Source organism: Myotis myotis, unplaced genomic scaffold (assembly GCF_014108235.1).
Source record: "Myotis myotis isolate mMyoMyo1 unplaced genomic scaffold, mMyoMyo1.p scaffold_m19_p_10, whole genome shotgun sequence".
NCBI lineage: Eukaryota > Metazoa > Chordata > Mammalia > Chiroptera > Vespertilionidae > Myotis > Myotis myotis.
In genome coordinates, this window is record NW_023416314.1 from 31452680 (window position 1) to 31503170 (window position 50491).

Consider the following 50491-nt stretch of genomic DNA (forward strand, 5'->3'; position numbering starts at 1 on the left):
AATTGACATTAGTTTTGAGTATAATTATGGAGCATCTTAAATACTAGAGGTGTTTCTGAATGAGAATCTATTAAGTGACTCTCCAGAGATAATCTATTCTTAACACTCACTGTCATTCTAGCGCACAGCTCTAATTGGAGGAGGGGGAAGCATCTAAATCACTACCCTAAATCTAGCCTCCTACTTCAAAGAAAAACTAGAAATTAATTCTCAATTCCAGACCCCAAATCTGTGACCATCTTAATACTGTCCATTCTATTTTTTTTAAAAAAAACATTGATTTTGGGAAAAGGAGAGGGAGAGAACGATAAGAATCATTGATCAGCTGCCTCCTGCACGCCCCACAGTGGGGATAGAGCCTGCAACCCAGGAATGTGCCCTGACCAGGAATTGAACCTGTGACCTGGTTCACTGAGTCATACCAGCCAAGTTGTCCCTTCATTCTGAAGCTAATTTCTCTTGTGCTTTCGATAGTCTTTCCAGCTACAACTGGTCATCTCTTCAACCTTTCTTTCCAATGAGTTTTTAGAATTCTAACCACAATTCAATCTCCAGTTAAATTTCTTATCTTGTCCCGTTACCCACACATCACAACTGGCATTGGCACTCAATAATTAGGGGATATTTCTCAATCCCCTATTTTCCTGATTACCCAGTCTTTGAAATGTTTTCCTCATTACTGGTTTTCCTATTTTACTTCAATTCTGCTCTCAATTAGCTGCAAAGCTAAATGTTCCCCCAGAGACTTCTTACTTTATACATCCTAGGTTTAAATGCCACCTTCCATTTGACTTCACATACTTTAATTGAAATGTATTTTGTTTTAATTTTGTATGTTTTTAATGATTTTGGAGAGGGAGAAACATCCATTGGTCACCTCTTAAACCCACAACCTGGGTATGTGCCCTAACTGGGAATCAAACCCACCACCTTTCAGGATTTGGGACAATGCTCCAACCAATTGAGCTACAACAGTCAGGGCGATAGTCGTGTACTTTTAAGCATTTGATAAAAACTATGATGGCTTTCCCAAAAAGAGGCACAACAGGAAATTTCCTACATTTTTCAATTCAGACCCCAGCATTTCTTCCATGCTTGTATATTCAAAAGTTCATCTAAAGTCCAGTACATAGTTAACCAGTTTTCTTAATGGACCTCTCTATATTTGAAAATCTCTCAAAATTTTTTTGAAAATAAAAAGCCAACCTTAGATGCAGATTAGGATTATTACTTGTTTAAAATTTCTAGTGGCTCCATTGTCAGTGTAATAAAAAATCCTTATCATGACCAAGACTACATAATCAGGGTTTTAACCATACAAAATTTAATTTTTGAAAACACATTAAGTGTTTACATTTGCTGTTCATTCTCCATAGATACTCTTCTCAGGAATTTGGACTCCACTGCTAGCTATCTCCCAAGGCTTAACTATCACCATCTTTATAAAGCCTTGTTTAACCTATCTCCAGGAGGTTCGGTGTGCCTATTTCTATCCTAGCATTTTTCTTAACTATAGAAATAGTGTTCACAAAAATGAAGCAAAGCCAGCTCTATGTTCTTGTTCTACACCTAAGTAGGTGATTCAATTTCACCTGTAAAGTGGGGATACCATCTATCATATAGGATTTTTTTAAGTCCTAGGGAATATATGTAAAATGTTTATCAATGCCTACCACATAGTAAACGCTCAACAAGCTATAATTTTCATTAGTTTTATATGCCTATCTCCTCCAATAGAAGGCTCATAAGTGCCACTTCATGTTTTAAAGCTGAAGAAAAGTCACAAGCTAAAGCCATTCAAGAAATAAAGAGACACAAACCAAGTTTCTCCATCATTCTATTTATTACATGTATGAATATTAACATCTCATGGTATCCATCTAATTCAGTCAAAACCAACAAATGAAAAAGGTTAACCATGTTTCAAATGAACATTCTTACAGACTCCCCTGTAACTTAAAATAGAAATATGTTCACTGCATTAAATTATGACAAATTTGAAAAATGTCATTAAAAAAAAGTCACCTTTAGTACTTAAATATATTCGTTAATTATTTGATGGCATCAATGTCCAAGTTAAAGAATAAAAGTTGCTTCATTAGATATTTTTCAAAAAAGGACATCTGGATGGTTCTCTATAGCTGGAGATATATATATATAATATATATATATGCATAAATGTCCTATTGTTTCTAAAATTATATATATGCATAAATGTCCTATTGTTTCTAAAAATTTTTCAAATCTGGCTTTCCTATTTGAGAAAAGTCCTGCCGTGCTCTCTCACAACCCCCCTGTGAAGGATAAAACTTAGACTTTGCTTTAATCATGAGAACTACCAGAAAAAAATCTTTTGTTGAGGTTGCTGTTTAATTCCATTTTCACCCAATAAAAAGTACAGAAACACTGTCTTTATTTGATGGTGTGCATAAATATTACACTCCATGGGTAGCAAAAATATTTTTTATTTATAATTTACAGTTTCACAAGTGAAAATCGTACATTTTTACACATAACAATTTTGTTTTGTTAAATTTGCACACATCTGCAGAACTTTCACACAACAAGCACCTGAAACTGTGCAGGCAGTAGGATATGCAAATACTAAAATGTATTTATTAACCAAATGATAGCTGAAGGCCCTGCCTCAGCTAGAAAATTTATATAGATAGTTCTATATATACAGTAAAAAATTCTTCACCTACATCCAAACAGCAGCTTTTTTAAAAAAGAAAAACATACCTTTTTCATTTTATTTAAACTGACTCAACTGTGTCATTTTCAGTTTTAATTTCAGTGGGTGTTGCTATGCTCTCCTCTGTACAAGCTGGTGGGGTATCAATTTGTTCTTCCTTAACTTTGGGACTTTCACAGGGTTCCTGCAATTCATTTTTGACAATGTTCAACATAATGCTCAAAGGGTTTTCAACTGGTGTCTTGCTGGGAGATGGTGTACAATCAAATGAAGATGTCTACAAAATGAAAATTTAATGAGTTTTATAGGACAATTATACGGGCAAAGAAACATTCATATACCACATGCAACTGAAATACCTGCTTCCCCACAAAACAAGACGAAAAAGCCTAATCTTTTGTTGGCCTACATATATCTACCAAACTGCCTCTCTGAACCCATGAAATAAATATTTGAAAGGCAGTATGTTCTGTTCCATTGTTTGGATTAAAAAAATGGTCACTATTAAAAAAAAAAAAGTTTGAATTTCTAAGGGAAACACATTGATATCTTTTTCAGATTTCATGTGTGACCATTTAAAAAGTATTCCTATATTACAAGGCTGAGTGAAGTATGTAAGAAAAAAAGCAGTATATGCTACCCATAATTCTAGAAACCGAGTCCCATCATGATCCTTCAAATCTGTTTCCCTCATATTTCTCTATGACTAGTGCTGTAGTAAAAGACGTCATCATGATTGAAGTGAATGGAATGCAAGGAATAAAGAAATTTAAATCAGATTCTATCAATCTGACTCCAATATAAGATTAAAATAGCAATAATGCTCTGATGCAAAAAATAACAATGTTAATGAGAACAGTAACCAAAAAGAACTTACATTTTGATAATCTTCATAACATGATGGATGATAAATCTGAAGCAAAAAGAAAAAAAGTAGATATTCACATGTATATTCATTTCTAATGGCTACTCTAGTAAGATTTTCTTTTCTAATTTAAACCAGAAGATAACTATGTTTGGAAAGAAGACAAAAATCAGTTGTTTACAAAAATGGATTAAAACATTTTTCATCCTGGTTTCTCTTTAAAGTTGGCTTTCTGCATTTAAGTAGGTAACATGGTATGTTTTCAAGGCAGTAACAGTTTCAATGAAACAGAAATTTAGAATATTGAAGTGTGGTTAGGCAGAAAGACTAACTAGATTCAGAAGACTTAGTCCTGGGTTTATCATTAACTAGTTATGCAACCTCTTATATAAATGAGTCTAGAACAAGATGACTGCTAAGATCCCTTCCAACTCAAACACTGACTAAATTCCAATACCTCTGAAATACCATTTTTTATTAAAAACTAAAACGTTTCTTTCAAAGTGGTGAACTACCCCTACAAAAAAACAAATTTTAAAGCTTCCTATAAAGAACTGAAAATTACCTTTCCATCCACTCTAATGGCATTCTTTAAATGCCACTCCTCCTCTTCTTCATCCCAGTATTGTTCAAATTGTTCTTGACAGATTTCACAACTCTAAAATAGAGTAATATAAAATGAAATGTACTAATAGAACACATTGAGTAAAAATACATAAACATTAAGTGGAAGGATTTGAATTTTCTGAAAAGTTTAAACAATGTTTGACATACAACAGATACAAAATAAGTTCTCAGAATTTTGCATTCTTCCACGGAAAAAAAGCAAACATTTCACTGCTATCAGTCACTGATAGATATTACGTAAATAACTACAGTGGTTATAAAACCCCAAGTCAAATCATATTAGAGTACAACTGAAAAGAAAAGCTTACATGAAGTCTTAGTATTACTGAAAGAGAGATGTAAATAAATGTTTATTTAAAGTGAGCGACATGACCAGAGGTAGAAAATTTAACATTCTTTTCTTACCTCCACTGCTCCAGCTGGCCCTGCCGGTACACTTTGGAACTCCTTTTCTTTAGCAGCTTCCTGAGTTTTGAGCACAACTTCTTCATGCACCTTTTCAAAAAACTGGCTCTTTGCACGTTCTTCCAAATCGGCTATTTCCTCAAATTCTATCCAGTCCTTAAAAGGAGTTGATTTAAAAGATATTTTTGTTTGTTCCTAAACTTTTATTGCATATTACTCATTATAATGCCACTTAAAGGTATGGGTGCCTTCTACAATATACCTTAATATTATTTAAAATTATGCGTTCTCGCCCTAACCGGTTTGGCTCAGTGGATAGAGCGTCAGCCTGCGGACTGAAAGGTCCCAGGTTCGATTCCGGTCAAGGGCATGTACCTTGGTTGAGGGCACATCCCCAGTGGGGCGTGTGCAGGAGGCAGCTGATCGATGTTTCTCTCTCATCGATGTTTCTAACTCTCTATCCCTTCCCCTTCCTCTCTGTAAAAAATCAATAAAAATATATTTAAAAAAATAAAATAAAATTGTGTGTTCTCTTTCAACAATATTTGTTTTAAGAGTCAAAATAAGTAAATAAAATTATGTATTCTCTTTGAGCCCCATAACTAATAGACAATATAAAGCCAATAATTACACTTTAGACCTTAATATTAATTTTTCATTGCCTCTAGACTTACATCTACTAAATTTAAAAAAGATAAATTTTATGTACAATTAAAAAAAAATCAGTCATAGCAACTTGGAATTTTAGACCTAGAAGAAATCTGTGTTCTCTAATTTCAACAAAAAACAATACATACTGTTCAAATTTCTTTTATTTAAAAAACCTTTTATATTCTAGAGGTCAAATACTATTCAAAACATTCACAAGTTAGATCCCAGCAATTATTTAAACCGAGCATGTCAAACTCGCAGCCCACATGTGGCCCACAATGAATATATTTGTGACCCAACCAATATAATGGTATGTAAGAAACGTTTTAATAAAAATTTTGTATCTTAATTTTTACAATATCCTGTTATACATAATTATTAATAATGAACTACAACGTTCACTAATGACTGATCCCTATAATCGTGCTGCATTCATTTCCCTTATACACTGGCGCACCATTTCTCTCCACTAACAGTAGCAGCAAATATTTTAGCAGCCAATTGCCACGTCATTACTCTTGGACTGACTTGTTTGGTGTGTACAACAGGAAATATTTCACTTTCGGAGAACAAGAAAAATGGGTTTATTTGTGTTATGCTTATTAATTTGTGCAGTTATTCAATGTCTGGTAAGTTAATGTTCAAGAAGAAATATTAATTTTTATTAAAATGTTCTATTATGTTAACGATTAATCATGTATTTCAGACCTTTGTATTCAGCATATCTCTATCGAAATAAACCTATGTTTCTATGAAAATTGAAGCTTTTGTTTTTTTGCGACCCACATAAACTTAACCCTTGTTTATCTGGCCAGTGTTAGCCTTTGACATGCTTGATTTAAACTAATATACTTTTAGAATGATAGAATTTAAAGGTTGACAGTTCAGAGACATATGGATTACGTACTGTTAAACTGTAGTACCAACGTCTATGAGTGACTTTTCTGCTAACGTCTTTTTCAGTTCTATTTTGCCGATAATGCCAGTCCAAGTGATCTGCATAAACATCTGTCTGTGATGTTGTAAACCTCATTCCACAAGAGTAACACTGAATACCAGTGTACAGTCGATTTATAACACTATCATAACGTCTGTTTCAAAAAAACAAAAAAAAGAATCTGTAGTTTTTAATGGACTTAAAAAAAAAAGACAATTACAAATGTTTCCATTTTCTATTATTTTAATAATGCTGATGCCATTATTATGTGACAAAATAATGTTACTGACACTCTTTCCTTAACTTGGGTGAATTTTGGAACATGAAGTCTATCCTATTATTGACAGACCTGGCCTAATTGCTTATTTCCTTTTGGCTAAAAATGGAATGACCATGTGCTAACTAATAAAGCAATAGTTGGCCTGTTCTTAGACTAGTGTCAGTATCAAGGCAGACACAGCAAGCTGACATGGCAGAATAATTAGAGTTCACCTCTCCAGATTTTTGAAGTTCTTAGAAACTCAACTGCTCCACCCTGGTCTAAAGAATACTGGAAGAGGTACAGAAGCACTAATTGTATGGATTACAAAAAAGAAAAATTAGAAGACTAATGGGAAACTGAAACCAGCAATAATCATTTTTTTTAAAATTAGAGGTTCCCTACTTTGAATGAAATTGCATACAGACCAAGTAAATCCACAAACAGGGAAGTTAGGAACACCAAACAATTTTTTAAATAGCAGAATAAAGCAAAGGATAATATACTAGTACTTTGTATACCAGCAAACAAAATAAATAGTGTCATAATATTAATAGTGAATGATTTAATAAAAAATGGTTATATAACTGTAGAAGAAAATTGGTAAAACAGTAAAAGAACTAGCTAAATCTTCACTTTCAGAAATTCAAAAGACTTCTAAACATGATAAATCAAAAAATGTGATAAATCACCCCTGAAACCTACAATTTTATTAACCAATGTCACTCCAATAAATTCAATAAAAATTTCAATTACTTTTTAAGAAAAGAAACATGATAAACCAGAAAAATTAGGGTGGAGCAAAAGTAGCTTTAGAGTTGTTTGGATGGAAAGTAATATAATAAATCATTAAAAATAATACAAATTCGTGTACTCACAACTGTAAACCTCTATTTTTGCCCCACTGTGTATGCATGTATATTGTAAGAAAATAAGAGAAGTAAATGCTAGGAACCATGGAATTTAAATGTTCTTTTATAACTAATATAGGCAATAGAAAATTATAAAAAGATATGCACCAAAGGTTAAGAGTGGTTATCAGTAAAGTGGAAATTGTAGGTAATTTTATTTTCTTGATTTCTATTTTCTAATTTTCCACAATGACTATGTATTGCTTATTAAGGGAAAATAGATTAAAAAAATTTTTTTGAAATACTATAGTACAAAAATTTAATTCTCTTAGCCCCAAAAGCATAAGTATATCAACAAAGAAAAAATAATGATTAAGATAAAACAGAAGATGAGTGATTATAAATACCTAATATTTAAACCATCTGTATTTGTTACACCAAACACAGATATGACAAAATAGAAATTTGGGGGAAGCCTTGGGCCTAAGTATTTGTGCAAACATATTTCAAAGGGGGATTTAAAAACAGGCTTCCTTAAATTTATGTTATGTGTATTTTACAACATTAAAAAAAAAGAAAACAGGCTTCCTAGACTTTAAAAGGGGCATATAAGGGGTAAAATTAATAGCACTAATAATGTCCACTGTTAGTAAAGTCATTGCCCTTTTTATCTTAGAAAATTAGAAAAAAAATTAGATTACATACTGTTTTAACTCTTCAATTGTAAAATTGGTAAGATCTGGAACATCTTGATCTTCATTTTGATCTTCCTCCTCTTCAGTGGGAGGCTGAGCAGCAACTTCATTTACTTCTTCAATTGAAAAGAAATACACCAATTTCTCAATACCATTCTTCCATGTATTTTTTTATAGGGAAATACTATAGTGTTATAAGCAATAGAGAACCCCATATTGTCTATTTAGTGCTTCTAAACTTCTATTTATTTACTGGCCAAAATATTTATCACTTATTTTGCTAAGTGATATTAGGTTTGACCTTGTAAAAGTCAATCTTCACAAAATTTTACTTCAGCAATATTCAAGTTATTTGTAAAAAACTAAATTAACATAGTAAAAAGTCTGTGCATTATCTATAGAAATGTTAATAAACTGAAATAATGTTCACTACAAAATTAGTAATTCCATCTCAGAAAATTTAAAAATAATTTTATTATAAACCAATTCTATTAGATTTCCAAAAAAACAGAGTATACCCTAAAAATTCAATGATTGTAAGTAAGAACTTTTATAACTTACATTATATAATATTATATCATACACCTGTATAACTAAATGGAGCTTTGTAGAGATGAAGTATGGAAACATACTTACGTGTTGTAGCTGAATCAGGCTGGGACAATTTGAGAATTCCTGTTTTTAGCAGTTTTGAAAATAATTCATTTACATCCACCTGACTGAGGTGATTATCAGGATATGCCTTAGGAAGGGCTCCTTTAAAAAAATGAGAGTCTCAAAATGAAAGAATAACTTAAAGATATAAATTACACTAAACATGAAAAGTTTTCTTGATTTCTTAAAGATGTCCTATCAACAATAAATTTTACAAACTCTTGTTAAGGATGACTATAAATTACATCAAAAGCTCCTAGAATGAACTTTACAGATGGGTAAGTAAATCATCACCTCTTAAAAATATACTTTAGGATAAATACTAAAAAACACAGATACTTTATACTCATACTCCCTTCTATGCAATGCAGCACATCACTTCTAACCACTTCTATTTCCAACTACAGTGGGGCCTTGACTTACGAGTGTCCCGACTAACGAGTTTTTTGAGATACGAGCCGTCTCTCGGCCGATTTTTTGCCAAGCTAAAATTTAGTTGCGAGCTAAAATTTGGGTTACGAGCCAGCTTCAGATACCCCACCGCTAGTTGGCGCAGTGAACGTCACAGTGAAGGCCACAACATCAGCCCAGCATTCAATTCATTGTTAATGGTGAAAATTGATTTGACATACGAGTAATTTGAGTTACGAGCTCCGTCACGGAACAAATTAAACTCATAAGTCAAGGCCCCACTGTATCTAAAATTTTTTATTCCTCATCTTCTGACTATACTGAGGGGTAGTGGGGAATGAATACTCAAAGCCCAAGTGGAAGTACTCCTTCCTCAGCCTCCACCCCCCATGACTATCCAGGGGAAATAATGCAGGAAGATGAACAATGTGGCTCCAAGTATACCTGCCACTCTGACCTTTGCTGAATTATTGCACTTGCAGAGCCGTTCAAACTACTGCTAAATAGGCGTGAGGATTATCAAAATTTCAATAATTGAGATAAAAATTATCTCCTTAAGCTCACTGGTAAGGAATCAATTCAATTACATACTTTGTTAAGCACTAATCTAATTATGATTCTTTCACTCAACTATAAAAGTACTAGTGACCTGTCGCATGAAATCGAGGGAGACCCGGGACCCCTCCTCCTCCCGTCCCCCCACTGCACCATGGGACTGCCCTGAGTCCCGGAGTCCCGCCCCGCGTGGCCAGTGTGCCATGGGATGGCCCTGAGTCCTGGAGTGCCGCTCCAATGCCCCACACCTCTGGGCGGCAGGAGTGGATGCCGGGCCCCACACCCGTGGTGCACTAGCAGAAGTTGCACGAAGCAGCCAACGCCGGGACCCTCCCCCCTAACCCGTACCCCCGCAGGGCCACAGGAACCCCAGCGGAAGTCACGCATAGCGGCCACCAGCCCTGCCCCCGCAGCCCTGCTCCCACTGTGCACGCCGCCATCTTGTGATGGCATTGCGGAGTGAGGGTCAATTTGCGTATTACCTCTTAATATATAGGATTATTTCAATGTATTTGTATGTCACTGCATCTCACTACACTTCTAGAAAAGGTTATGGAACACCAAAAATTCCTTCATGAGAAGAAATTCAATTTGCATCCACAATACCCATAATCCCTGCTCTTAACCACTGCATACTCTTCCACTTAGCACAATGCCTTCAACACAGAGACTAATTAATGTCTATTCAAATTAAATGTCTGAATACATGAATGAATAAATAAATCAACCCTGACATCAATTACAATAGCATTTCACACATTACTTTAACATTTACCTTTCATTAGAATTATTTGTCTTAGTCCTAACTAGCTATTTACATGACTTCAGATGGCCAAGTTTAGTGATCAAAAATATGAACTATAAAAAAAAAAAATAAAACATGAACTATGGAACCAGACTCCTGAGATCCTAACTAGAAATCCCACATTTTAGTTGTGTGACATGATCAAGTTGTTTATCTGTACCTCAGTTTCCTTTACCTATAAAAGGGTAATAATAATTGTTCCTAGATTGTTATGAGGAAAATGAATTCATAATTTTAACACACTAAGATGTTTGGCACTATATATAGTATTTGCTTCTTTTTGTTTTTAAATTTGCAGTTTTGCATACTAACCTCAATGCAACAAATCCTCTACCCAACAAGAAAAATTAAATTCTAAAGTAAAACACATTAGAATGTATATAATGTATTTAAGTTACAAAATACTTTTGCATATATGATCTCATTGATTATCTTATAAAAATTTTTCTGGCAAATACTGACTTTTATCATATTCTGTCTAAAGAGGAAGAAAATGAAGCCCAGAGAGGATTTGTGGTAATAACCTGCCTATCTAGAAATAGAGTGAAATTCCAAGGCTGGTCGTCTGACTTTAGATTCCAAATTCTTTCCTTCCCTTTCATTACAATGATACCAAAAAACATTAATTAACCTAATCAAACTAGAAATTAAAAACAAAAAGCTTTCAAATTAATTGAGTGAATTCCTTATGATGACATTGTTTAAGAACTAATTAATAAACTAGTACTTGGCTAGGACTTCCCTAGTTACTTCAGAAGATTTGGACAACTCCGTAACCTTGTAAACTGAATAGTACCATGTTAAAGCATGTTTCTGAAGATTCAAAAATAAAACAGCCTAGCTGGTGTTGCTCAGTGGTTGAGCATCAACCTACTAACCAGGAGGTCACAGTCGTGGGCTCAATCCCCAGTAGGGGGCATGCAGGTGGCAGCTGATCAATGATTCTCTCACATCGACTTTTCTCTCTCTACTTTCCTCTCCGAAATCAATAAAAATATATTCAAAAAACAAAATTTATTTTTAAAGCCCTTGTATCCAATATTGTTATTATACCCATAACAATATTATTATGCTTCATCCCAGAGTAACAAAGATGCTTTTCAGTGTACCTGGCTAGAGAAACACAGTTTTTTTCCTACTCTTTTAACATGTTGGGTATAATTATTATTTGAGTGCCCATAAAGACATATAAATGGATCAACTTTATAAGGCAATATCCCCAGTATTTACTTAAAGTTTATTGAATCATCACACATATACATAAAATATCAAATAATGAGATTTCTGAGGTTTGCCATTTATCACTTTAACATAAGTATCACATCCCTCCCCCGCACCCCACCCCGCCCACCCCCACCCCCCCCCTTCCAGCTTCCAATAGGTTTCATTCCTCCCCTTTTAAATGGGCTACTAGTCCTGGCTAACCATCCCTAGTTGTAAATAGGATCTATGTGAACACATCAATAATGTAAACAAACTCAGTAGCTATTCAACGAGACAATAATTATTCGCCTTTTGAAAAACACAAAGGTCAGCAAGCACATACCTGAAGGATTCTGAACAAATGCTCCAGGATTTTGTGGATGAACTGGTAAAAATTGTTGTCCCTGGCCAAATGGTACTGGTTGAGCAACACCAGTCAGAACCTTTAAGAGAAACATTGGTTTTAAGAACATCTGTTCCATATTTTAAGTAAAACTTTAACATACTTACCACATAAAAATATTCACATACATCTTAAGGCCTGGTTTCTACAATAAATATTTACAAGTGAAACCTGACTGGGTCACTTCACTTATAGGCTTTCTACAAAAAAAAGGAACAACAATACCTTCCCAAATCTGTTTCATAGAATTATAAAGAACTGAGAACGGATGTGAAGCTTCTTTGAAAAGTTGAAGACACCATGGAAGTATCAGTAACAACTAGCTGTGTGGCCTTATACAAGTCACTTTACTTGCTCGTGCTTTCTCTTATTTTACAAATAGAAGAACTGACATCCAGAGATGTGACCTATACTTAGTCATAATGGCTAGAGTTAGCAACAAAAATGAGACCAGAACTCCTGAACATCAGGTATCAAAAGCCAGTTTTAATTAGCAATCTGAACTCTTTTGTGATCATCTTGCTTGGCCATAATACTTTGGGTTACAAAGTAGATTGTAAAAGACATCAAGAGAATGTTAAAAAAAATGAAGTAAGTATTGTGCAGGCATACAAATACTGTATTTGTAGTTCAGAATGAGGTAGGACTTCAACATGTTTCCGCTATGTAAATAACTATCCATTCATAAGCCTTATTCAGTATCCATATTAACTTTCAGTGGTATGTATATATAAAAAAATCCAATTCAGCATAATGTACCAAGCAAGACTTAGTCAATTCCCACTCCTAAATATGTCAATACCAATATCATTCTTTTTAAGAACACACAATAGAGTAAATCTATGCAGAACAATTCTTTTTTCAAATTATTGGATATCAACAGAAGTTTGCTTTCTATCAATAATGCTTATCACGTGCCCTAGCCGGTTTGGCTCAGTGGATAGAGCGTCGGCCTGCAGACTGAAGAGTCCTAGGTTCCATTCCGGTCAAGGGCACATGCCGGGGTTGCAGGTTCAATCCCCAGTAGGGGGCATGTAGGAGGCAGCCAATCAATGATTCCCTCTCATCATTGATGTATCTCTCTGTTTCTCTCTCTCTCCCCCCCTTTTCCTTCCTCTCTGAAACCAATAAAAATATATTTAAGCCCTAGCTGGTTTGGCTCAGGGGATAGAGTGTACGCCTGCGGACTGAAGGGTCCCAGGTTTGATTCCGGTCATGGGCACATGCCTGGGTTGTGGGCTTGATCCCCAGTAGGGAGCATGTAGGAGGCAGCCAATCAATGATTCTCTCTCATCTTTGATGTTTCTCTCTCTCTCTACCTCCCCCTTCCTCTCTGAAATCAATAAAAATATTTTTAAAAATAGTAATGCTTATAATGTGATTTTAAAAATCTTTCTTTTAGTTTTACATTTTCTTCCATGCAATGTTACTAGTATAACATGATTTTGTCATAGTAAGAAAGTGTTAGCAAGTGCAAAAGAATACCAACAAGTGACTACATATTTAGGTGATAAAATGAATACATTTGGGCGGGAAGTCACAGGTTTGCTGTGTTGATACTAATATTAAATATTTCTATTTGACTGGAATGACTGGGAAGGTGCTGCTAAGTAGGAAGAGAGGAAGAATAATATTCATAGGCTGTAAAAGCATAGACAACTTGATTTTCTTAACTCAGACTAAGGAAGTTCTTAAAGAGCAATCTAAAAAACAAGATTTAGCCTGGCCGGTGTGGTTCAGTGGTTGAGTGTCAAACCTATGAACCAGGAGGTCACAGTTCAACTCCTGGTCACAGCATATGCCCAGGTTGCGGGCTCAATCCCGATCCCCAGTGTGGGGTGTGCAGGAGACAGCCAATCAATGATTCTCTCTCATCATTGATGTTTCTCCCTCTCTAGCTCTCTCCCTTCCTCTCTGAAATCAATAAAATTTAAAAAAGAAGACAAGATCTATGGTTACTTTAAAGCTTATCAAGGCTCACAGTTCTACAATGTAGCAGAGATCTATAAAACACCCTCACAATTATATACTTTACTGGCTTTGTAGCCTAAAGCAAGCAAACAAAAACATAATGGGGAAGCTATCCAGGTGTGAAGGCAAGAAGTATAAAGGAAATATCTATACTACACAGCATAATTTTGCTGTAAACCTAAAACTACTCTAAAAAGTCCATTAAAAAAAAAAAAGTGTGGCCCTAGCCAATTTGGCTCTGTGGATAGAGCATTCAGCCTGTGAACTGAAAGGTCCCAGGTTGATTACGGTCAAAGGCACATGCCCCAGGTTGTGGGCTAGATCCCCAGTGGGGGACTTGCAAGAGGCAGCCAATCAATAATTCTCTCTCATCATGGATATTTCTAACTCTCCCTCTTCCTTCCTCTCTGAAATCAATAAAAACATATTAAAAAATAAAAAGTGTGAATATGTGCGCAAATGTGAATGTGTGTGTGTGTGTGTGTGTGTGAGAGAGAGAGAGAGAGAGAGAGAGAGAGAGAGAGAGAGAGAGAGAGGGAGGGAGGGAGGGAGGGAGAGAAGTAGGTTTCTCTAGCTACTGGAATAGCTAAAGTCAATTTTTGAATGAAATTGCAAATTTTAGACCTAAGACTCTTTTCCCACTTCCCTAGCATGTGGGGTTTTGAAGTACATTAAAAACTTGCCAGTCTATGAACTTGTCTCCTGAAGACCTTCCTCAAACCCTAAAAACATTAAAAACGATTCATATCTCCACACAACCTAATTTTAGAATAAATACAAGACTTACCTGTTGAGATGCCTGAATGTTTCCTACTGTTATGGGAGCAGGTAAATTGCCAAAGTTTCCAAATTGAGAACTTTGAAGATTCTTTTCATCAAAAGAGTGTCCAGAAGCTCTGCTAAGGGGATTTGAGAAACTCTGGTTTCCAAGGCCATGTGGTCCATTAAAATTGGGTCCTTGAGGTGAATCAAATATTTGTTCGTGTCTTTGGAATTGCAGTCCTTGGGATGGGGTATTAAAAGCATTGCCAGGTGGCTCATTATATGGACCAGTCTGATTGAAAGAAACGGATTCAAGCCTTTGTGAAGGATGATTGTCAAATCGTGCGCCTTGAAGACCAAGGGGAACATCAAACCTTGATGCTTGCTGGTGTTGTGGACCATCAAGCCTTTGAGGAACACCATCAAATCTTAGTTGAACCTGCTGTCCAGGTGGTCCATCAAATCTCTGTGGGCCTGGCTGACCAGTTCTTTCAAATCTAGGACCTAGTTGGCCATGTAATCCATCAAATCTTGGTAAGAGTGATGGCTGACCTGGCTGCCCATCAAACCTGAAAGCATGACAACCTTCCAATCTTGGACCACCTTGACCCAGAGGCCCTTCAATTCTCAGTCCACCTCCTGGAACAGGACCCTCAAACCTCATTCCACCTCCTTGTTGGACTAAGGGTCCCTCAAACCTGATCCCAACCCCTGGCTGACCATGTGGACCCTCAAACCTAAGGTTTCCACCAAGTTGATTATGTTGTCCTTCAAACCTCAGACCAGTTACTGACTGACCATGGGGGCCCTCAAACCTCATTCCAACTCCCTGCTGTAGCAAAGGGCCCTCAAATCTGATCCCACCTGCTGGCTGACCATGAGGTCCATCAAACCTAATTGCAGCTCCTGATGGACCATGACCCCCCTCAAATCTATGTCCACGTACGGGCTGACCTCCGGGATTATCAAATCTAAGTCCACCCACAGGCTGACCATGAGGTCCCTCAAACCTCAGACCTCCCACAGGTTGACCCCGATGTACCTCAAACCTGAGCCCACCCACAGGCTGGCCCCCTGGCCCTTCAAATCGTAGACCACCTGCAGATCCCTCAAACCTCAGACCAGGGGAACCTTCAAACCGAAAACCACCTCCGCCTGCTTGACCAATTGGCCCTTCAAACCGCAGAGGTGTCCCTACTGGTCCTGGAGGACCTTCAAATCTCAAAGGACACCCGCCTCCTAGCTGACCTTGTGGTCCTTCAAATCTCAAAGGACCACCTGCCCCCATTTGTCCAGGTGACCCATCAAATCGAAGAGAACCTGGTGCAGGAGGTCCATCAATTCTAGGGCTTAATTTATTAGGTCCTTCAAAAATCATCTTGGTTGGGCCATCTCTTGTTACTGATGGCCTATTAGGTCCATCAAATAATGGTCTGTCTTCAGCTAACGCTGTAAGTCGCTGATTTGTATCAAGGCCGGCGAATCGTGATCCTGGGCTATCTACAAATGGTTTATCTGCATCTTCATATCTAGGTCGCTTAAGTGGAAAACGATCATTGAATGGTGACCTCTGCTCTTCTCGCACACCTTTTAAAAAGAAAATAAATTATTTTCCTTGAATATGAATTTATATAAAATTATCTTCAAATCTTTCTACATTCATGTAAATGCTTATCCAAAAATATCCATAACTATCTCACTTCATTACAGGGGAGGGGAAAAGACAACATCAAAACAGCCGGTAAAATGATGCCCTCTAAAGTCAGACACACCTGTTAATTTTAAAAATCCCCATTCTGTCAACTTACTAATTATTTTTTTAAAGCAAGTTAAACTTCTCTGGTCTTATTTCCTATCTGTAAAATGGGGATAATATATACTTCACTGGGTTGTTGTGAGGGTTAAATCGGATTACATATATAAAGAACCTAGTAAAATACCTAACATATAGTTGGTTTTATAAGTATTAACTCTCTTCCCTTCCCTCTGAGGGAAAAACAAGTTGAAACAAAAGAAGGTAGTCTGAACAGTCACAAAAAATCCATCCCCACTTAGCTGTTCATTTTCCCTTCACTGCTGTGTGATTCAATAGGCATAATCTGATTTAACTTTCTACCTTTAGCAGAGACTTGCTCGTCATGTCTTCTCCGGCCCTCATGGGGTGAAAGATTCTCAGCATAAGAACGACTCCCAGATATAGGAGAAAGACGTCTTGCTCTTTCACTAAATTGTTCTTTTCTGTCAAACTGTGCTCCACTATTCCTACTTGCATGTTTACTTTTGGATGGCTCACATTCTATTCCAGACAACAAGGCATCAGTCAAAGGGTAGTCAAAAATATCAGGATCTAAGAGATCAAGTCTTGGAAATGAATGCTGAACCTGTGTCCTTTTCAGTTTTGCTTTATGTTCATAGTAGGTTAATTCAGCATCAGATAAGAGAGGTTTCTTTTTTAATCCACCTTTATTTTCTTCTGAAGGACTATCGCGTACATTGCATCTATGTTTACCTTCTTGATACTGAAATAGCTGTCGAATTTGATGCACAACAACAAGGAACTCATCCTGTGTAATTTCACCAGATGCTAAACGTTCACTCGTCTGCATGGGATGATAAAAAGAAATCAAGTATTTTAAATATAAAAAGCACTTACAAAATATTTAGACAAAAACAATATTGAATGCATGGGATCATAGTAACTACCTTTTGAAGTAATTCTCTTTTGCTTGCAAGAGTTAACTCTTTAGGAATCTGAAGATTGGCATCTACACTTAATCGATGCTGTTGCTTTGGGGCTCGAGGTGACAAAATTCCTTTAGTGCTTGACCAGCTTTCCCTATGCCTTAGATGAGGAGATTTACTATGGTCGTCACCTTGTTGTAAGCTGAAACCATAAAAGCAGTATGTTACTTCATAAAATTTAAATACTCAGGACCATATTTAAGAATCCTTTTCAAAGAATCTAGTTAAAATGATTGTATGTAATCATAAAAGTTAATTAAGAGCACAAGATCTTAAGTCAGGAAAATCAGATAAATTCTAATTCTTTCATGTCCTGGGTATGCAGCCTTACATAGATTAACCTTTCTAAACTTCACTTTCCTAATCTGTAAAATAGGAGTAATAATGATATTTAACCCATGATGTCATAAGAATTAAGTGAAAAAATAAAGCAACAATTACAGCACCCAATGAACATTATCCAATTTTTAAGTTAACACTGTATTTTAAAATGCACATATTATTTCACTTGATTTAAAATGTGAACATCCTACCTTTTATTTTCTTCCCAACCAGATTTCCATCTTTTGTTAGACTTGGAACTTGACCAATTTTCTACATTCTCCTTTGGTTCAGTGCCTGACTTTGTAGAATGCTGACTTGTAGTTTCTTGCGGTCGTTCCTCTTCAGTCTTTTTTATTCGCCTTGGATCTCGAACATCCTGTTTAGTACTTCTCTTAGCATTTCTTTCTTCCCTGGAAGGTGGCATAAAGTCTTCCATATGTGACTGCTTACATCCAGATTGGCGAATCTTTCCAGCTTTGGCTGTCGAGGTTGGAGACATACTCCTTTGCCTTCGTTTGGGTGACCGCCTATCTCTTCTCTTAGGAGAATGTATAATTGGTGACCGAGACTTGGGTGATCTCGATCTTGATCGCTTTCTAGTACTTGATCTCCCCGGTTTTGTTCCCTGTTTTTCTGAGTCTTCCGTTATTACATCTTGTTTTTGTACAATGCCATTAACGATTTTATTTCGACTTCCAACCAGTCTATGTTCAGATGATTTCATATGCTCATCTTTATCTTTTTTTTCTGAAGTTTTTCTCTTCTCTTTTATATCATCATCTTTGCTATCAGTCTTATCTTGAAGATGTTTTTTTAATCTTGGATCTCTCTTACTCATGTCAGACACCCTTGGGCATTCAGATTCTTGATTTTTCAAGTCTTTTGTGTGAGAGAATTTGTTTTTCAAAGGTGATGGTGATTTAGATTTAGATTTAGATTTAGAATCTAACTGGTCAAGTTCTTTCTTGGTTATTTTTTCACCTGATTTACTTTTTTCTTGTTTGGATGAATTTAGTTTTTCAGAAGGTATAGTTTTACTTGTCTTAATATCAGATTGGTTTAATGTATTCATTAGAAATTCTTTTCTGTGACTTTGATCTTTTCCATGAGAAGAATGCTGACTCATCCTATTAAGACGGGGATCCCGATTTGTTCCTTTCAAGTCCTGAATTTGTAAGGATGGACCTGCACGGCTTTTTTCAGGTTGCAAAGGAATCTGATGGGGAGCTTTAACTGCCATAGGGGGAATTTGTGAAACATGTAATTTGGATGGTGCAGATCCAGGACCTAAGTTGGATGTCTCCTGCTGAACACTAAGAGAAACTGCCTGAAATACAAAGTAAATGTTCATATTAATACTGTAAAACATGCAGATTATCTATCAAGAAATTGAAATCTAGAATATGCTTTATTCAATAAATCCATTTATTTAATACTGTTTTCACATTGAATACGTCTAATGTTTAAGTGGAGATTAAAGTGAAAAGAGAAAGTTCATCTACCTATGTGGCCTGTCATTTCTTACTAGTCCTTTACTTTGGGATTTTATAATATAATCTCTAGGTAGATTGAAAAAGTGGCACTAATAACAAATGTACAAAACTCCCTTCATGAACTTCCCACTCTCAAACTTAAGTGCCAAGTAAAATAACTTTGTATAAGGTCATTCGTGCATATGAACATGTAATCTTCCTAGTCGTTAATTTTGTGGTGGCTTTTCTTTTGTTTCCTTCTAGGAACCTGACTTCTGCTCATGAAGCACAAGCTCATAAAAGATTCAAGACTGCAAAAACATTTGCCACAACACACCGACCATACTGGGACTGATACTAAATCTACATGATTTAATTGTTAACAAAACTAAGGTGTTACCTACAAAGATAGCAATCCAATAGAAAAGTACTTGAGAAGAAAATAGTGTACAGTTTATATTCGAGTTTTACAGTAAGGATATAAAAACCTGCTCTAATGCACCATAATTTGTGAAATAAAAGTGGGAAAATACACTATGAATAAAAGTAACATGTTAAGAGAATTCAAACACAAAATAATTACTTCTCTATCAGAAGACATGATTGAAATATTTAAAATGTAGATTTCCTGTACTTACCAGTTGTGCTTTAGCTTGCTCTAGTTCAAGCTCCAGCTTTTTCTGCTGAAGTTCTAATAACTGTTTTTGTTTTGCAAGTAACTGCTGCCTTATTAGTTGTTCTTGGGTAAGATTCTTTTGTATATCAGGAACAATTGGAGGAGTGGAGATGCTAGGGGAAGTGACCACTGTGCCAGGTGTTGAAGGCTCTTCAGGCTATGAGAGAAAATTATTTGTTAAATAACTATGTATCACAGCTAAATAGGAGGTTAAGAGGGAACTGAAAATTATGAGTTTATCTCTTAATACCATCCATAATTTTAAATGGCCAATCATGTTTAAAAACACACAGAAAATTTTTCAGGAATTTAAAATCCAAAGAAGGATAATATGTTATACCTAAACAAGAACATATTTTTAAATGTACTGTGAACCTGAAGAGGAAAAAAACAAATTTAAACTGTTTCAAGCACAGGATATTTTTGATATTTCTTTCTAGCAAGAAATTTTAGAAAAGTCAAAATTTGACAGTTGAAAATATTATTTATACACCATTCATGTAAAACTTACCGATTTATTTAAAAATTTAGGATTCACATGGATGCTAGATGTATTCACATTGGGGGGTAGAGGTTTAATAGGCCAAGCAGGATCTAATGAATTGACTCTGACATCCAGGGCATAAAGTTTCTTCAATGGGAATATCTCATCCCATGTGGAACGTAATTTAAATAAACTTTTTCTAGTATTTTCATCCACCTAGAACAACAGAACAATTCTATGGCTTGTTAAGTCACTATAGAATGTTTTAAATATTAAGTATAAAGCTAGATCAGTCTCTACTTTACATAGAGCACTCATACTGCTCATTCATAAATATATGTACAACAGTAAGTATTCGATATAGTTTACAAATGTTAAAGAAATTTCTCCCTGAAAAAAAAAATTAGAAAAATTAAAATTGTCATCACCTAGCCTTCATGAAAGCAAACCACTAGGCAAGTCTTTCTACTTTTAAAAGTACAATTACACAGGAAGTTTGGCTTTGAGATTACTGAGACAAAGAACTACTATATGCAGATAGAGCCCACAGATGCTCATGTGATGTGCTTCAGAAAAACCTCAAAGTCCCTTATGGCCAGAATGCAGATGTAGAAGACTTATAAATGGACTTTCTTGCACTTGCTTATAGCCAAATAAAAGAGACCCATGGAAAAAAAAAGTGCAAAATGTTTTCAAATTTTAGGTCTTAAAATAGCATTCCTAATGTTATTCTTACTCTGGACAAAACATAAGACCATAAAACTAGGGAACAGTTTACCTGATGGCTTAAATTTCTTAAATTATTTACATGGTAGTACAAAGTTAAAATTAAGACAAAACTATCTCACTAACCCATCTTTTGCAATACAATACGGTTGATACCTCACAACAAACTATTTGTGGTGTGGAAGGCACCTTAATAAAATTAAAAATCTTACCCACTGATGAGCTTAGTTTTATAACTTAACTGCTCATGCTTATGATGGGCATAACTATTTTTTAAATTAGCCATCAGAGAAACCTAAGGTATTTAACTTCAGGATAATAAAGCCTTGACTACATTCAAGTCTTCAGATAATAATTATACTACAAGGTCATTTTCATCAACTGTAAGGTCTTAAGGCCCAGTTAGATTCAGTAAAGATATTCTATCAAACACCCAAATGAATCTGAACATATTGAAACTGAAGCCAAGTTGGTTTAGCTCCCCAACTTCTATAATGCAGAGTTAACTTCTCCTTAAGGCCTTAGGCTCAGGTAAGCAGTATTTAGAAAAGGTCTACAATACACTATTAACAAGCTCCTTAACACAATCTGAAATACAGCTTTCCAAATTTCTTCTGCATGTACTTACTTAGCAGTATTTATTTTCTCTAGGAATTTAAAGGGGAAAAAATTGCTCAAGTAGCAACTACTTTTTCTGTTCTGACAAGCAAGTAAAAGTATCTGATAATAGTTCTTTCAAAATAATCCCAATTCTCCTAGTCTGACAACTCTTAAGTTTTCTCCAAACACGAGTACTTCTAAATATAAGAACTACCGATTTCTTGTTAGGAAACAATCTCTAAACCTAATTATCTTATAAATGCCCTTTTATTAAACTTGAAAAATAAAGCCTAACAGGAAGATAATTACTTCAGCAAATCCCTTGGCCTCCTCAACATAATAACTGTATTTACCAAACTACCAGATACAATGTTATTGAAGGAATGTACAATCTCTAGGTCTAGAACTAACAAACCTTTCTTCTAAACACTAAGAGGTTAAAAAGTCTTTCCAATATAACCTAAGGCAATTAACTGGTCCACTATTCACACATACCTAGAACATTCATATAAAACATACTTGAATGGATAACAAGAGGAAACAAACAAAATCACGAAAGTTTCAGAAATCAATGGCAGGTTGAGAGACACTGGTAAATTACACTTTTTTTCTTTCCAGATAGGAATAGCCAACAACCTAACACCAGAAATGTAAACAATGAAATTTGAAATGCTCTTGATAGCTTCAGATGTTTTTGCCCATCTAAAATCAAAGTCATCTAGGGGAGAATATAGGGGACATCTGTAATACCCTCACCAAAAATAAATTTAAATATAAAAATAAAAGCAAAGTCATCTAATCTTGAATGGATATTGTAAAACTCCTAGAATGAGTTAAAAATCTAACATAAAACGCTAACTTAAGCATGGTACTTGGTAAATGTCCAAGAGAAAAAACATTTCACCACCCAAGAAAACCCAACACAAAGGCAAGTATTTATTTAATCAGGAACACAATTTTTTTTTAAATTCAAATGTTTCTAAATGCATATATACCTTTTCAAACACACAAATAAATGTTGCAACTAGATTTTTAGTAAAGGCAGTGAGATACTCTCGTCCAACGTTTTTCACGATAGAATCCATAAGGTACATAACAGGAAGCTTCTCTGAGGAAGGAGCCTGAATAAAAAGAAACTGATAAGTTTAGTATAATGAATTGCCACCAAAAAATACTTTTAAAAGTGAATTTTAAACATACAATACAGACCTCTATTTTTGTTGATAATTTAAAATTAACGTTTATGAAACATTTGTGGTCAATCAAGTACTGATTTCTTACAGTGATCTTTAGCTGAGCATACAAAATAAGCTCAAAATCACCATTAAGAAAACCTTAATCTCTAGTATATTCATTTAACACTCAATTTCAGGTTCATATGATAAAGACCTGTTTTAAGTGACCAAAAAGTAGGAGGGAGATATTTTCTGCAATCCAAGTATAAGCTTTGTGACCCACATTAACAATGGTGTACCTAGACTCAATGAAGTTTTTAGACTTCTGGCAGAAACCCTAATTTCCATAAGCATATTTTATATGTTAAAGTCTATGAAGCTTTTGTTACCTGTAAAATCATTAGGATTATTTCTCTATAATCCAATGTACAAAGAAATCAAGTATACTTCACATATGAAGTTAATGGCAAAAAAAAAAAAAAAAACACTTTTAAACTTGCAGGAAGGTGCAAGTTGTTACTGATACAAGAAAAACTGGATGGAGCGGCCGCTGAGTCATGTAAATCAGGTTGAACTTGACTCTGGAAACCAGGATTTGTCCTGAAGATTTTCTTCACAGCATGGACTCTCCGTCGAAATTATTTTTCCTCTGACATGCACAAACCAGAGGTTCTAAATTTGTGCAGAGCCAGTGTGGTGATGCGGATACAGGTGGCCCTTTCCAAAGCAACAAATGTTGCCCCAGTTCAACTGGAATGTCTACCCATCACTGGCTTTAGAAGGCACAGCAAGCTTCCAGAAAGCATCAGCAGGTTCACAGACTTGCTGAGGAGCATTAAGACACACCATATAAACTAAGTGTTAAATCCGACTCCACAGGAGCAACCATGATTTAAAAAAAAAAAAAAAAAAATTATCCCCATTTACCCATCCCACGTGTATAGGAATCTTAACCCTGAACAACACTTACCCATAGCTACCTGAAGCTAGGGTAGGCTCACAGTTCTGCAGTACACAATTCCATCATATTTCACAAAACCAATTGCCCATAGAAGTGTGTAGAAGTGCTCTTGCTTCTGATAACCTTTACTACAACCAAAGTTGACTAAGGAAACCTTTGAATAACCTTGTATGAAAAATTTCTTTTCCGGTACTTCTAATAAAAGGGTTCACAAGGCCACTGCATGTGGGTAAATTAAGAATCAACATGTCAAATGCTTTATTGCTGTGTCTTTATCTTACCATGTCATGTTTTACACCATTTTAGTCATTGTGATCCTTATGAAAACAACAGGCTCTCTATAAAACCAAAATCTGTTCAGTAGGCTAATTTTTTATTGTACAGTGAATCCTGTATGTAATATTTTTCCACTACTGTCTCATGGGAGGAGTCAAATTAAGTGTGAATCCTTAAGTTTAGCAATGCTGAGATGCTAGAGAATAAGGACACAAACATCCACCTCCAGAAACACAAAACCAAGCCAGTTTGCTACCAAAGGACAGAAAATCCCTCCCCTCACCCTCAACCCCAACCCTGATTAAGGTATTTCCCCAAAGTGACTTTTACATCTTTTCCTCAATCTGGCTTTACAAAAATAATCAGGAAACGTGTGCCAAAAAATTTTTAGCTGTCTTTTATCAGCAAATAGTCCATCTATTTTCACCACTCCGTGTAGCCATACACAAATACAAGTTTTAATGTGACCACTATATTCAGCATTTACTTTTCACTTCTCGAAGATCTTCAGGATCCATAAAACCCAGCAAAGAAACTTGAGTGACAACCTGAGCTACTAAATATTAGGTTCTGTGGAATATTAGTAATCCCCCCAAATACTAGGTATTTAGATTTTAAAAATCAATGTTATTTTTTAAAAATGCAAGTGGTTTCATTTGTTAAAAAAGGCATTCAATGTCAAGTTAAGCCTTCAACAAGGCAAAAATTAAGTTTTCATGTCCAACATGTTTGTGGTATCAATAAAAAGGATGTTGAGTATGAGGAATGCTTCCTTTTTAAATCTCATACTTTAAAAAAAGAACAATAGCTGTTTGACACCAACATTCACAGGAAAGAGAATGAAGGCTTGTATTTTAGCTGCCAGACTGAGCATGACAAACTTGTCGGGCCCTTAAAAAAAAAAAAAAAAAAAAAAAAAAAAAAAAAAAAAAACACACACACAAAAAGAAACCTTACTTTTTATCCTCTTTAAATTAAGGTATGAAAGGACCACCTGAAACCGTGTATCTTGTGAATGGATTTACCCAAGAGTGGATGGAACCTAAAGAATGAACCCAAGTCACTTAAAGACTTTTGTTTAAACACACAACCACGTAGATAAATAAAAATAAGTCTTGGAAGCAGATTCTACACCTTACAAAGGTAAATAAAAAAGACAAATACATATTTTATATGTTTTATTCACAAATTTTATAATACCAATCACACATTTCAAAACCATTTATTAGTCAGACCACTCAGTTTTACACTAGACAGAAACCGCCTCTAAACAATATATTTGGTGGTTGTTGTTAAAGTGGCCTTTTAAAAGGGGTTCACTCTGCTAAAAGGAGGCTCATCCTGATCATTTCCATCACTAACAACTAGAAAAAAACTAAACCATAAGTACAAGCTTGAAAAAGAACTTAAAACGTAGTGCTGGGAAACTATTAGAACTCATTATGATAACCAAGTTGAACAGTAACTTTAAGTGACATATCACTCCCACATGAATGCACAGAACAGGAGGACTACAGGGAAATATAGGGTGGCAGAGGACCACTTCTGTCAAGGGGTGAAGAAAAGGCACGTCTCCGCTATCAGGGAAGGGAGGAAAAAAGAGAGAAGGAAGAGGAGGGACTGAACTTTTAAAAAAAAACTGCCAAGTACTTGTTACCCAATGGGCCAGTTCTCCACCTACAGGTTGGATAAAACCTCCTTCCCTCCCGCCCCCCACACCCCACCCTCAATCCCAAGTTCCCATTTGGGGGGACGAATAAAGCACTCCGAGAGGAGAATGGAAGTTCTACCTAGCCGCCCCCACCCCAAAACGGGGCTGACGGGTGTGAGCAGCTGCCTGGCTGGCAGGGAATGGCTTCTTCTCTCTTCCCTTTTGCATCATGTGCTTTGCAGGCGCCATGTTGGGCTCCTAACAAGCGGCTGCTCCACTCGGGGCCAGTGCCCTATGCCCACCCCCCGGCAGCTCGCTCCCAGGTCCCCCTTCACCTCCTTCCAACCCACACGGCACAGATCACCCAAAAGGGTTCTGGGAGGGGGAACCGGGGGGGCGGGGGGACCACTCCCCACCTTCCCAGGGGCTTAAGATCCTTTTAACTCTCAACTTCCCCGCACCACCAACTGCCTTCAAGTCCCCGCCCCCCCCCCCCCAAGGGCTCTATTCGAAGCGAGTGTCGGGCTCTACAATGCGGTGGCCTAGATAGGGAGCTGGTAAGCGGAAGTGGGACTCCACCCTTCACCCGCCCCACTCCCTCCCCGCAGGAGAGGCCCACGCTCGAGCCTGGGCCCAAGACCGAGCCAGAGTTGGAGGGGGGGAGGGTTGGAGAGGAACGCTGTCCCCCTTTGGATGGAAGCGAGACCTGGGATGAGGCTGACACTAAAATCAGGGAGCATTAGAAGAATAGGAGGCTGCGGGGTGTATAAAAACCTTGGCGGTTTGGGCCTCGATGAGAGAGACGATCTCCTTGGCGAAGGGCAGGTTCTCCTCGGCTAGAATGGTCAGCATATTGATGTGCGGTTTGCTATTGAAGGTCAGGTCTTCGAGGGATGACTGATAATCCCGACAGGCGTCCTCCCGGGCCCCCGCGGTACCGGCCTCGGCCGGCGTCGGCTCTGACATTGCGCCGCGGCCCCCCTCCGAGGTCCGCCGCCGCCGAAGCTGAAGCCGCTCTCGACACCCCGCCTCCCTGCCGACTGCGCTTCCTCTCCCCGGCTCTCTCGCGGCTCCGGCCTCACCACATGCTGACCGCGGAGGGGGGTTGGGGGACGACACGGGGGGGACCTCGGGTACGCAACGCCGCCCTCTCACGGGTGATCTCCGTCCACTTCCAGCCGCCTCTGGAGCCTCTTTCTCCACAGGCACAAAATGGCGCCGGCGCAGGCGGCTCCAGCTCCGAAAATGTCTGTGTTCCCAACCGCTGCGTCGTGCGAAATGAGCTAGGGGAGGGGAAATGTGCGGTAAAGGGGCGGGGCCGTTGAGCAAGAACGAACGTGATAAGCTGGTCGTGGTGCCGTCACACGCCCCGCCCCCGCTCTTCCGCAGAACGTCCGGACACCGTCCGCTCGCCGCCCCGACCGGGGCTTTCGCAACACCTCGGGCTCAGAGGTGCGGTGGGAAAGACGGGCCCTCTCATTGGCCAGTTCGTAAGGGACTGTTCGGTCATTTGTTACCATAACAACCCATTCTGGGAGGCCGGGAGGCCGGGGGAGGCCGTTCCCGAGGCCCAACCCAACCGTTTAAGGGGAGAGCTCAGCCGGCCCCCCTTCGCCCCGCCCTCTGCGAGCCCCAAGCCACTGATCAGCTTTGTCAATCATCCTCCTCCCGCCCTCCCCTGCGGCGGGGTGGGGGCCCGGGGAGGCGGAGGCTCCCTGCCCTCCCCATCCCCTCCGCCACTCGAGGCTCAGGTGCTCCCCAGAGCCTGGGCGGGGCCAGCTGCTGCGGCCGCTGTCTCCCCGCACTGAGCGGGGTTGTGGGGGGCGGGGGCGAGGGCGGGGGTGGGGAGAGAGACTCCGACTTTACCCTTAACCTCGGGAGAGTCGCTCGAGTCGTTTCAGCAAGCTGCTGCCCACACCCGCCAACAAAAACACTTAGGCTAAAAAATAATAATAAAAAATAAAAACACCTAGGCTGGCTCTCTTGAGTTGAATCCCCAGGAAAAGGTCTTTATTGAGAGGGTGTGTGTGTGTGGATTTGGAAGAGATCTTTGAGGAGCCCCCTCTGGTCATCACACACTTCGAAACAGCCTAAGAATACGCTGTTTGGGGCACGTCGGGAAAATGTGTATATTTCAACTCTAAGGCTGTTTCCCAAGCTTCTAAAATCCTATTTGGAGGCTGGAAATGATACTCTACAAGCACAGAGCATTCAACTAATTCTGTCGTGCAACTGCAGCATAATACAATCTACTAAAACGGTGTTTTGTTTTGTTTTTCCATCGCGTAAAGATAGAAATACACATGTAGGCTAAAAAAAAAAAAAAAGAAAGAAAAGGACCAAGTAGATAAAATTTGCTTCCTTAGGTTACGCGGCTCTGTAGAGATACTTTGTTGTTCCCCAGAAGTAACCGCTCTGAAGAAATAAATGAAGCAATTCCTTTATTTGTCCCCTATAAAGTAGAATTTTTATTTCTTTTTTGTTTTGTTTGTGTTTTTTAAGAAGCTTTATTGAAGTATAATTGATATATAATAAACTACACATAAAGATTGTTTTGACATGTATTTTTCATTCTTAATGTGATACTGCATACGAATGAGAAGTAAAAGGCGGAGGAGAGCTTGTCTTTTCTCATGTGAAGCTACGAAACATTGTCAAAAACTAATTATTGATCTCAATAATTTCATACCATTGTTAATGTGGTATTCGGATTTAATAGACCGTTAAAATTTAGGAATTGTCTGAGTTCCTGTTTTCTGAAGGGAGATAAATGCCTGGGCTAAGATAGTCCTCTAACAGTTTTCTTTGTAATTTTAAAGGTGAATTTAATTACTAAACTTTGAGGTATAGGACATATCTGCCTGTCCTTTTTAATATTCCTTTTAACAAGCAAGTGTGCTTCAAAAATTTTTAAAGTTTTTGAAGCTCTAATTTCGCTTCTATTTGTAACACTCCCAGGCTACACAGAGTAAACAATATATGCTTAGCATCACATAAAGCAACAAATCTATGCACCCACAAAGGACACAGAAAACTCAAGAGTGAAGTAGCAATCTTACTCAAATCATGTGCAATACTATAACAAGACTATTTTTCTTTTTCTAATATATTTTTATTGATTTCAGAGAGGAAGAGAGAGATAGAAACATTAATGATGAGAGGGAATTACTGATTGGCCGGGTCCTGCACGTCAGACGGAGCCTGCAACCCAGGCATGAGCCCTTGATGGGAATCAAACCCTGGACCCTTCATTCCGCAGGCTGACGCTCTATCCACTGGGCCAAACGGGCTAGGGCAAGACTATTTTTCTTTATATCCTCAGGACAGATAACAAACTACATAATCAGTATTTTTAAATATACAAATAAATGCCTGAAACTTCTCCCATGATAGTTTTGGTGCTAGTTCTTTCTTCAGAATATGCACCTAATGGCCTCTTTGCACCAACATTAAGCCCCAGCTATCTTCCCATCTCTGTGTTATTTGCAGTGGTGAACCTGATAGGCCCTTAACCCAGCCTTCATGAAATTTAAAGCCCAATCATAATTATAATCTCATAGAGTAATATGAAAAAGTGCTACATCTGACTAGGAAACAGTGGGTATTTCAGAACTATTTTAAAAAACGAAACCCATTGACTATTGTGTTTCTGAAGGATATGAAACAACCTTTTTTTTTTTTTTTTAAGGAAATAGTATTCTCCCTTGGTTCACAGGGTGCAAAAGAAGTTAATTTCTCCTAAAAAAAATGTTTTAAAATAAAAAAGCTCTGTTCTAGGCAATCAATTACCCTTCTGATGTAAATTTTTTATGTCATTAGAAAAACTGAAATGTGTATACTAAACAGAAATTACAAAAGGAAATAAGGAAACAAGAATTAGAAAGCGCCCCAACCGGTTTGGCTCAATGGATAGAGCGTCAGCCTGCGGACTCAAGGGTCCCAGGTTCGATTTTGGTCAAGGGCACATACCTTGGTTGCAGGCACATCCCCAGTAGGGAGTGTGCAGGAGGCAGTTGATCGATGATGTTTCTCTTTCATCGATATTTCTAACTCTCTATCCCTCTCCCTTCCTCTCTGTAAAAAATCAATAAAGTATATTTAAAAAAAAAAAAGAATTAGAAAGCAATCCCTTTGACCCTGGCCAGGTGGCTCAGTTGTTTGGAGCATCTTCCTGAACACCAAAAGTTTTCCGGTTCAATCCCCAGTCAGGGCAAGTACTTTAATGTTTCTCTCTCTCTCTCTCTCTCTCTCTCTCTCTCTCTCTCTCTTTCTCTCTCTCTCTCTCTCTCTCTCTCTCTCTCTCTCTCTCTTTAAAAGTCAATAAAAAAATATCCTTGGGTGAGGATTTTTTAAAAAGTTTTTAAAGCAATCCCTTTGATAAGTTATATAATTGTCTAATCACTGGGTTGTACACCTGAAACAAATATAATATTGTACATCAACTGTAATTGAAAAATAAAAAAATTACTTAAAAACATATACAGCAGACCCCAATGATAAAACATAAATAAGTAAAAACCTCAGCTATTGTTTTTTTAAAAAAGCAATCCCTTTGAAAACATAAAACAGATCATTAACTAGCACTGCCAGGAGGTGGATTTCCCCTTAAACATGCGAATCCAGTGTATGTAAATAACATTCAAGAATAACATTTACACCATATATATATAGTAAATGTACATACAGGGTGGAGCAAAAGTAGGTTTACAGTTGTAAGTATGTAAAACAGTTTATTCTTGTATTGTTATTTATTAATTATTGTATTATTTTCCATAGGAACAACTGTAAACCTACTTTTGCCCCTCCCCATACAATATTATACCATATACAGTATATGTATATATAATACTTATACATTGTATATAATGTATATATTGTTGCTATAAACATGAACAATGTTATCCATTTAACATTATTGTTTACTCATCTTTTAATTACAAAAATAATACATGCTTATACTAAAGAATTCAAATACAAGTATAAAAATAAAAAATGACCATTCCCTCTGGCTGTCCTTAGTCACAAGGTAACCACTGTTCATAGTTTAATGTGTAATCCTTCCATGTCTTTTTCAATGAACACACACACCCAAACACAAAGTGTATAGCATTTTATTTTTTTGATCTTTACAAAAAATGGGGTCATTATACTTATTACTTGTTTTTTAAACTTAGGGTATCACGTACATCCTTCCATGAGCAGTCCTAAAGCTGTATAATTCAAAACATTTGTTTTTAAAGTCTGTGGTTTAGAAAGATAGCTAAGACAAGAAAAAGCCAGTCCAGTGTTACCTCTAAAGGAGGCTTTAAAATTGGCACACAGTAGATACTCAATGAATATTTGTTGACTGATCCAGGCCTTCTGATTTCAATTTCACCTTACTTGACCACTGTTGTGGTTTTACTAACTCAAAGAGGCAAATACTGGGTTAGCTGAGACCCTATGATAGAATAGATAAAGATAAGAGGCTGACAGCTGTCAGAGGGGAGGGGGATTAGGGAACTTCATGAAAAAGATGAAGGAATTAAGCAAAACAATAACAACAGAAATTCAAACACTGACAACAGCATGTTGATTACCAGAGGAAAAGGGGGTATGGAAGACAGAAGAGGGTAAAGGGGGCACTTTGGGTGGTGAATACACAAAACAATATACAGATGATGTATTATAGAATTGTACACTTAAAACCTATATAATTATATTAATCAATGTCACCCCAATAAATTCAATAAAAATGTTTTAAAAGTAGCTCTGATTATTTGAAATGAGTATATAATTCTTTTTTCCCAATAATGATTTCCACAATATCTTGTTTTAAATATATTTTTATTGTTGATAGTATTACAGATATCTCCCATTTCCCCCCTCCTCCCAGTCCTTACTCAACTCCCAGGTCTTCTCTACCCTATTGCCCATGTCCATGGGCTATGCATTTAAGTATATCATTCTTTTGTTTAAATACAACAATAATCAGCTTTGGAATATGTTCTTGGCAGCTTGACACCCTTCACTTCACCAAAGAACTCAGAGGCCAAGCAGTGTAGTGTAGGTTTCTACCCTCTATATTCTGCAACCAGAGCCATCATTCTAAACATCTGCTGCAAAACTTAAGCCTTTTCATGGCTTCCCATTGTCCCCAGGATCAATTCCCTAAATCCTAATCCCACTTACTCTGGTCCTTGCCTACCATGAACCTCAGGAAGCCAATCTGTCCTCATTCTCTATATTCCAGCCACATAAGCCCAGCTCCAAGCCTCCTCCTTTCTCAGGGCTTTACAGTGCTACTCCCTCTGCTTGGATTGTTCCTCTTAGCTTCCCTCCCAACATACATGGCTACCATCACTTTCCAAAAGAGGCCTTCTCTCACCCTCCAGACTAGGTTAAGGACTCCTGGTTTTAGTCTTTGAAAAAGCTTAACAGAAATTATATCTTTGTCATAAGGTTGGTTAGGCATCCTTAGCCAATCCCCTCTAAAATATATGTAGGTTGTGTATAGTGTTTAATTATTATATACAATGACTCAATTGACACCTTTGTATATTATTAGTATACTAGAGGCCTGGTGCACAAAATTCATGCACAGGTAGGGTCCCTAGGCCTGGCCATCTATCAGGACAGATTGGGGCCTTCCTTCGTTCCGCGCCTCCTCCTGGTGGTCAGCACATGCCATAGTGAGCGATTGAATTCCCGGTCTCCCAGTTGAACTCCCAAGGGGAAACTTTGCATGTTAGCCATATATATATATATATATATATATATATATATATATATATATAATGACAACAGATGCTGCCAGTGCCCCATGGATATTACCTTGGCCCTCACTGTTTTCTTACTCTCAGGATCTCTTTCTATTTTAAGCACCTGTGACTCGGACTTAGGCTTTGAGCTTGGTCCACGCATGGGCAGGGCATTAACAACTCAGCAGCCCACCATCTAATGATGGATGGAAATTTGTGAATAACTACCTCAACTTCCTTGGATAAGACACCTCTGGGAGGGGAGGCTAGGGGACTGTCAAGGGCGGGGGGAAAAAACATAAGACACCTCTGGGGAAAATTCTATATAGTCCCCTGAAAAGGATTGAAACCCAATTACCCTCAGTTGTAATCTGTTCATTAATCTTGCACCCATATTGGCTTCCTGCCGCCTAATTCCCCAACCCAAGCTCTTTCTCCAACTCCATTGTATCCTAAATCAAGCAACCAACAATTAAGCCAAATAAGTATGTATTAGTGAATATTATGTTCAATAATATGTTATGTGCCATGGGTGGGATACAAAAGAACATGGTTCTTAAATTCAAGGGGTTTATATCTGTTTGTGACACAAGAATAACATGAACTAAGCTAAGTGACTCCAAGTATAACAAGAATTCCCAGAAAACATACATAAATGTGGGCTTGACTGGTTCAAAACAGTTAAAAACTTTTATTTATTTATTTATTTTTATTAGAGAGAAACATCGATTTGTCATTACACTTATTTATACATTTATTGGTTGATTCTTCGATGTGCCCTGACTGGGGATGGAACCCACAACCTTGGCATATCCGAACGATGCTCTAACCAACTGAGCTACCCAGCCAGGGCAAAATAGTTCTGTAGAAAACACATAAGTGGCCCTAACCTCTTCCAGACATGTGTATTTCCCTTGCCATTAAGTGATATCTCTGATCACATTATAGTCAATGAGTTTTCTTGCCTTCCTTCCCTCCAAGAATGTGAGCTCCATGAAGTCAGGAGCCACATTCTCATTTCATTAACCTTTATGTCCCCACAATCTAACACAATGCCTACCATGTAATAAATACTAGGAGTTTGATAAGAGTTTAATTAAATTGAAATGGGTTCTTGATAACTGTGTAAGGAAGAATGACTTAAGGTTAATAAGGGAAGAGCACTATAGGTGAGGGCTGTAGTGAGGGCAAAAGTGAGGAAGTAAGATTGAATATGGCAGGTGTGGTAGAAATAGTCTGAATGGAGCAGAAGTTTGAAAAGCTGAATGCCATAGCTGTTCCAGTGTTCATGGGGCCACATATGAACAGATAGGAAGACGTTTCAATCTGAAAACTAACCTGAGATTAGAGACACTATGAAGGAAAATGGGAAAAGGGAGTTACAACCATCATGAAAACAAGCAACAGGAGGGGAGGACTGGAGAAACTTGCAAAATGCTCAGGATTTCCCAACAACAGCTGGGAGCCCTTGTGAGCAGTCAGCCCAGAGGAATCAGACTATAGCAATTATGTCACCAGTGTTGCTAGACAGCATTCCAGGGATGAGTTACTGATCCCATCTTTTCATTTGATCCAAGTATAACTCTAGGTGAGGCCCATGAAAACATCCCTGAGCACTAAGGGTAGCCAATAAAAGTCTCTTCTGTCACTGTAACCTTCCTGCCCCTTCTTCCATCCTTCCCACTGGATCATAAGGACTCCCTCTCACTGGCTGAGTTGCTAAGCTCTTTAGCCTGCTAGGGCAAATCAAGGTGAGGCTCAAGGACAAGAGAAAAACAAAGTGAACGTTAAACTACCTCACAATGAAAAGGCCCAATTTTGAGAGGCTGAGGGAGGGGTCTTCCATGACCTGGAACCATTTAACCCAGGTTTCAAGCACCAGGGGGTTTCAGGTTCTGGCTGCTATTCAGTGTTGGATGCTCAGGGGGCAAGGAAAGGTATTGTCATAAATATTAATCCTAAATGAAGCATATGCATCCCTAGGACTAGCTTCATGAAAGGAAGAAGGCTGATTCCTGATGAGAGGCCTCAGCCCTACCAGCATGATGCAGTCGTTGAGTGACGAGCTATGAACCAGGAGGTCATGGTTTGATTCCCAGTCAGGGCACATGACTGGGTTTCAGGCTCGATCACCAGTGGGGGATGTGCAGGAGGCAGCCGGTCAATGATTCTCTCTCATCATTGATGCTTCTATCACTCTCTCCCTCTTCCTTCCTCTCTGAAATCAATAAAAATATCTATAATAATTGTTAGGTCAAAAGGGAGTCCAGGAGCTGATGCATGCCTCTGCCAGGCAGATGGTGACATAGATACTGGGCCCTTCCTAGAATCCATAACAGGCCAGTGCACCAGGAGATGGTGACGCCCTGGAATTCCTAACAGGTCAGCTACCAGGCAGATGATGACACCTGGAAACCATGACGACCCCCACGGTGGGAACTCCCACAGCTCATGCTCCCCCACCCTCACTGAACAGCTGTATAAAAAAAGCGACCCCCTCCCTGTTGGTGCGGATCCATGTGCCCTGTCATTGGGACCCGTGGGTCACCTGGGGACACAGAATAAAGCCTTTCCTTTCTTTCTTTTCTGATTAACTCAACTCTCTTTATTTCCTATGCCGCCTATTGGGCCACCTAACCTAACATTAATAAAAGCATAATATGCTAATTAGACCTTCTTGATGACCTTCCAGATGAAGCCAGGGCTGTGAGGAAAGCCTGGGTCCCCGGTGCCAGAGGGAAACTAGTGCTGGCAGCCGGAGGAAGGAAGGCCTACTCTTGCATGAATTTCGTGCATTGGACCTCTAGTCCTATCTAATAAAAGAGAAACATGGTAATTAGCGTATGACCGCTACCCTTCCCATTGGCTAATCAGGGCGATATGCAAATTAACTGCCAGCCAAAATGGCGGCCGGCAGCCAGGCAGCTTAAACTGAACATGAGGCTTGCTTGCTTCAGTGACAGAGGGCTGCAACATTCCCCGCCTGCCTTGCCGGCCTCTGAGCTTGCAGTTTAAGAAACATTGTAACAAATATAGAAGCTAAACAAAACCCCAGAAACCAGCTTTCAGTCGGCCGGGATCTCAGAGCTGGAGTTATACATTGTTTCGATTATAGAACCCAAAAAAACCAGATACCTGCTTTCAGCAGCTGAAGCCTCAGGGCTGAAGCCAGAGCTAAAGCTGGCCCAGAATTTAAAAAAGAAAAAAAAAGGAGCAGTTGGGAGCTTCAGTCCTAGCCTGAAACAGCCCTCAGCCCCTCACCCAGGCTGGCCAGGCACCCCAGTGGGGACCCCCACCCTGAAGAGTGTGTGACCAGCTGCAAACAGCCATCATCCCCTCATCCAGGCTGGCCAGGCACCCCAGTGGGGACCCCTACCCTGATCCAGGACACCCTTCAGGGCAAACCAGCCAGCCCCCACCCATGCACCAGGCCTCTATTCTATATAGTAAAAAGGTAATATGCCTCCCAGCACCGGGATCAGCGTGACAGGGGGCAGCGCCCAAACCCCCTGATCGCCCTGCGGCTCTGTGTGTGACAGGGGGCGGGGCCACAACCTCCCTATCCGCCCTGCTCTGTTCCTGACAGGGGAAGGCGCCCCAACCCCCTGATCGGCCCTGCTCTGTGCCTGATAGGGGGGAGCTCCCCAACCCCCTGATCGCCCTGCGACTCTGTGTGTGACAGGGTGTGGCACCCCAACCCCCCCCCACCCCCCCCACGGGCCCTGCTCTGTGTGTGACGGGGTAGAGCCATAACCTCCCCATCGGCCCTGCCCTGAGTGTGAGAGTGGCGGCGCCCCAACCCCCTGATCGGCCCTGCTCTGTGGGTGATAGAGGGTGGCGCCCCAACCCCCTGATCCGCCCTGCTCTGTGTGTGACAGGGGGCGGTGCCCCAACTCCCCTATCGGCCCTACTCTGTGAGTGACAGGGAGCTCCTCAACCCCCTGATGGGCCCTGCTCTGTGCATGACAGGGGGGAGCTCCCCAACCCCTGATTGGCCCTGCTCTGTGCATAACAGGGGGTGGCGCTGCAACCTCCCCATCGACCCTGCCTTGAGTGTGACAGGGAGTGGTGCCCCAACCCCCCAATCGGCCCTACCCTGAGCGTGACTGAGGGTGGCATCGCAACCTCCCAATTGGCCCTGCTCTGAGCCTGACCAGGGGCTGCACCTAGGGATTAGGCCTGCCCTCTGCCACCTGGGAGCAGGCCTAACCCAGCAGGTTGTTATCTCCCGAGGGGTCCCAGACTGCAAGAGGGCACAGGCCGGGCTGAGGGCCTCCCCCTCCCCCCCGCCCCCAGCCCCCCAGTGCACAAATCTTTGTGCACCGGGCCTCTAGTATCAAAATAAAAAGATAAGAGGCCTTAAAATGTGAAAGCTACCCCAGCTCATGGAGGCTCTCCAAGGTCTACAAATAAGGCGCAGAGACCTAAACTACAGCATAGATATATCTTTGCACTCAGAGGACTGGTAGGAAAACATTCTGGGATTATAAATTACTAGTGGCTCAGTGCATGAAATTCATGCACGTTAAAAGGGAATTAATTAGAGGAAATATTTTAATATTGCTATTTGCCCTTTCTCTATAATAGAAGTGTCAGAAATGAAAGAAAATTAGTAAAATGTGTATGAAAATCTCCTTCCTTTCAGAATCTGGTGTGCACTGTGGGACCTAGAGTCAAGTCCCCGCCCACCACCTGCACACGCTTCAAAAACACAGGAGACCCACCTGGCCGGCCCCACCCCCGTCAAGCCCCGTGGGGTGGGGGGTGCGTCCTGAGGTCCCTTGCCCCAGTCAGGCACCATGCAGCCTCAGGTCCCTGCTGTTCGGTCGTGATGTTACGGTGTTCCAGCTAATTTGCATATTCCTCTATTATTAGTCTAGTGGCCCAGTGCACGAAATTTGTGCATGGGGGGGTGTCCCTCAGCCCTGCCTGCACTCTCCCCAACCTGAAACCCCTCGGGGGATGTCCGACCACCAGTTTAGGCCTAATTCCTGTGGGATCGGGCCTAAACCGGCAGTTGGACATCCCTCTCACAATCTGGGACCACTGGCTCCTAACTGCTTACATGCCTGCCTGCCTGATCGACCCTAACCACTGCATGCTGGCCTTCTCACCCCCAACTGCTCCCCCCTTACCAGCCTGATCGCCCCCAACTTCCCCCCTGCCTACCTGCTCGCCCCCAACTGCCCTGCCAGCCTAATTGCCCCCAACTGCCCTCCCCTCTTGGCCTGATTGCCCCTAACCGCCTCTGCCTTGGCCCCGCCACCATGGCTTGTCTGGAAGGATGTCCGGAAGGTCTCCTGGTCTAATTAGCATATTACCCTTTTATTAGTATAGATGGTTGTTTTAAAAAGGACAAACTCCTCACTTGGGTAATTTAAATTTGTTCCTGCCTGAAGCTTACCAATATATTTACAAAGAGCTTTCACCCACAATCATTGACTTGTTCACAACAATCCTATGAGGTCCCAGTTTATAGTTGCGGGTTTAGATGTTCAAAGAGACTAAAATTATTTAAAGAGTTCACCAGGGAGGAATTTCCAGGATTGGGACCAGGTTTCCTTGGTCTGCTCCTGCACAGTATTTGTTTCCACTAAACAAGTAATTCAAAAGTGTCTTTGTGGTTTTTACTCCCACTAGAAAAATCAAATCACAGCCTCAGCTCTGTCATCTTGCTAATAACTCAGAAAACATATAGAGTCTCACCATGAGAAGGGCAGGGCTAGGTGCTAGGAATATAGAGCTAAATAAGTTATAGACTTTCCTTCGAGGCCCCTGAATCTAGTCCAGGATGCAGACATGTAAACAATTAATGCAATGCAGTGTGGTAAGTGCTGTAATTCAACTAAGAATTGAAAATAGAGTTGAATAAAGATCAACTCTACTTGCAGGGACTGGAGAATAGTGTCCCAGAAAAAGTAATAATTAAATTAAAACTTGAGATATCAGTAGTAGTGTACCTTGTGTACAAGGGGAAAAGGCATTCCTGGCAGAATGAGTAGCTCATGCAAAGGCATGGAGATGTGAAGCAATAAGACTTCAATGTAATCATCACATGTTAATGAGTAAAGGAGTTAACACTTCCTGGTGCAGCTCCTTCAGTCAGTAGTGGCATCTCTGCAATTTGTACCAGATAGCATGCATTCATGTGTTTTGTTTTGTTTTTTTCATGCTTTTAGCAAATATTTACTGAGCCCCTACTAATGATGAACTCCGTCCTAAGTGCTAGATACAACAAAACAAGCAAAATTCCTACCCTCAAGGAGCTTACATTCTAATGGGAGGAAAATAATGTTAGAAGGTGATAAAGGTTATGTAGACAGGTACCTACCATAGCAGAAAATCTCAGTTCCAAAAAGACATTATTTAGGATTTGTTTGGCTGCACATAACAGAAAAAGCAAATATAACAGAGCATTGCACAATATAGAGTTTATTCCTTATGCAAAACAAATAGATGGTCCAGGGCTGTTATAGCAAGTTCTCAGTTGTCAGAGCCCAGGCTCCTTGTAACATTCTATTCCATCATCTCTAGGGTGTGCTTCTGATCCTCATGTTCCAAGACAGACGCTGGAGCTCCAGGAATCACATTATTGATGGAGGAATAGAGAATATAATTCTTATATCCTTTTTTTTTTTTTTTTTACTTTTTTTTGAAGTCCACTTTTTTTCATGTACAAAAACGTATGCGTAGAAACAAAAGCAAATTAAACATTATCACATATGTTTACACCACTATCTAGGTTCTTCATGTCAATGTTACTATTCAAACAATAGAAAGCAGGTGGCAATTTAGGTGGTGGGAAAGAGATAAAACAAAAAACCTCTCCTACCATGTTTTTTCTAGACTGTGCAGAGCTGTGCTCACAGAGACGGCTTCTTTTACTTCTCCACTGTGCAGGAATTCAGTTGTATATAAAATTGAACCTGCTCAAAAGCTGAGGGAGACTAGAAATGATGGGTCCATATCCTGGTGCGTTGTCATACAATTCAAACAACGGTGCGGCTACCAGCTTGTAATTTTGGGGGACTGCGAACAAGGCTTTCTTTTGAAGTTGAACCAAAAACAACTTCTTATGTTCCTTCGGTTTTGTAATATGTGCAGGAATATATGGATACTGAAGAGGTTCAAAATTTGGTCTCCACCAGTTACCAATGCAGTCATCAATGGCCCAGTCTTGCAGGATCCATCTTGACGACCTAGTATCTCTGTCATTAAGCGTTTTAGTCCTTCAACTTCGTCTTCTCCTGGGTTAAGTTCACTACCAGGTAGTTTGAAGAAAGTTGTTCCCAGCTGTAGCAGTAGCACATGGGGTAGTCGGTGCTCATGTACAATCAGAACCCCTTCTACAGTCCTCCTCATTCCAATTTTATCAAATTCCTCCCTCATGCGTTGAAATCTGGCTGCAACAGAGCTGTCCATCTCATAGAGGGGCTCTTTTGTACCCAAAGTATAATTGGTAAGAGGGTACAGGTTGATGGTGCGCTCCAAGGTGAGGGGCTTGGTCTGCTGGATGTACTCATTGCCGAACTGGTTGACCTCCCGCGGCCAGTCAGTTTGCGAGCGATTGGGCGGCACCACGGACATGCTGGCGAGGACTGGCAGCGAGCGGAAAGCGGGGAGAAGCAGGGAGACTTCCCCCCGTGCGGGCAGCGGTTGTCGGTGTCCCACTTAGCAGCCGCCGCCCGCCATTAACGTGAGAGCGCTAGCTCTTATATCCTTTTAAAGAGATATAAGAACTATATATCATTTGTACTGCTGTGGCCCTGCCTCGCTACAAGAGAAACTTGAAAAAATACATTTTTGGTTGTATAGCAATGAACTCAAGTAAAAGTGAGCATTCTGCTTCCAAATAAGGGGAAAATAAATATTGGGAAGTGTAATATGTTGGGGTCCAACCCCAGCAGGTCCAGGGGTTCCCAAAGGTGTGGACGGAGACAGCAGTCAATTGATCAACAGCCTAGCCAGGATCTCCAGCCGAGTTCTGTCTTTGTTGTCTTGTTACATCTGTATTTATACTGGTTGATTTTAATCCTATCCATTCTATTCCAAAGGTTAGGGCATTTCTTATCTCCATTCCAAGGTTACTCTATTGTTCTATTAAGCTACAAGGAAGTAACTGAAGGAGATTATCCTAAGTAAAGATTATGTAGCTTAAGTGTGATTGTTCGTAGTTAAAGTGATTAATTACCCGCCTGGCACTTAGTTAAGGGGTTCTATTCCCTCCCTAACTCCAGGGAAAAATCCCCACCTGGGGAAACAACCTTTTTCAGAGAGGTGACCTTGGTTAAAACACATAACGCTAAGAAGGGAAGCAAACATATTAAGAACAGTATGCCATATACGCCAGGTCCCTTGAAACATATGCTGTGCAGATGTTTCTTCCCTGTAGCGACTGTGTCAAGCAGCAAGGATGGACTGGCTTCCGGCAGTAATAGTCAAGATCCCAGTGGGAAATAGTTAGTACTCTCAAAGCTAAGGAAGATTTATTTATCAAGGGACTATTAAAAAGTGATCAGGGTCCCACACAACATAGTGGGGGATAATAGTAGCTGTGTTGTTACCAACCCAAGGTCCAAAGGACAAGGGGAATGAAGGCTTTCAGAACGTAGAACAAAACAGAGATGTGTAGCCCTAGCTGGTTTAGCTCAGTGGATAGAGTATTGGCCTGCAGACCAAAGGATCCTGGGTTCGATTCTGGTCAAGGGCATGTGCCCTGGTTGCAGGGTCCTTCGTGGCCCAGGCCCTGGTCAGGGTGAGTGCAGGAGGCAACCAATTGATGTATTTCTCTCACATTGATATTTCTCTCTGTCTTTCTCTCTCTCTTCCACTCTCTCTAAAAATCAATGGAAATATATATATATAGAGAGAGAGATATCAAGAGAGAGAAATATGAGATTTGGTACCCTCAAGAGAAACTGTGACTTTGGTTTGTTATGGGTTCACTCAGCGAGATAGACCACCGACTCAGAATTTAAATTTAAGAGCCTTTATTAAGCTGGTCAGTTGACTACAGTTACAGCACCCTGCCGGAGCAGAGGCCGAACTGCAGCGCAGACTACAGGAGTTACATTTTATTATTAAATTCTGTGGAGGCCCAGAGAAAAATGTGTCTTTCAAATTCTGGGCCCCCAATATGGAGGAAACTCTCTTTATTTACACTTTTTCCAGTCTTTTGTCTCCCAAATTTGGAATGAGACTTCCGGGCCTTCTGAGAAAGAAGGCCTATGTGCTGGGAAGGGGCCATGAGACCATATCTCAAAGCCTGGCCTGATGTCAGTTCCTTCCTATCTATGTGTTTTAGGAACAGACAGCACAGCATGACCCGTCTGGCCAAAGTGCCAGATATGCAGCCCAACACAGGTTGAGGGACTCAGTCAGCCAGAAGTGGCCCTGCAGGGAGGAAGCCAAGAGAATAAGCACCTCTCCCTGCCTTCCTTTCCTGCCTTTCCCCCACTCACAGACCAGGGCTTTTCTTTATGCTAACCTAATTGAGAGCTGGAAGGCACTAACACTCTAGACATGGAGTGGGGAAGGAAAGTGAAGAGTGGATCTAGTGGGCAAATAGGAAACATTAAGCACCAGAGGTAGTGGCACTCCCAGCCACTGGGACAAGTCTGGCAACACAGGTCTTCCTCTCTATTCTCTCTCCATGACCCTTAGGTCTCCTCCCTGCCTGCTCCTAATCATGCTATTTTGGCTCTTCCTGATGATGGTTCTACCTTTCCAACAGATGACTCTTCATTAGATCACTTACAACTTCTTGATCTAGAACTTGGGAAAATTAAAACAGGAAACCTCAACTGAAACTAGAGTCAGGAAGACCCATAGAGAGGGAAGCTTTCATGCTCTACCATTCCCATTGTCAATTACCCCAAACAGGAAGTCCATGTCAATTACAGTATCAGTTAATTCAGTTATGGGTTCCAACAGGAAAGAGGCCCCTTACACTCCCAAACAGAATATGCAAATACTTATTGCTCCAACAGGAGGAAAGAGGATTTTTCTTTCACCCAGCAACAAGCCCAGCCAATGGAAACACCACAGCTTAGCCAATGAGAAGTTGTCGTCACCTGAACTCTCCTCCAATGAACTTTCATTTTTCTCTTGTTGATGATTTCCTTGTCCCACCCTTCTTTCTATAAAAGCCTTCCATCTTGTATAACCCCTCCAGAGTAAATAACCTCTCTACTTGATAGATGAGATCCCACCCAACTCATGAATTATTTAATAAATCCATTAGATCTTCAAATGTACTCATTTAAATTCTGTTTATCAAAACACTAACTGCTCTCCTTACAGAAACTATCCTAATGGAGCGTGCTCCCACTTCAATCTAGTTCAATCCCAAGAGCAGGAATAGTCCAAGCTTCATAGAAAGTCACAAAATCTGAAATACAGAGAGTTCATGAATAATGATACAAATTCACTTTATGGATCAACACTCCACAAACATGGGTAATTTCAGAATTGTAACCATCCATTTTGCATCTACCATTTTATACCTAATCTGCTATTTTTAAAAAATAAATATTTTTATTGATTTCAGAAAGGAAAAGAGAGGGAGAGAAAGATAGAAACATCAATGATGGGAGAGAATCATTGATTGGCTCCCTCCTGTGTGTCCCCCACTGGGGATCGAGCCCACAACCAGAGCATGTGTTCTTGACTGGAATCAAACCTGGGACCCCTCAGTCTGCAGGCTGACGCTCTATCCACAGAGTTAAATGGCTGTGGTCCTAATCTGCTATTAACTGGGCTGTTCTGCTGGTCTGTTTCTTTGGACTAGTTTAATTCCAGGGGTCTGCTAATAATAGAAAACATAAATACTTCCTCAAGTTTAACATTCACTATCTTGATGTTCTCTGTTAAAGATACTGAGAATTCAATAAATAAACTATGGGAACAAGTTTACCCAGCACAATATCTGATTATTGGAAGAACATTAAGGCAAATGGGGTAACCACAAATCGTAGGAGAAAAGAGTTGGATGTTAAGTAATGATTGAACATTTCTGAGAGTTTCCTCTTTTGTGATTGTTTTTTGTGGACAGTTTATGCTTTGGTAACTACAGTCTCCCCTATCAAAATTGTTTAATTTTCCTAAAAACAATAAATTGAAAAACATTTAAACAATCCTGAGATCATGAGTATTGTTTTTATAGAGAAATCACCATTAAAACTTTTGTATTAATTTACTCACAACAGAATTAGTAGAATTAGTTTCACTATAGTCCCAACCACTTTGTGTATGACTTCAGGCAAGTTATTTCAACAGTTAGGCCTCAGATTCCTCATCTGTAAATTAGAGATAAAAAGACTTTCCTCCCTCCCTGGAAGTTGTAAGGATTAAGGGAGATAAATTCTGTAAAGCTGGTATCACAATGCTTAACATTTAGTGGGAAATGAAAAAATGTCTATTTTTTCCCTCCATCCTTCATGAAACTATCATTTGATGTAAAATTCTGTAATTACAACACATTCCCTTCCAAGCAGGTCTGGACAGATAGGCTTTGAAGTCCTGGAAGTAATTATTGGAAAACAACAATATTGTTTAAATTTTCCATTGTTATATGTTAACTAGAGGCCTGGTAATTGTGCATGAAATTCATGCGGGGGGGGGGAGGGGGTGTCCTCTAAGCCCAGCTTGCACCCTCTCCAATCTGGGACCACTCAGGGGATATCCAACTGTCCTAACCACTTGCCTGCCTGCCTGCCTGATTGTCCCTAACTCAGCCGTGGGCAAACTACGGCCCTTTTGGCTGTTCTATCCGGCCCGCGGAGCCGAAAGAGCGGAGGGTTCTCTTGCTCTCCCCTCCGCTCCTCCACCAGCAGCAGTGTTAACATGGCAACGACTGGAAACACGGCCGCAGCTCCTTCTTCTGAGTCCAGTTTAAGAACCCATTGTGGCCCTCGAGTCAAAAAGTTTGCCCACCCCTGCTTCTGCCTGCCAGCCTGATCACCCCCTAACCACTCCCCTGACAGCCTGATTGACGCCTAACTGCACCCCTGCTGGCCCAATTGCTCACAACTGCCCTCCCCTGCTTGGCCTGGTTGCCCCCAACTACCCTCCCCTGCCAGCCTGATTGCCCACAAATGCCCTCCTCTGCTGGCCATCTTGTGGTGGCCATCTTGTGATGACGTGGGGGTGGCCATCTTGTGATGATGTGAGGGTGTCATGAGAGGGCACGAGGACCACCTAGGCTTTTATTAGTATATATTATACCTCATAATAAAAAAATTTTTCCCCAGACATTCCTTTATTAGCAGTACCTGGCAATAATGGGTGTTCAATAAATGTCTGTTGAAAGAATGAATGTATAATTAACAAATTTCTTCCTCTTTTGAAGCCCTATATCATGTTATTTGTGTTTCTCTTTCATTTTTTAATATAAACTTTTTTTGGGAGGAGTTATAGGTTCACAGAAAAATTGAGAGGAGGGTATAGAGTTTTCTCATACCTTGGCCCTCACACATGCATAGCCTCTCCCATTACCAACATCCTCCATAAGAGTAGTATATTTGTTACAGTTGTACCTACATTGACATCATTATTATCCAAAGTCCATAGATTACATTAGGCTCCACACTTGGTGTTGTACATACTATGGGTTTGGACAAATGTATGATGACATGTATCCACTATTACAGTATCATATGAAGTAGCTTCACTGTCCTAAGAGTCTTCTGCGCTTCGCCTACTCACCCTCCTTTCCCCTTAACAACTGACCATTTTATATCTCCATAGTTTTGCCTTTTCCAGAATCATATACTTGAAATCACACAGCATGTAGCCTTTTCAGACTGGTTTCTTTCACTTAGTAAAATGCATTTCAGATTCCTCCATGTCTTTTCACAACTTGATAGCTCATTTCTTTTTAGTGCTGAACAATATTCCATTGTTTGGAAGTGTCACTGTTTATCTCTCCATTCACTTACTGTAGAATATCTTGGTTGTTTCCAAGTTTTAGCAATTATGAATAAAACTGCTATAAACATTCGTGGACAGGTTTTCATGAGGACATAAATTTTCAGTTCCTTTGAGTAAATACCAAGGAGCACAATTGCTGAATTGTATGGCAAGGGTATGTTTAGTTTTTTAAGAAACTGCAAACTGCCGCTTCAGGTTCTTTATTCCAGAAGTGGCTCCGAGAGAGCGCGCGGCTTCGTGTGGTCTTTGTTAGCTTCCACCATGGCGTACCGTGGCCAGGGCCAAAATAGATCTCGGATTCAGGTGTGGCTTTATGAGCAAGTGAATATGCGGAGAGAAGGCTGTATCAGTGGCTTTGATGAGTATATGAACCTCGTATTAGATGATGCAGAAGAGGTTCATTCTAAAACAGAGTCAAGAAAACAACTAGGCCGGATCATGCTAAAAGGAGATAATATTACTCTGCTCCAAACTGTCTCCACCTAGAAATGACTTAATGAAGTGAGGAATTACTGAGAAGCAATACAGTTTGTGTTTTTTGTGTCCTTTGTTGGGAGAATATTTCTTACCCATTTAGTCATACAATGCCCTTGAGTTACTACAAGATGACAATAAATGAGGTTGAATTGTTTTTGTTAAAAAAGAAAAAAAAAAAAGAAACTGCAAACTGTACCAATTTGTATTCCTACCAGCAATGGAGTTCCCGTTGCTCCACATCATCACCAGCATTTAGAGTTGTCAGTGTTCTGGGTTTTGGCTACTTTAATAGGTGTGTAGTAGAATCTCATTGTTGTTATAATTTGCATTTTTCTGATGACATATGATGTAGTCTTTTCATATGTTTTGTGTTTTTCTTTTCACACATTTTACATTTTATTTTAGTGATATTTACTTGCTTTATTCTTGCTGTTAGCTTCGCCCTATGACCTTCCCCTGTCTGAGTAGCCATAAAAATAACAAAAGTTCTTTTTCTATTACTATAAGAATTTTCACATACATTCCCAAATCAAAATAATAATAATAGAATCCTGTAACTGATGTTTCTTATTTTTTTATTCAGATGACTTCCATAGGTATACTGAGCCAGAATTTCTATTTAAAAAGCTAATAAATCTAAATGACAAAAAAGCAGTAAAGGGCCCAGCTGGCATGGCTCAATGGTTGAGCTCAATGGTTGAACCTATGAACCAGAAAGTCATGGTTCAATTACCGGTGAGGGCACATGCCCGGTTGCAGGCTTGATTCCCAGTGTGGGGGGTGCAGGAGGTAGCCAATCAATGATTCTCTCTCATCATTGATGTTTCTATCTCTCTCTCCCTCTTCCTTCCTCTCTGAAATTAATAAAAATATATATTTTTTAAAAAACGATAAAGGGGTATAAAACTAAATTACCTTATATAGCAAGATAATTCATCAGGAACCAGGGTGTATATTTTGCAATCAATTTATTTTTGAATTAATCACCCCATAGATGCTTTGCTTATGCTAACTAGAGTCTTCACTAGGATGTGGTTTACCTGGCATGCTGGTTAAAAATGCATATCTAGGTTTCCCCATAGATACTCTGATTATGTTGATTCAGGGTAAAATCCTGGAATCTATATTTTAAGATAGTATCCCAGGAAAGGAAATAAACCATCTCTGGGGTGATTTAAATATGTGTTTATTTTTATTGATTTCAGAGAGAGGAAGGGAGAGGGAGAGATAGAAACATCAATGATGAGAGGGAAGCATGTGTCAGCTGCCTCCTACACGCCCCCTACTCGGGATCAAACCCACAAATACATATTTCTAAGGAATCGCACCATGACCTCATGGTTCATGGGTTGACACTCAACCACTAAGCCATACCAGCTGGGCTGGGCTGATTTCTTTTATTGCTTTGCTTTATAACTTTGTTTTGTACAATTTTTCTACATTGATTATTACTTTTTTTTTTTAAAGCATCGTCCCATACACCAAATGTTTTCGAGTTTGATTCCTGGTCAGGACACATACCTAGGTTTCAGGTTTGATCCCTGCTCAGGGCTCATACCGCATGCAATCAATTGATGTTTCTCTCTCACATCTATGTTTCTCTCTCTCTCCCTACCACTCTTTCTAAAAATCAATAAACATAGCTTTAGGTAAGGATTTTAAAAAATGCCTTGAGATGGAATTGTTTTGGTCTTTTTAAATGCAATAACAATTCTACTTAAAAATATACATTTGTGAAACTTCTAGTAGTTACATTGTTTATTTCAAGAGAAGTCAGTGTCCATGATGACTTCAATGAGACATATTATATCAGAGGTGTCAACCATATTCTTAGCCACATCCTCGAATGTCCAGATCCTATATAATAAAAGGCCAATATGCAAATCAACCAGATGACAGAATGACTGGTCGCCATAATGCGCACTGACCACCCGGGGGCAGACACTCAATGCAAGAGCTGCCCCCTGGTGGTTAGTGTGCTCCCCCTGTGGGAGTGCTTCTCAGCCAGAAGCAGGGCTCACTGCTCCTTAGCACTGCCTCAGAGGTGGGAGAGGCTTCCACCACTGCCCCTGCGCTCAGAAGTCAGGCTCATGGCTGGCGAGCACAGCGGCAGTGATGGGAGCCTCTCCCGCTTCTGCTGCAGGCAGGCAGTAAGGAGTGAGGGGTCTCAGACTGCAAGAGCCCCAGTCTGCAAGAGCCCCCGACTGTGAGAGGGATGTCTGGTAGTGGCAGGGGCGGGGCCAGCTGCTGGCAGCCAGGGGAAGGAAAGCCCTGATAGTCTGTGACAGCCTGCCAGGCCTAGGGACCCTACCTGAGGGGTCCTGGATTGGGAGAGGGTGCAGGCCGGGCTGAGGGATAACCCCCCACCTCCCACCACCGCCCCATGCATGAATCTCATGCACTAGGCCTCTAATATATATATGCAAAGATGCTAATTGATCATACCTTCGCTAAGCCCATCAGCCAATCAGAAGAGTATGCAAATTAACCCAACAAAGATGGCCGTTAAATTTGCATACTGCAGGCAGGGCAGGACAGCGCGATCTGCCGCAGCCAGCCTCCATCCTCACCTCCCCTGTGCTGCCATCTGGGCCTCCCAGGAGGGCCTTCTCCCGAGTTGCCATGGCAATCTGCAAGCGGTGATCTGTGAGCAGGAAATCACTGCCCACAGGCAGCCCCCAGCAGGCAGCACCCAGCAGGGCCTGCTCCCTGGTCGCCGTGGCAATCCAGGAGCAGGAAAGTGCTGCCTGCAGGCAGCACCCAGCAGGCAGCCCCCAGCAGGGCCTACTCCGTGATCGCTGTGGCGATCCGTGAGCAGGAAAGCATGGTCCACAGGCAGCACCCAGCAGGGCCTGCCCCTGGGTCTCCGCAGCAATCTGTGAACAGGAAAGCGCAGCCTGCAGGCAGCACCCCACCCTGGCCACAGCTCAAGGGAGAGAACAACACGCAGTGGAGGCCAGGAGCCTGAGAGATCAACACAGAGGGGCGCCTGCTCCAAGCCTCCACGGTGTGGCTGGGGGCAGGCCCCCAGCGGACACACACACACACACACACACACACACGAGGCAACTGCTCCAAGTCTACGTGGTGCAACTGGGGACAGGCCTCAGCAGACACATACACACACACACACACACACACACACACACACACACACACACACACGGGACGCCTGCTCCGAGACTCTGCTGCCAGACTGTGGCCGTCAGTAGGACATCCACTGAGGGCTCCCGGACTGTGAGAGGGGCAGGCTGGGCTGAGGGAACCCCACCCACCAGCGCACAAATTTCTTGCACCAGGCCTCTACACACACACACACACACACACATATTGATTTCAGAGAGGAAGGGAGAGGGAGAGAGATAGAGACACCAATGATAAGAGAGAATCATTGATCGGCTGCTTCCTGCATGCCCCACACTGGGGATTGAGCCCAAAACCTGGCATGTGCCCTCACCGAGAATAGAACCATGACCTCTTTGTTCATAGGTCAATGCTCAACCACTGAGCCACGCCGGCTAGGGCTCAAATGTATTAATGAGGCACTCACAGCAAAACCTACCCAACAAGATGAGATAACATTATTGAACCAGGGTTAAATGCAATTGAAGTCCAGGGCTTCCACAATGAGTTTTTTTGTGTGTGTTTATTTGTTTGTTAATCCTCACCTGTAGATATGTTTTCATTGATCCTTAGAGAGAGTGAAAGGGAGGGGAAGAGACACAGAGAGAGAAACATCAATGTGAGGGAGACACATTGATAGATTGTCTCCTGCATGTGCCCCAACCAGTGTTGGGGATCTAGCCTGCAACTAAGGTACCTGCCCTTGACTGGAATTGAACTTGGGACCCTTCAGTCCTCGGGTCGGTGCTCTATCTGCTGAGCCAAACAGATTAGGGCCACAATGAGTTTTTTATATAGTCAGCCTGAACCTTCAAAGTATTTTGGTATCATTAATTTGATGGATAGAACCACAGACTAGCTAGAACAAAATGCTCTCTGCCCCTTATCCTGGCTTTAAATCAGAGCTACTAACTTGGTGTACAGAAGACTTACTCTTAATGTTCTGTTTTAAGAAAAAAAATGTTATTGCCAGAGTTACCCCTTCGTTGCTGATTGAGAACACAGAGTGCTTCCAAGTGTTCCTAAAGATAGATTCACACTCCACAGTACACATGGGTTCACACAAGTTACCAGACCTCCTCCACAGGTGAGGAGTCTGGGCTTTGTGGGGATAGGGGAAGATTCCCAGCCAAGCCGTATGGATATCACCATCTCTAAGAGCTGGAGAATGGAAACATCAGTGGCTTTGGACAGTCCAAAGTTCAAATCCTGTCACTTCCTGGCGAGCCGACCTTGGGGAACTCCACATTTAGGAGCCCTCGTTTCCCCATCAGTATAAATTAGGCCTATAAATGATACTTCATAAAGTAGTTTTGAGAATTAAATAAGAAAACAAATATAAAAGGGCTTTCTAAATGATCTCTTTTTGAAAAAGAGTGTGGAGT

The 50491-nt window shown here is 40.1% G+C and overlaps 1 protein-coding gene and 1 pseudogene across 5 annotated transcripts; both read right to left on the reverse strand.

Moving 5' to 3' along the window:
- Positions 1-2447: 2447 nt before the first annotated feature.
- PCF11 (PCF11 cleavage and polyadenylation factor subunit) lies at positions 2448-27128 on the reverse strand. 5 transcript variants are annotated; one of them, XM_036324822.1, is made up of 16 exons: positions 26611-27126; positions 22769-22894; positions 20475-20663; positions 19926-20120; positions 18025-19142; positions 17453-17633; positions 17259-17349; positions 14775-16336; positions 11957-12056; positions 8622-8741; positions 7996-8101; positions 6151-6334; positions 4593-4748; positions 4126-4218; positions 3573-3608; positions 2448-2972 (listed from the first exon to the last, which is right to left on the reverse strand). In XM_036324822.1, exons 1-16 carry the CDS (start codon positions 26800-26802, stop codon positions 2757-2759), a joined length of 4665 nt encoding a protein of 1554 aa, XP_036180715.1. In that variant the 5' UTR covers positions 26803-27126; the 3' UTR covers positions 2448-2756. The 5 variants fall into 5 exon arrangements, with proteins under 5 accessions (XP_036180715.1, XP_036180713.1, XP_036180712.1 ...); XM_036324820.1 differs by having other exon boundaries at positions 17043-17349; XM_036324819.1 differs by having other exon boundaries at positions 16866-17349.
- A 12235-nt stretch (positions 27129-39363) lies between these two features.
- Positions 39364-40178, reverse strand: LOC118662736 (annotated as a pseudogene).
- Between the last annotated feature and the right edge of the window lie 10313 nt (positions 40179-50491).

Coding starts and splice junctions, on each gene's coding strand:
- PCF11 (XM_036324819.1), bottom strand. CDS start 26,802: ATGTCAGAGCCGACGCCGGCCGAGGCCGGTACCGCGGGGGCCCGGGAG. Junction 22,895..26,610: donor TCGAGGCCCAAACCGCCAAG/GTTTTTATACAC, acceptor CTTTTTATTCAG/GCTCCTTCCTCAGAGAAGCT. Junction 20,121..20,474: donor CTAAATTTTTAAATAAATCG/GTAAGTTTTACA, acceptor TTTCTCTCATAG/CCTGAAGAGCCTTCAACACC.